We start from the raw sequence: 72,089 nt of genomic DNA, 5'->3' as shown, positions 1-72,089 counted from the left end.
AGAAAACAATGCTATATGTGACAGGAAACCAGCAAGAAATAGGGACAACTGGTCCAGCAGCCGCAGATAGATTGGAAAGCTATGATACTTTTGGGCAGTGTAGAACTACGCAGCTGGAAGGAAGGAAGACCTTGTGACTTTAGTAAGTAAAGGAGTACAGCTCAAGATCAAGCTCAGGGGAAAAAAAGTTCAGCAATACTCAGATAGATAACAGGTTGGTCCCCTAATCTAAAAACTAAAAGAGCTAGTGGGACCCAAAATATACAAAGCACCATGAGAAAGGCAAAGGGAAGGAATTATCTAAAAAAAGGAAGGCAGAGGATATTTAAAAGTCGCAGTAGTCTTATAGCTCTGTCTAGTTTGATTATATTTTGTTCCGGTCTGTCTACTCATATTAGATTTGAGAGCATAGACAGCTAACCCCAAAAGAGCAGGTTATCCCATGGTAACTATTCTTAATTTCCTATTAACTTACACTGAAGCCCTGTATTACTTACACTGTCTTACTATGACTGATTTTAGTTGAAGCTGGTTTGTTAGACCGCTGTTTAGCCTCAACTGATTTTATTCGAATTTGATATGCTTGATAGTATCAAGTCTAAGAGTAGAGGCAACTACTCTGAAGATGACAAGATGTAAAAGATATCCATTCTGGTTTTGATTATTAACTGCTTTCAAGTCCTACAATGTCTTCAAAGTTGTGTTTTTATTAAAATAGCTATGTAATGTTATGTTCAATTATATGCCTGATGATGTGGACAATTCTATTGAAAATAACAAGAGAAAGCATAGTAACTACTGTAGATCACGTAATGTTGTGGTACTATATGTCTTTTTCATTTCATGTATTTCTAGGAATTTATTTTGTTGTCTTGTTTTGATCTGTTTTTCCCTATAATACAGAAAGGATAGATATACATGTAGAGAGTCACACATGGGAAGAATTTCTAAACTATTTATGGGAACAGATTATATAATTCTCAATGTAAAGAATAGATACTCTGAAGAAGAAGAGACCCTAAGAAACCCAATGCTAATTCTGTAGCATTATGATATAAAATCTAGCAATACTATCATTCACTGTTCAGAGTGATATCAGTCTAGTCTCTTATGTCCAATTTCAGCACATGTAAAGACAAAGACAGCTACTATGAAGAGACTGAGAAACATTTTGGTAGTCATTATAGATTTCCCCAAAATCAGGTCTTGAAGACCTAAAAAGACTTCATCATCCTGTAATGATTTGATTACTTCTATAACGTTCAGTATATATTCAATGTGTGTGAAGATGGGAACAACTATTTGGAAGAAAACTAGAGAAAATAAGATAGACAGTGAAGATCTCCAATGGACTTGCTTTGAAATCTGTGTTTCTTTAAATTGTTTCCTTATAAACTGTTTTGTTCTGTTTAATCTTACCCTCTTTAAGATAAAAAAATGTGTAGGACTGGTAACCATATTAATAATTTCTTGTTGGATCGTTGAGCAGAACTGTTTGCAGTGTCATTATTTGAATATCACTTTGTATGCTTTAATTTTGTAACTTGAGCAACTATTTCTAAGATGATGGTATGTAACTTATCAACTGGTGATTTCTTACTGTTTATTTTTCTGAAATTCGGTATTGTTTCTACCCTTTTTTCTGTTTTTCCCTTTCTCTTTAAATAAAAAAGAAGACTTGGAAATAAATCTAACAAACGAAGTAAAGGATCTGTATATTGAAAATTGGAAATTACAGTACTCTTAAAAAGATCAAAGAGAATCAGAAAATGGGAAGATATTCCTTGCTCGTGGACAGGAACAACCAACATAGTGCAAATGACAATATCCCTAAATTGTTACATGGATTTAACTACTTTGAAAATAACAACATGCAATATACTAACCATTGTTACTCTCCTACAATCTTATTTTGAAATTTTATACTATTGTTTTTATTGCTTTTTTGCCTAAAATATAAAAGTGGTAATTTAAGTTGCAAAATACTATCACAGTAGCTTTCGTGTAATACATAGAAGATAATGAGGATGAAGATGATAATTTTACCAATTTAACATTATTGGTTATTTACTAAAACCAGACCCAGCTAATGACAGAACTAGGCAGATTAGTCTCAGCAGTCCCATTTACAGAAGAAATAATTAAGCCACATGAACTTGCTACTTGTCTAACGCACACAAGGGCAGGACCAGATATAAAAGCAGAATCAGATGTGAATGGATCACGGATTAAACCAAATTGTTGTCTTTCTTCTACACTAATCTCTTGATTAAACCAGGGTTTTCTTCTCAGTTTTAAGTATTCCTGGTTTTCTCAGCTGTAGGAGTCAAAAGAGGAGAAAGAAAAGGGAAGGCAAAGAGGGGAACACGAGAGATGAAAGCATGGGAATTCAGAGTTGTCAAAAGCATAACAGGAATCCATTGTAATGTCATTATAACAAAGTGGCAAAAGTTCCCGGGAGGCTGGGTTGTTGATCTACAAACGGTGAATTAAGAATTCCACTGAGATTAGAAGATGAAATTGAGAAGAATTATAGATTTAAACATTATAAACTAAAATGCAAACGCTTCTGGAAGAAAGTATTGAAAACATATTCATAACATTGAGGAGAAATGTCTTAGAGATTATAAAGGCCTTCACAATAAAATGGAAAGTAAGTTTTATTTCATCAAAAATTTGGAGTTGGCACTATGCAAGGGCCACTGGGAGGAGAACCAGATGCCAGCCCTTTCCTGTGAGTCAGCACCATCTGTGGACTGTAGGGTAGGAGAACAAGAAGCCAACAAGGAGTCAAGACTTCCTGTGAGTTGGTGCCATGTGTGGGCCACCAGGAGAAAAACCAGATGCCAGGTGTTTCTAGCACATGGGCTGAGAGGCAAGAAGAGCCAACATGTCTTTCCCCCTAATCCCCATGAGCAACCAGCTGATCTGCAGAAACAGAGGCTGAGAGGATAGCTATTGAGGTAAAATATAACTTAGTACTTGTAGCGTCTACTATTTCACTGCCTTTGCAGGCCTAAAGCTGGTAGTCTGATCATGTATTTAGAGAATAACAATTTGCAATGCAGCACCTATGGGAATGTTCTGAAGGTAGTAGCCATTGTTAATTCCCTATTATCTTGTTTTGAAGTCCAGTATCATGTTTATTATTTTACTTGGTTGGCTTTTATTCTCTTCTGTCTTGTTTGATTTAATTATATCAGATGGCATGGGCAACAATTTCAAAGATAACAAGCTATATTATGGCAGCCATTTTGAATTTACTATTATCTTATTTTGAAGTCTTATTTGGATTCTTTTTTTGGTTTGTTTGTTTTTACTGGTTGTAGTTTGTTCTGTTTTCTTGATTTTACTATGTCTGAAGGTATGGGCATCTATTTTGAAGACAACAAGAGGCATTGTGGTAACCAGTGTTGATTTCCTATTATCTTGTTTTGAAATCCTGATTCATACTGTTTTGCTTTGACTGGTTTTATTCTGTTTTATTTTTCTTGGTTTTATTCTCTTTAAAATAAAAATTACAAAGAAAAAATTTTAAAAACTTCTGCTCATCAGCAATATAAGAATAAAATGGCAGGCTGCAGACTGGGAGATATTTCTAGTATGCTTATTTGAAAATGACTGAAATACCGTGTATAGGGAAAACACTTTTAGAAATTGTATGAGTTAGTGCTTATTAGAGAATCAGATTTAATGCAAGATATAAAAATATATAAGAATTTACAAGATTGGATTACAATGGCTGCCCACAGAGTCAGGTGTGGAAGAGTGCAAAAGTTTGTATGTACGCAAGAGTTTCAAAAGATCCAGTGGAAGGCCTAGAGCTCAGTGTACTGTTCCATGTGAGTCTTTATCAGGAGGCTGAAAGGCCTGTGCTGGAAGGCTGAAGGGCCTGTACCAGAGGCTCAAGAGTCTGCACTAGATAGCACACTCAAGGTGAAAGTAAAGACTGGATCTCCTTCAAAGAAACAGAAATGAGCTTCCTTCTTCATTTCCCTTTTAAACCATCTGGAGACAATCCTCCCTAAGGTGGGTCTTCCACACACAGAACTATGCTGATCCAATTTAGTTGGGTATTTATTACTCAAATTGACACACTCAGGTAACTACCACAGAAACGTAATAGAAGTCCAGTCATTTAAAAATAAGCAAAATAAGTTTTTTACATAAAAGTGATTCTCTACCCAAAAGGTATAAGAACAGATAGTAATACCATTACTCATTGGGAAAACACAAATTAAACCCATGAGGAGATATCTCTCTTCACCTCCAGATTCTGAGTATTTGTGTCTTTTTCTGCCTCAAATTCATTTCTTGAAATCCTAACCCTGCATTAAGAGACAGGGCCATTGACACGAGACTAGATCAAGAGGGATCTGTATTCTTCGTGATGCTAGTACTCTCACATAAAACAGATGGAAGTGTCCACAGAAAATATTACAAGGAATCATCAACTGAAATGTCATCATTTTACACAGATTTTGCATAGCAAAAGAAATCACCAACAGGGCGAAAAGACACACACAGATTGGGAAAAAGTTTCACCAGCTATTCCTCAAAGGACTAATATCTAGAATATATAAAGAACTCAAAAACCCAGACATCTCAAATTTAAAGACTCAACTCAAAGATGGGTATCTGAAATGAATAAACTTCTTAAATGAAGAAGTACAAACAGCAAATAAATATAAAAATAATTTTCATCATCACTAGTCATTTGAGAACACAGAACAACACTGTGAACAATACTGAGATTTTGTGTTATTTCAGAGAGAATGGCTACCATCAAGAAATCAACCAATAACAAATTCTGGTGAGACTGCGGGGGAGGGGAACTCTTTTCTACTGTTAATGGGAGTGTAAATTGGTACAACCAAAAAGGAAATCAGTATAGAGTTTCCTCAAAAACTAGGACTAGGGCTTTTCTTTGTTTCCCCTTCTTGGTATCTTCCTATAAAGCATCAACCACCACAATGTATGCATACCCATGTTTACAGCAGCACAGCTTATAATACATAAATCTTGGGATTTACCCCACATGCCCATCAGTGGATTAATGGATAAAGGAAACATGGTTTTTATATACAACAGAGTATTACTCTGTCACAAAGAAGGATAAACTTGAGACATTTTTAGTAAATGGATGCAATTTCAGGCCACATTTTAAGTGAAATAAATTGACACATAATTCTAAATATTCCACTGTTTCTCTTGTGTTGCAAATTGAGAGAATAAAATAAAGACCAAAATGGTTGATAGATATTGGGAATAGGAAGAAAATATTCAAATGGGAAGGAGAACAAGGTAGACAGGAGGGTGAGGGAAGGAAGAGAAAAGGAAAAAGAGAATAAAAGAACAAAATATAAACAAAGCTTTCATAAGTAAGGAGACAAAGGGTTGAAGGAAAGGAAGGAGAATGGAGAAAAAAGAAGAATTAATATATATTATGTTAAAAAATGGATAGGTACAAATTCCCTATAATAAATGTGATCATTATGTAAATCAAAAGTGTTCCAATAAAATTAAGTTTTAAAAAAAGAGGCAGGAGGCGGCCTGTTTGTCCTTCCAATGTTGTGGCTTGGAATAACTGATACCATCTTGTGCCATGTATTTGACCCAGAAGAGTGGAAAACTACTAGGGTGCAAGTCCCTTGAGAAAAGCATAATGAGCTGAACACACAAGAGAGAAAATTAAATCTACTCAACAAAGTCAGGATAAAGTTGTCAACCAAAACTAGTGTAAGATTCTAGCTAAATTGTTTCCAACAGAATGCCTTGCTTTGTAGTTTTCAATTTTAAATGCCCTGTAGCCTTCCTGCTTGGGCCACTCATTTTGATTCTGAAAAAGGCATCCAAGTGTAGGCGCTGAGCTCAGCTAATCAAATCCCAAACTTTATCAATTCGGCTACTTGGATTTCTTTATTGATTATGAACTCACTTCACCATCACTGAGTATACCTAGAAGTCATCATCTATGAATAAAGAGGGTACCCTTAACAGACCAAATCTGTTGACAACTTGAATTCGGATTTTTTATCTTCTGGGCCTCTGAGCAATAAATTTCTCTGATTTATAAGCTACCCAGTTTAAAGTGTTTTGTTACAGCAGCCTGAACAGACTAAGATATGCTGCACCACAATGGACAAAAATTATAGAGATTGCTTTAAGTGGTGACAGAATGTATACTCTTGTTGCTGATTCAAAGGTAAAATAGTATGACTATCTAGAAAACTGACAGCCTCTAATAAAGCTAATTATTATCTACCCCATGACTCAGCAATTCTTCTAAAAAGTAAACCCTTAAGAAGAAAAATGTGTGCATGCAATCATGCAAGTACTTTATGCCAGCTTTGTTTACAACAAGCAAACTGCAAATAAATCGACTGTTCACAAACAAGGATGTGTTCACACACAGGAACAACATCAGTAACACCAAAATAGGCTGGGCTTTGTGGCACTTGCCTATAATCCCAGCACTCAGGTGGCTGAGGTAGGAGGATGGTCTTGAGCTTGAGGCAAGTCTGGGCTACCTAATAAGTTCAAAGTTCAGAACTCATACTGGACATATAGGAGTTTGGGAGACTCTATCAGTGACACTTGTCAACATTCATCCCTCTGTGCACTGAATGAGAATTATGTGTTAATAATGTACCAGTGTGAGCCATGCATGCCTATAATCCCAGCACTTGAGAGGCTGAGGCAAGAGGATTGCCAGGGGTTCGTGGCCAATCTGAACTGCATAGTGAGACCTGGTGTCAATCCAAAGAAGTACTAGTGTTACAAACATTGGAAAGGGATGGGTTGGAGGATAGCACTAGCTTTAGGTTTTATTGCATATTAGGTTTTATTCTATTAAAAGTCACTGTAAAATACTCTACCAAGCTTATAAAAAAGCTCCCAACTGGTTCACCTCCAGTAAACAGTGCTTACAGTTATTACCCCATCACAATAATGGAAGCTGCTGGAATATAGGCCTGGTACCTTGGCGGGTGTTTACTGGGCATGGAGGGCAATGAGGTGTCTGTTGGTCGGTCTGAAGTTTCTGAGACTGGGCGCTAGGTGGTGCTCTGCGGAGTTTCCACCTGAACTCACTGTGGGGAGCCAGGGTAAAACTTGGCTCTCCAACTGCAGAAACTGGGCGCAATGGGTGCAGGGTTTAAAAAGTGAAGCTAAAACACAGCAAATCTTGGCAAGCAATAAACTAGCTAAACGTGCCATAACACTGCTGACTGGGGAGCATCTCCTTTAATATTTTTTATGTGAAAATATTCTCAATATTTACCTGCTTTGTTTTCGGGATGGCTAAAGTTCTTGCATTTTTCTTTCATAAAACAATTCTCAGTCCTCAGGATAGTCAGCCAGCCAAGTGCGCCTGCATGTTTCCGGGTCGGTCGCGCTGTCTGGTCCTAAATTCAACCTGGCTTCTGTTCCTTTTATCTTCCTGGTTACAGTTTGGCCCTGCTTGCTGCTGTTCCAGCCTGGAATCACACAGACCCCTGGAAAGCAATCTGACCGAGTGCCCAGAGCTAACACTGTGCCTTAGCGTACAGCGCCCTGTGTGACCTGTCCCAAAGGACGCGGGGCCAGAGTGGGGGTAGGAAGTATAAAATCTTTGTAAGATGGATTTCCTTTTCACAAAACCTTACATCTGCTACCTGTCAATATAGTAGCCAACAGTCAATCATGGATCAGGTAATGCGGTTTGTTGAGCTAAGGCGGCAGCTTGAGAAGTACTCCATTCGACTGGTTAAAACATGCACCAAATCAGACAGAAAAGAATTCCGGAAGGTTGCCGAGTCAACAGCAACAGGATTTGCTATCAAGGGATTTATGAGCTTCTTTGTGAAATTGACCCACATCCCTATTAACAACATTCTTGTGGATGGCTGATCGTTTTGGAAGGGAGTTTTTCTTCTTGACATCTTAGGGGTTGGAGAAGCTCATGAGGTGAAAATTTTCATTTGTGCTTTTCTTTTTTCTCTTCCCCCTTTTAAAATGTTTCCTATTTGTAAATTAAAATAATTTCAAAAATAAACCCTTTCATCCACAGTATCTTCCACTCAGAATTCTCCGAAGAAGTAGCTTAAGGATGGCAATGCGTGGAAATAAAGGAAGATCAGCTAGGTCAGAAAAACAAAGCAATGTATACTGGGCTTGACGGTGAGGAAGTAGGCACCTGTGCTTGCATTTGACAGAGTAATGCAGATGGAAGCAGGAAAGCTTTCTAATAGAAAAACAGGAGGCTTCAGATGTGCCTTGTTAAATGCTGTGAGGTGAGGACACTATAGTTGAGCTAATTCTGGGCTCAACCCCCACTACTGGTAAACAAAGTGGGGTATTCCATGCCTTTAGTTAGGGTGCACAGTTGGCATTTCCTGGTTGTTTCTAAATGGCAAGGAGGACAAAGGGTGCTGTGTCAGTTATTCATCAAGTTCTGGCTATTTTGAGTTGCTTGTTAGGGAAGTTCTTAACTTCCCTGAATCAATCTCTCTATGTTTCTGTGTCTGTCTGTCTGTCTGTCTGTCTGTCTGTCTCTCTCTCTCTCTCTCACATTAGATAACTGTCTGACTTCATACAAGTGTGATTTACAGCAGGCTAGCTTCTTCAGTTGTTCATTATAGATAAGGGGTTGTAGACCTTGGCTCAGAGTTCTCTTGTTTATACATGGTCTGAATAGTGTATTCAGCCTTTGAAATATACTAATTCAGCACATCCTAACCCAGCGCCCTGGACATTCAGCCTCCCTTAGGCACTTCTCACTCAAATGTGGGTCTGGGACCAAGCTTCTCTGGGGTCTGCAGGTTCTGACACAAAAGTCAAGACATTTAGGCATCACTCCACATAAGAATGGGACCAACAGCTCAACTGTCTCTGTAATTGCTTGGGTTAAATTTTCAAGGCCTTGGAGTTTTTCCAGTTGCCTTGCAAAACATGGTGGTACTGGCGTACACTTAGGGAGAGCATACTGGCCATTAGAATGATAAGGAGCTGGCAGCAGTGTCCCTGTGGTGCAGTTGGTTTGCACATTTGGCTGTTAATGGAAAGATTGGTGGTTTGAGCCCACTCAGGGATGGCAAGGAGTTTGGTCACTTCTTCAGTGGTTAAATCTAAAAAACACATCTTACTTAACCAGCTCTCATGATCTAGTGGTTACTTGTTATCCCCAACCTCCAACCATTACTGCCACCAGAGTGCTAGGGAAAAAGGTAGTGGAGGAGATAAGGAAGTCCTTGCAACAGGGAATGGGAAAATGCAGCGTAATCTAAGCACGACTTTAGGGTGTGAAGATATTATTAGTAGTATATAAGCATTAATACCTACAGGTTGTGTTTAGTTTTAGTAATTGCTCCATCTATATTATATTGTTAGTGGTAGAGAGTCAAGATCCTTATTATCTTCTGAATTATTTTTAATAAAGGTGTTTCTTCTTTTGTTGTACTATTATCTAACCCTTTATGTGTTGTTTTAGAAATTAATTTGGTTCCATGATTTTATAATTTCAAATAATGCTGCAGTTAGCATTGTCCTACAAGAATCTTTTGCCATCTGTAAAGCATTTTTATAGCGTGGAGCCCTGGAAGTGCTCCTGCCATATCATGATCATGTTTCCTTTTTTTTTTTTAACTTAAGTGATAAACCCTGTAAATTTGCCTTCCATAGGAGGGGTATCACTTTATGTTCCTATTTAGTTTTCAACTCAAAGAATCTTTTTCTTCTATTCTTGCTAGCACAACAAACTTGTATTATCTATGATATCCTAATATAGGAAGTACTGCTCTCCTGACTTAAGTGGAAGCCTTCTTTTATCCCTCATTAATACATTGTCAATTATTTTCTCCCATCAGTTACATCAATGTGGAATTATGGTTTTGATACTACTAAATGAACATCTGAAGATGATCTCTGTTGAGGAGTAGTTAACAGAGATCCAACTGGTATCTCTGGAAAGTACATGACCATTAAGCTAATCTATGTATCTTTGTTTGACTGGCTATTTGATCTAAATATTTTGGTATTTTCTGATATTTAACTATGCAGTCTTAAAAAGTGATTTTATTTGTTTAATAATAGATGAAATCCTGTAGGCTTAGTAGGTATCAGTTTCTGCAAAAGTGGAATGTGTATCAAAATGATCTCTATACATGATTCTCCCTTAAGAGCTCTGACTTCAATAAATTATTCTACCTAAAGGCAATCCTGGAACAGAAAGAAAACCGGATTCCTGGTGTCCAGTGATCTGCTATCTTCAGAGTCCCTAAATGATAGAATTGTCATGACCTACACAGTCAGCCAGGTCGTGCGTGAGGGTGACAGGAGAGTAAGAAAAACTCTAAACACACACTAAAAGGAAGCTGGGACTGTGTGGGACCTGACCTCTCTGATGGAGAGGCAGTGACAACCCAGCACAGTCTGTGTCTTTATTTATACACAGTCAAAAAAAGAAGAAGCACCCAGAGACCCAAAGTACAAGGTCTCAATGTTTTGCTGAGAACACTGGAAGTGAAACATTCTCAGAGCTATCTGTGCTATGGTTATTAGGGAAGAACACCAAGGCCAGACACCTACTGGACCAGCCTTGCTCTACTTCCAAGGAGTTTGCCTATCTTAAGCTCTGTCCTGGCTCAACCACTTCCCACATATAATAATTTTGCAATTTTTTTTGTTTTTTATTTTTGTAAAGGAATTTTTTATTATTTAAAGAAAGATAAACAAAATAGAAAATGGGCAGAAATAGTACATACTTTCAAAGAAAAAAAACAGTAATAAATCACTAGTTGATATATACATATTGTCCCCCCCCACAATAGTAGTTCAAGATACAAAAGTGGAACATATAAATGGGAATTCAACCAGGGAGACTGCAAACAGTTCTGTTCCACCATTCAACAAAAGTTAAGTAATACGTCTATCAATTCTATGCACTTAGACATGTACGCATTTATCCATATCTTCATTTATGTTGAGACCTAACAAAACTTTTAGATTAAAATTCTTCTGAACAAAGATTAATAATATTGCTGGATTTCACATCATAACACTCCAGAATAAGCACTGGGTACTGCAGTAACCCTTTCTTTCCTTCATAGTATTTGTTCATTTCATCATGTGTCATAAGATCAGTTCTCATAAAAACTGTTCATATGTTTTATGCAAGCATGAGTCTTAACATGTATTTCTATCCTTTCTATATTAGAAGGAGAAACAGAGCAAAGCAGGACAGAACTAAACATATTCCTATAGACACATAAAACTAAAAAGACATATAAAGTTGCTATATAAGGAGTTCTATCATGGTCACTGAGCTGTTTCTTGTTATCATCAACTGAACTCGCTATATCATCAGATAAAGTGTAGTTGAACATCTCAGTACATAACAGAATTAACAGAAATACAACTTTGTAGATAGTGTAGAGCTACAAAAACAGGTAGTAATCAAATCAGAAGGGATATCGTGGTGAATCATTGTCATTTTCAGTGTCATTGTCATTTCATTTCACTTGTATATATGTTCATATTTCAAACATGTGAGATTGAAAAATAACTTCTATTGACATTAGTTAAACACTGATGGCATCATTTTCCTGGACGTGTTTCCCTTGCTGGGGACTGCACACAGGGCCTGCTACATGTCAGGCAAGCGCTCATCCGTTGAGCCATATCCTCAGCCCCAAATATGCTTTCATGAAACTGAGTCGTTATATAGCCTCCCCCTTTTTTTTGGCAGGGGGAAGGTTTGGGAATCAAGCTCAGGAGCTCATGCTTAACAGGCAGGCAGAGAGCAGCTGAGCCATATATCCTGGGCCTTCTTTTGTTTTTAAATAGTGTAAGTACGCATGAAAAAGACATAAAAACAAAAATGAGAAAATTGCTGAATGTTCCATTGGAGTTACTCTTGCAAAAAGACTCTCTGAGACTAAAAAAATCCTTCATTATCTGCATTAAAATTTGGAAAAAATTACATTTCAATTTGGAATCTCTGTACGAGTGCCTTGTTCATGCCAGGCCAGCACTCTACGTGTGAGGTATATTCATTAATTTATTTTCTGAGAATCTCCCCAAATTACCAAGATTGGCCTTGCCATCCTCCTATCTCGGCCTCCGAGCAGTTTACATTTCAGGCATGGGCACAGTGCCTCAGAAGGCATTGATGTTTGAATTCTCTCAAGGTCTTCTACTTTATGTTTGAGAAAGGACACCTCCTCCCATGGCTACAGCAATAGAAATACAGGTTCCTCATGAACCTTGATCAGTCCCCAACACCCAGGGTTTCTACTTCTAGTATCCTGAGCACTGGCTGGGCATGTATGCCTTGTGGCTGGTTTTGTTTGATCTGAGAAGGTCTGTCCAGTCCCAGCTCCACAGGTGCTGCGACCTTGGGGACTGCTGTATGCCATCCCTGATACAGGCACAAGGGGGCATCATAGCCCTTTCTGAGGCATCCTGCAGGTTGTTTTGGCCAGGCCAGAATGAGTACAGGTCAGCAAGTAACCCTGGGAGAGGGAGCAAAATGCCTACACTCGCTGAGACTGGAATTTGGATTTGCCCTAAATTATAGTTCACCCTTCAGGTGCTGTCAGTTGGGGAAAAACAAATCACTTCTGACACTAAAGACAATCTCAAGACCCCATGGAGATCCTGTGCCCCAGGGGTCTGCACAGGCTATCTCTGTGTTCTGCTCCACCAGGTGGTGCCCCTAAACTCATGTTTACACTCAAACTTATAACCTGGTAACAAGTAAATTCAAGACTGACCTAAAAACCTCACTTAGCCTGAGTTGGAAGTTCCATAATTTCAAACAGCCAAAGGCCCTCATGTTTCAGGCTTTGTCCCTGTGATGACTAAATGTGAGATCTCCGTTTGGTCACTGGGACAAGTACATTCCAACAGAACAAGCACCAGCAGCAGGAGGAACCCGAGGGCCCCATCAGTCTAGAGGCTGGGAGGCATTCAGGGAAAGGGCTTGCAGGAAAGTACAGGGGCCTGACTGTCTGAACTGGGGAGACAGAGGAAAGGGGTGGTGCCAGGATTCCCAGGTAGACTTGGGATGCCTGTCCTTGGTCAGGACCAAGAACTCGGAGGCCAATGCCTTGCTGTCTTCTTGTGCAGCAGGGGTGGTTGCTGTCTCCTCTCCTGCATGATATTCTAAGTTGTATAAGTGCCAAAACTGCAGGTGCTGCGGTTTCTGGATATGGGGAGTCAGCCAGGGGCACTGAGCTCTGGAGAGAAACCTTGCAGGAGCTTGGAGATCCAAAGCCACAGTGCAGTGACGCAGGGTCTTCCTGTCTGAGTGGACACAAAAGCCCAACATTCTTTGCCTTCTCTTGAGGCATCATCAGTGCCTAATCATTTGTTTATTTCTTTAAATCAAACTCAAAATGCAGTATTGAACTTGCCATCTCGAAAAATAATAGCGCAAGCCACCAGGTGCAAGATTTCCCTAAAGCCCTCTCTAACACAGTCACAGCATTGGTTCACATTCGCCTCCCATGAGAGGACACCGATTCAAAACCACACAGACAAAATTTAGTTTTATTTTACTTTATTTTGAAAAGAACAAAATCTTTTGAGAAAGAAAATAGAACGGGGCATTCAACACAAAAGGACGGACATAACACATGATTAAATCCACAGTATAAGGAGATCTACAGTGGTTACTAAGATGTGTCTTGTTATCTTCAATAGAAGTCTGTATCATCAGGCATAGGAAAATTGAACAAGGGCTGAGGATTTACCTCTGCAGCATAAGCATCTCCCTGGCAATCATGAGGTCCTGAGTTCGAGCCCTGGTACCACACACCAAAAAATTGAACATAGCAGTACATAATAATATCAATAAAAACAAAACACTGGAGACATTATAGGACTTCAAAAGCAGATAACAGTCAATCCAGAATGGGTATCCTAGTGAATGTTACCATCTTCAGAGCGGTGACTTGGTACTATCAAACATAACAGATTCAAATAAAATCAGTCACGACAAAACAATGATCAAAGCAGTGATTGCTTTCATCCTAGGTGGCTTCCAAAAAACTCCAAAATGTGTGCGCTCTTCTTCCCCCAAATCTCAAGTGCAAGTGGTTCTGTACTGGGTGTCTGTGTCCTTTTCAAATGTTTCAGTTTTTGTGTTGAAACATTAGGCATCAACACCAAGATATTTGGGGTGGGTCCTTGGGGAGCTGAGGACCAGAGGGCTCATGTGATCGGTGTTCCAGAGAATAAAGTCAAGTGCTCTCTGTCTATCTCCACAGTGGGAGGAGAAAGTGTCCCACTGATTTTTCCCACCCATGCTTCTTCCCACCCCTGCCCTCCTCCAACTCTCTCCATACCTCTTCTCTCCTCCTCCCCTCTTGCACTAGGCCATTTGCAAGCAGTTCAGAGACACCTGGCCAGGGTAGCATGTGCATCAGCTGGCATTTTGATCTTGCAATTTCTTGCCTAAAAAAGTGGAAAAGAAATCCATCTAACTTTAACCACTCAGTCTAATGAATTTTCTTTTTCAGCCTGAACTGACTAAAAGTGTTGTTTCCCTGGGAATTGAGTGGAATGAATCTAGGAAACAGTTGCCTCCCTGACTCCTGGCATGGCAACAAGTCCACTGCTCCTGGCTTGCTCTACTGGCAAAACCCATGAGATTGACCAGCACAGAGGCAAGCTGGGTACAGATAATGAGATGTTTGTCATTTTTGAATAAAGTGCTGGTTACGGTATGGGGACTACATAGATTTAGGATTCAATCATGCCTAGATTGAAGATGTGGAGGGATCACTCAGGATCCCGTGTAATGAGCAAATGGTGTAGGCTGCACTGACTTAGGCAGGCTGTTTTTTTAATTCTGCTTATGTGAATGGAGGTAAGAAATTATAGAATGATATGATCAAGTGCAATAGGCTTTTGGGATACACAGCAAACATAAGCAGCATTTACTGTTTTTTGTTTTTTTTTTGTTTTTTTTGAGACAGGGACCCACTATGCACTTGAGGTTGGCCTTGAACGCACTATAGAGTTCAGGCTCGCTTTGAACTCACAGTGATCCTCTTGCCTCAGCCTCCCAAGTGATGGAATTACAGGCATGCACCACACATACCTAGTTGATAAGCATCATTTTAAAATTACACTGAAAACAAACGGTTCTGTTGGAAGGATGTTTGTTCCCAGATGACAGCAAATTAGAGAAATAGGATGAATGTTGATGTGGCTTAAGTGTAATAGCAGGGGATGCCCCAGGTGTTAGTGGTGGACTGAACTGCACAGCGCAGTAGTCATCTGCAAGATGCTGAATATCTGGAAGGCAGCCAACAGTCCCACCTGCGAATATCAAAATCTGGCCAAGATCCTTGATCACTAGTATCGAAAATGTCATGAGAAAATAAACAGAAACAAGTGTCATATTCTAACAATGGCTGGGAAGTAAATGTCTCTGGGTCCAACTTCCTCTACCCCAAAACAGCCACTATTTATTTGGTCTATACAGTGGTAGGTGGGGCTAGCAAAGAATTAAAATTCTTCCAAAGACTCTGACTCGAGAGGACATGGACAATCTTATTTTTGAAGTACCTTGACCCACCCGAGTCTAATCCTTAAGAAGGCGTAGATGATTTGGTGCTTAGAAGTATCTTGTCCTTGAATATAATGCTCAAATGACTGAAGAAGGCAAAGATGATCTTGTGCTATAATAGTGACTTTTTTTGATTTCCTATTAACTTGTTTTGAAGTCCTGTAATACTCCCACTATCTTGTTTTGACTGATTAGACTCTGTTCCATTCTGTATGATAGTATCAAGTTTGAGGGTATAGGCAACTACTTTGATGGCAATAAGATTTACTAAGATGCCCATTCTGGTTTGACTATTGTCTCCTTTGGAAGTCCTGTAATGTTTACAATGCTTAAGTTTTATTGGTCTTGTTCTCTACTGTTTTGTTCAACTTTATAATACCTAATGAGATAGACAATTCTTTTTAAGGATACAAGAGACATTATGGTAACCATTGTTGATAACCTTGTACTCTGTTTTTACATCATGTGCTATGTCTATCCTTGGTTTTGACTGACAGCTTTATTTTGCCATATTTGACTTTATTCTCCCCCCCCCCAAAGTAATAAGAACTAAGGAGTAATAAAACCCAAAATGTGTAAATTTTGTTGTAAAAAAGAGAAGGAAAAAAAGTGCTCTAAAGGATACAACAGCAAGTGTGTTTAGGGTGTTAAATAGCTGACCATATTAATGTTTTTGGTTGGATCATTGAACACAGCTGTTTGCAGTCTCACTGTTTGAATGTCCAATTTGTATGCTTTGATACTGAGACTTGAGCAACTATCTCTAAGATGATAATGTATAATCTATTAACTGGTGATTTTTTACTGTTTTTTTTTTTTTTTTTTTTTGTAGTTCTGTATTACTTGTACCCTTACACCGCTTTGTTTTGTTTTGTTTTTTCTCTTTTTCCTTTTAAATAAAATTAAAAAAAAAAAAGAGTCAAGAGGAAATCCCAGATGAGTGGTATCAACAATCCCAATGCTTCCTTTCATCCCACAGAGAATATGCAAAACCAGTCACTGTGAATTTGTGGCCTCCAACACTGAAGTATTCTTCTCATTGAGTGCTGAGGTAAAGGGTGGTGTGGGATGGTAACACGAACTCACTTGCATTCTCCATGTGAGCATGTGGCACCCTCAGAGGCATGAAGCATCAAGCACTGGCCTGAGAATTGGAAACTGACCAGAGGAACAATTGTACTGTGGCTTAGGATGAGGTATGAGAACAAAGGCCCAGCTTGTTGATGCAGGTGAATGAAATCTGAAGTCCATCCTGTAGGCCAGAACTATTGTGTGTTGAGTCTGGGTGGCCAGAGCCTAAGCTTGCATTGTCAGTGTGAAGACTGATTTGTTTGTGGAGCACTAGTGTGTTTATGACTCATACTGGACTTAGCCTGGCTCCTCAGCAAAGGAATTAATATTTGGTGTCAAGCTCCTGTCTTTTAGATTGTCATGTCTTTCAGATTGTCATCGTTTCTCATCAAGAAAAGCAAGACTACATGTTGCAGCTCTTCACTTTCAAGAGCAAACTGACCCTCAGAAACAGCATCTTCAGCAGTACTTCTGGTTTGTTCAGTTTCATCTCCACAGGGAAAATCAGAGAAAATCTCTATTTAAAAATCAACCCCCCACAAATACAGAAAAAAACTACTAACATTTCACCCAACAGTATTTCTTGGCAATAGCCAACTACTTACATATCTAATGCATCAAAGCACACTAAGGCGGGGGATTGGTTTTCCCAAACAATTAAACATTGCTGCCATTTGTCTGTCAAGTGCCCTTCAAATGCTTTCCATGTGTTAAACATCTGGCACGTAATATTTTACATGGAATGGAAGGCTGACCCTTTTCTCTTCTATAGAAACAAAATACCTCAAAAGAGCCCTTCTTTTCAAGGGCTAAGTAGAACTTTCTTTTTTGTTATATCTTTATGCTGATTTTCTTTTTTTTAATTAAAAAATTAAAAGAAAGGAGATTAAAATAAAAGTGGACATAACAACATAACACAGGTCAGAACAGAACAATTTAAGCAACATAGTGTTTCACCACAAGATAACCCAACATAAAAATAGTTACGATAGTGTCTCTTTCCTTAAAATATTTGAGTATAACTTCATATATTATAGCATCAAACACAACATGACAGTGTAAAAGCATTCAAGAAAATGAAAGTATTACAGGGTATTTAGAACCAACTAACAGAAAACGACAGTGGTTTCTACATTATCTCCTTGTCTATAAAAAATTTTGTTTACACTATCACATTTAATAAAATCCAATGAGATACAACATGATAAACCAATGGAGACAGAAGAACAAAAGCTTCATAGGATTTCAAAATAAGGTGATATTATATCAGCACGAACTAGTATATTGTCTTGTTTTGTGCAAAATAACTGTTGATACCATCACAGACAATAAAATCAAACAACTCAGAATAGAACCATTCCAATTAATGAAAACATTATAAGGCTTCAAAGCACTATAATAGGGAATCATGTTTAACACATACTTTTATGTATACTTACCATTTCTTACACTAGGGAAACTATTTTGTATTTATAGATATGAGTTTGATTTATTTCGCTTATGAGTATGGTCTCAAGCTGCACCCATTTATTTATAAATATCTCAATGTGATCATTCATTATAGCTGAGTAGTACTCCATTGCATAAAAATACCACAACTTTTTTATCCATTCCTCAGTTGATGGACACTTAGGTTGTTTCTAAGATCTGGGTGTTAGAAATTGTGCTGCTATAAACATGGGTGCACATATATCACTGTGGTATGATGTTTTCAGTTTTTCTGGGAATATGCCTAGAAGTGGAATAGCTGGAACAAATAGGACGTCAAATCCCAGCTTTTTGAGAAACCTCCAGACTGCCCTCCACAATAGTTACACCAGTCTACACTCCCACCAACAGTGCAGGAGAGTTCCTTCTTCCCCACAGCCTCCTTCAAAGGCCCCTCCTTTCCAAGGGCTAAATAAAACTTGCCTCTTTGTTATCTATGCTGATTCTCTTCTCTTCTCTTTCACTTAAATCTCAGTTTGTTTCTGATTTCTTCCTCAGATTGGAATTTTATTACTTTACATACAAACCGCTTTACCTTCTCAGGGTCACTAAGGCTACAGCTGGAAGTGGACAATATATGATCTCAGATCAGAAAGAAAGTCCCTGGAGAGGTTGCTGAAGTGTTTCCACATGGATTTATTATGCAGGGTTTTTGTTGTTGTTCCGTTTTGAGACAGGGTCACACTATGTGTTTCAGGCTGGCCTAGAACTTGCAGCAGTCCTCTTGCCTCAGCCTCTTCACTGCTGGGACTACAGGAGTGTGTGACCACGCTCCGCTGCTATGCAGTCTCAAAGAAGCCTTTTTCTGAGTCAAGTTTGACCAAGTAGGATATTTTCCTATTTATAACTTTGTCTACTCAAAGTTTCGCATAAATGCCACAACTTAGGATCTGGGCGTGTAGTTCAGTGGTAGATACTTAGCTTGCTTGTGCAAGACCCTGAGTTTTGTAGCCCACAGAATCACAAAACAAGACAAATGTCCTTCCCTTGGACATCTTTACCAGTTTGCAGCCCACACCATAAAAAGCCTTTTTGGGAACAATTGTCTGTCTGCGCATTGTTGGCAGCGTTTTGCTGCTATGAGCAATCAGTAGGCTCCATGTAGAGTTCTTGCCTCTTACCTAGATCCAGGCTCCATTCCTGGCCAAGGTAATGAGTATCTCACTGTATCCTTTCAGAGTCTGCACCTCTACCCTTCAAAATTGTGTTTTCTGGGCAGCTGTGGTCATTTAGATGTCTCAGTTCAGGCCAGCCAATTGGAAGTGGACTGGGATTTCTGAAGAGTTACACATGCAAGTGTTATACATGTGGGAATAAAAATCACTTAGCAAGTATGACCGGGAAAGGACCCAGAGTTTCTTCTGATGTGAGTCTGCAATCTTGAGTGTTAGTGTGGAAAATCACTGTTGCTTTCTTCTGTTCTCCTGGCAGATCCATGAACATGCAAGGAACCACTGGAGCCCTGATTCACATGCTGAGTCTTGGCCTGGCCACTGTTCCCTGTCTCACTATGGAGCAGAATAAAACATTAAGGAGCAGGAAGGAGATAAGCTGCTGGCCTAGGAAGACAGCAGGTGGCAGCAGCTGGGGGAGAGACTTGCTGGGTGGAACCTCCCTGAAAGTGAGGGCTGCAGTGAACGCAAGGCAGCCTACAGTGGTGGGGTGCTGGTGGTGGGGTCTACCTTGGACACTGTGAACCCTGCAAAATCAATAAAAAAATAGAAATATTAAATTGATTTGTTTCTTCAGATGCCATCAACTCAGCCTGTCGGCTGAATGAGCAGGTTGTTTATGGGTGGGTGGGGGTGTTCTTGTCTCCCAGCCCACACACTGGTTGGCTCACAAGAAGGGTGAGTTGGCTTCTTCTTCTCCCAGAGCCAGCATGGCTTTTGCCCACTCACGGGAAAGGAAGGGTTCGATTTCGCTTGTTCTCCTCCTGGAACCTGCATGGCTTGCCCACCTTACTTCAAAGTTTTAAAGAGCCAGATGATGAGTTTTCTAACAGAAATTCTGGTATGGATTTTTTCCATTTAGCTTTTGTTGTTTTGACTTGCTTTGTTATGCTTTATTATGCGTTGATTTGCTTTGCTATGCTTTACTTTGCTTTGATGTGACCCTGAGTGTGGGGACCTGCAACTCCTGCAAGCTTTGGCAGCCAGGCACCTGCAGAAAGGCAATGGGTTATACCTACTAGTGCAAGATTGAGACACCCCACCCAACCAGCAGCCTCTGGGCTGCCTCCTCTGCATGGGGGAAGCCCATGTGTGAGGTCTCAGGGCCCCCTGCCCTCCAGCCAAGGCCCAGCCCCACTTCCTCTTCTCAAGTCCTCCAGCTGGCCCAGGGGCACTGTAGCAGTGATTGGGGTTAGTGATGGCCCTCTCCCTCCTTCCCTAAGCCTGGCAACCCGGTGGGGACTCTGGTTCGGGATCCCCACCTGGTATCCCCAAGCTGTGGAGGTTCCTACCCTGTCTGGGGCTGAGGAGTCTGAGGCCCCCCGCAGAGGCCAGGTACTCCTGGAAGTTTCTCCTTTGCCTCATTGTCTTTGTGGCTGCAGCCACACCCAACCAGCCAACTCCTGACCTCAGCTGAACAGAGGCCAGGTTGCTCCGCGGGGCAGGCGGTGGGGTCCGGGAAGGGTTGAGACCCCAGAACGCAGGCATCCGCGGGGCTGTCAGACTTCCAGGGCTGCACGGCTCAGGCCCCGGGCGAGGCCCGGACGCGGGCTCCGAGGCAGGCAGGAGGCAAAGCCTCCCGAAGGCAGAAGGCAGAAGGCGGATGGGGAAAGCCGTTCTGTCACCCTTCTAGCTTGTGGATCCCTCCCTCAGCGCACAGGTTTCCACCGAGAGAAACAAGGCTGGGCTTCTGGCTCCAAGGCTAGGAGCCTGTTTTGCAAAAGGCAGGCCAGGCGCGGGGGCTGTACTTGGCACCCTATGAGCAAGATCAGGGTGTTCCTCCATGTCTCTGTGGTGTAATGGGTCAGCACATTCCGCTGTTAACAGAAAGGTTGGTGGTTTGAGCCCACCCAGGGGCAAGAGGGGCAGATGAGGGGGCCTAAGCCTGCCTAAATTTGACATTTTTAAACTCAAAGTGCCTTTGCCTTCTCCCTGATAACAGCTCACCCAAACTCAGCCATCTACTGTCCTACCTTGCCAGCCACAGAAAAGAAGAGTCTTCCAAATCGGTAGGTATTATAGGCCGAAATCAGATGGCAAGCAGGTAGCTTGGCTCACCTTGACTTGGCTCAACTTGCCAGCTAGGAGAAGCTTTAAACGCTGACTGGTTTGCTTATTAAAAGTTCCAGTAAAGCTGACTTCCAAAGAGCTTAGGGAGCTCATCTGTGCTCTTGATGCACTCTGGTAAATAATCAAGTCACCAATAAGGGAACCGTCCTATCTTCCAAATTAGTTTTACTGTGATTATCTCTAATGAAAGTGGGAGTAACTTTAGAGGAAAACTTTACATTTCAATTGAAAACTATGGCGTGTGTGTGTGTGTGTGTGTGTGTGTGTGTGTGTGTATGTGCGTGCGCGTGCTCCTGTGTGTGTTTCAGATATTAGTTTTTTACAGTCCTTGCAATTTTGGTATCTACAACCTGCCTGTTTTACATCAGAAGTGCAGTTCCAGCAGGATGTAAAAAGTTAAGAGGAGAACCTTTGAACCTAACGTGAGGGCTACTTAAGGGTGGCCCTAGATTCCAGATGTCATGCCAGAGCAATCCACATGTAACCAAGAAAACACTCTTCAAACCCAAATCAAGTCTTCTAAGACTCACTCCCTCTCACCTCTCAGAGTGAGTTGTATGTTCCTTCCAGCTGTTTAGACTCTTTCTTTTGTTAATTTTGGTTGGTTTGGTTTGTGGGACCCTTGGCCAAAAAGCATACTCCAGTCTTTGCTATTTTCCTCTCAGTGATCAGCACTGGTTCTCCCTGGTGTACCATGTTCTCTCAAAGGGTTTAAACACGTATCCTCTGTCTCCCGAGCCACTAGAGTGTGCCTGCTCTTCTGTGTGCCTATGGACCTGGGAAGAAAGATTTAGGAGGATTGAGGAAGAGGAGGAGGAAGACCAAGAGGAGTTAGAGTCCAGGTTACTTCATGACTTCAAATCTAGCCAGGAATGCAGAGTAGTTACTGTCTCAAGGCAAAGCAAAGCAAAGCAAAGCAAAAAACAAAAGACAAAACAACACAACAGTATGCTATTGTGTTGGTCTTACTGTGATTGGTCTGTGATTAGAGCAACAAAGAACAAGATCCACAACACAAGGAACGTGTCTGCAATGAGGCTGCCGTGGTGATTTATGTGATCCTCACTGAGACAAAGCCAAACCAGCCAGGACATTCATGGCGAGCAGGACTTGTACTCTGATTTGGTCAATCTCATAAATAAGAGGAGAGCAGAAAGGAATAATTGTTTCAACAAAAATTTTTGGGCTGAGAAGTCCCAGAGCTTTGAATTCCTTCAGGAAAAAAAGTCAGCATCAGCACTGAAACAACCAGAGATGTTACCAAGCAAAAAACCACCCATCTCTAACCATCCACCTTCCACTCTAACCAATCAAATTTATTTCCTGTTTTGCTTCCCAGGAACACATTAGAAAGCACATGCAGTGTCTGAGCTGCTTAGAGTCAGGCTGATTTATGAATCACTGAATGCTCAAGATCTCTTTTTAAACTTTTAGTGTGCTCATGTTTATCTTTAACAGTCTAAAGTTACCTGGAGATGGGTGTAACTATCTGGTGTGGCAGTGTTTTATATACACAAAAACTGTACCTTTCTAAGAGAATTTGGACAGGCACATGCTGTGCTGTGGCAAGCTCTTCTTGGAAAGCAAGACACAAGTACTTTTCTTTCTCTGGTGCTCGGAACTGAACACAGGGAAATTGCACTGACCTAAAGCCCATCCCTTTCTAAAAATCTGAACTATTTATTTGTTTATAGGCAGAGTCTTCCTAAGTCACTAAATTGCTCAGGCTGGGCTGGAAATTGCCCTTCTGCCTTAACTTTGCAAGGAAAATGCTGGGATTGTCAGTGTGTGTCATCACACCCAGCTGTACTTTTGTTGTTGTTGTTTTTGAGACAGGGTTTTGCTCTGCAGTTCAGGCTGGCCTTGAGCTCATTTTGTAGCCCAGGCTGATCTCGAACTCAGAACAATCCTGCTGGCTCAGCCTCCGGAATGCTGGGATTACAGGCATGTACCACCACACTCAGCTTTGTACTTTTCTTTTCTGAATGTGTAAGTTTTAGTTATAATAGATTCACGTTGGAATGGAGGCATGTTGGTCAACTGTCAGAAAACCATGTATCTCAGTGTTGGAGCCATGACTCTTGGCTGCATCAGCATGGAGTGGATTTTAGTCATAGCACTGTTTTGTGACCAGCTCGAGTGTTTTATGTAAATATTAAACAAGGTTGCTTACTTTTTTACTTTAATTCAACAAACATATTCATGATCAGAAGCACTCTATTACAGATTGTGTCTGGATGTCTCCCCAAAATCTCATGCAGGCAGGCTCATAGTTTGTTATTAATTCAGGGTCCAGTGCTGAGATTATGGGGTGAATGCCACATCTGCCCTAGATACAATATAAAGGACAGAAAAAGTGTTTCTTGGCTCCTCCTTTTTAAATTTTTTCTCTCGCTGCTTTTGCTGTCTTCTGGCCACCATGAACTATTTCTCTGCCATGCCACCCTGCCTTGGAGCCAGCTGAGTATGAATTGTAAGCTCCACAAACTGTGAGCTAAATAAACCTTTCCTTCCTTAACTTTGGGTGTTAGGTATTTTGTCTCAGCAAGGAGAGAAAAAAGTAACTGAAACCCACTCCAACATGATAAAACCGATGGAGACAGAAGAACATAAGCTTGGTGGGACCTCAAAACAAGATGATATTAAATCATCACTAGCTATTATAATGTCTTGTTTTCTTCAAAATAGCTGTTTACACCATCACAGACCATAAAATCAAACAATCCAGAACAAAACCATTCCAACTAATAAATGAAAACATTGTAAGGCTTTAAAGCAATACAATGAGGAACCATGATTACCACATACTTTTGTGTATTCTTACCATTTCTTCCACTAGGGAAACTATTCAGTATGTATACATGTGAGTTTGATTTATTTAGCTTATCAGTATAGTCTCAGGGTGCATCCATTTATTTATAAATATCTCAATGTGATCATTCTTTATAGCCGAGTAGTACTCCATTGTATAAAAATACCACAACTTTTTTTTTTATCCATTCCTCAGTTGATGGACACTTAGGTTGTTTCCAGATCTGGCTGTTACAGATTGTGCTGCTATAAACTTGGTGCACATATATCACTGTGGTATGATGTTTTCAGTTCTTCTGGGAATATGCCTAGAAATGGAATAGCTTGAACAAATGGGAATTCCAATCCCAGCTTTTTGAGAAATCTCCAGACTAATCTCCACAATGGTTGCACCAGTCTACATTCCCGCCAACAGTGCAGGATAGTTCCTTTTTCCACACACCCTCTCCAGCAACAAAAATGAATAACCTAAAATTAATTCGAGTCAATGAATAAGCAGGAAATACCACAAATGACATTTAAAAATCTTCACGGATATCATGACAGAGAACTTTCCTGGTAAAGAAAATAATTTGACATCCAGATAAATGAGGCATATAGGTCTCCAATCATATGAACATCTCAATAAATTCAGAAAAAGCTTTTGACAAAGTGAAGCACTCATTCGTTGTAAAAAAAAAATGCCCTACAAAAACCTAGATACATATTTTTCTCAGTCTGATAAAACCCATCTATGATAAACCAACAGCCAATACTATACTAAATGGACAAAAACAGAAAACTTTCACTCTAAAATCAGGAAAAAGACAACAATGTCCACTATCTCCACTCTTATTCGACATAGTCCTGGAAACTTTAGCTAGAGCAATTAGATAACAGAAAGAAACAAATGGAATAAAGATAGTAAAAGAGGAACTTAAGCTATCATTATTTGCTGATGACATAATGCTCTATTTTGAAGACCCCCAAAATTCCACCAAAAGACTTCTAGATTTCATAAGCAAATTCAGTAACCTAGCTGGTTCCAAAGTCAACACTCAAAAATCAGTAGCCTTTCGGTACACAAACTCACTGAGAGAGAAATCAGGGAAGCAATACCTTTACAGTAGCATCCAAAAAATGCAATAGCTAAGAATTAATCTAATAAAAGATGTAAAAGACCTCTACATTTAAAACTATAGTATTCTGAAAAGGGAGATTGAAGAAGATATTAGAAAATGGATCAATACCCTGTACTCTTGGGAAGGAAGAACTAATATAAGGAAAATGGCCATACTTCCAAAACTGTTATACACACCCATTGCAGTCCCAATCAAAACTCCACTAGCTTATATCACAGAATTAGAGAAAAGAATTCTGAAGTGCATCTGGAACCAGAAGAGACCCAGCATAGCAAAGGTAATCCTGGGCAACAAAGACAAACCAGCAGGCATCATAACCCCTGACTTGAAACTATACTATAAAGCTACTGCAATAACAGCAGTGTGGTACTAGAAAGAAAAGACCCGAAGATCAATGATTCAGATTAGAAGATGCAGAAACAACTCCAGGCACGGTAAGCTACCTTCTCTTTGACAAAGGTGCCAAACACATTCACTGGAAGGAAGACAGTTTCTTTAATAAGTGGTGCTGGAAAAACTGGCTCACAACATGCCAAAGATTAAAACAGGATCCAAATCTTTCAATATGTAGTAAGCTAAAAGCAGAATGCATCAAAGATCATAATACTGAAACAGAAACATTAAATCTGCTGGAAGACAGAGTAGGTAAATCTCTTGAAGACACTGGTGTAGGCAAAGACTTTAGGAGCCAAACCTAGATTATCTGCACAAGAACTATCACAAAGAATCAACAGTGACCTACTGAAAAGCTGGTGTGCAGCAAGAGAAACCACCACCAGAGTGAAGAGGCAGCCTGCAACATGGGAGAAAATGTTTGGAAGCTCTTCCTCCAATGAAGGATTACTACCAAGAACATATAAAGAACTTAGAAAAATCAATCACCCCATATTTAATAACCTGATCCAAAAATGAGCATCTGAGATGAATATACACTGCTCAGATGAAGAAATACAAACGGCAAGTAAATACGTGAAAGGATGTTCAACATCACTGGTCATTTGAGAGATGCAAATTAAAACAACAGTAAGATTCTATCCCAGAAACAATGGCTACTATGAAGAATTCAAACAATAACAAATAGTGGAGGGCTGTGGGGGAAAAGGATTCCTTCTCCGCTGTTGGCTGGAATGCAGACCGGTGCAAAAACTGTGGGAATCAGTGTGAAGATTTCTCAAGAACTAGGTCTAGAAAGGAAGCTGTTCACAGGAACAGAATTATGAATGAAAATTGTACTGCACAGTGTATTGACATACATATTGTCAATATTTTCAATTTACAGATGAGCTCACGGGTAGGTTCTATGCAGCCGAGAAGAGTAAATTTAGGCAAGGACACAGAGGTAGAAGCCACATTGCTATTCTTCCAACCCAGGCTTCTGTCTGCATTTGACTCATATAATCAGATCCTTCGATGGAGGATTCAAGAGGCCTAAGTAGGCCCCATCAATTATATTTGTCTAGCTGTGTGTTTCTCACGTGCAGTTCTGTCTTTCTCTTTGCACAAAAATTGTTCTGTGCTCTTCTAACCTGGGCTGTCCCACTTCAACAGCATCACACGCTTCCAGACAGGTACCTACTCCCCACCCAAGCCTCGCACCTGGTCTCCTCTCATCTGCCAGCTCCCTCTGCAGTTATAGCTCCTCTGCCAGCAAGGATGTAGTGACTGCTTTATACTCTGCACACCCTGAGAAAACCCAGACATTCATATCTCAGGGGCATGCTTGTCAGGCTGCTGTGGTCATGCAAGGAAACATTTATAGACTAGCAAATTTATATTTAAATTTTATAGCAAAGTTAAAAATCAATTAGTGGCCTGTGGCTATGCTCCTGTTGCTTGTCACGTAGTTAGCCGGATAAAATCAGTCAGCCTTGACAATCTGTGTCCAGCTGTTGCTCCCTGATAATGGGCTGGCTCAACTTGACTATGTCCACTTGCAAGATTGTGTTCTTCCTTACTTAGGAAAATATATGTTGTTTCCAACCTGTTTCAAGGACTTCATGTTTTGGACAGAATGGCCCAGTTGAGGACATATTTGACTCTGCTTGCTCCAGTCAGATCCCTCTCCTCCTTTCCAGGAATCTACTTAGAACTAGCTTGCATGACAACACATGACTTCATTCATGCAACAAGTGATGTAATCTCCTGCCATCAGCCTTGTACTTCCTGCTTGCAAACTGTATTTAACCTGAACTCTAAGCTGACTCGTGGCTGGTGATTTGGAACTGGTTCCCACCAGCCCTCTAGCATAGTAAAGGTTGTCTTCTAACTGCTTGGTGCAAAGAGACTTCCATTTGGTTTGAGATCAGTTTTTCAGCAACAGTCTCACTGCCTTCAGGGAAACATCTCAAGGACAAACACAACCAGGCTCCAGTCCAGTTTTCCCCATCTGGGCTCCCTAGTTTCCCAACTGCTCCCCATTTCAGAGGTGCAAAAAGAGAAGACCCTGGGCACATGAAGGGACCTCTTCAGGTGATTCAACTGGTATATGACAGAGTTAGAATGCGCAGCCCCTGGTGTCTGAGTCGGTGTGACAGGGCCTGCATTTACCAAGACTTGCAAACTCTCAAACACTAAGCAGGGGCACAACATGGGTTTCGGTGGGTTGTGGAGTCTCTGAGAGGTGAAGAACAAAATGTCTAACCATTGTGTGATAGGCAGACTGAAAGGTAGACTCCATAAATTAAAGATGTATGCCACAAAAAGGAAGGCAGTCCCTGAAATAACCACAGAGGTAAAGTGAATACAGGGAGAAACTGGGCCGATAAAAACCCCCGTGATCACTCTGACACCAGCAATGGGGCTTCCCACAGGACTGCCACAAGCAGCCAACTGCGCATGCACCAGAGGAAGGACTGCATTACCTGATGGCACAAAATAACGGAATCCACATAATTCTAGAAAAACACGCGGTTGCTTAGCTACAAACAACTGTACAGAAAAATAATGGAAGCAAGGCTTTTGCCAAAAAGAATAAAGAAGGTACTGAGGATGATTCTGTCCTTCCAAGGTTTTCAGGTTCCCAGATGCCTTCTCTTCTTTCTGTCTGCAGGAAAGTTTATCCTTGGGAAGGTCCTCCCATTTGTTGCTGGCTTGCTCCCCACTTTGCCACAGTAGAGAAACAGCTCATCCAATTTTGTTTTAAATGAGATTAATGCGTTTAATTCTGGTACATTGGGAGCACAGGTAACCTTTTGAAACTTTTCATCCCTTCTTAGTCGCCCCAAAAGCAGTTCTTCCTGGGTGAAGGGCTTTGGAGTCAGAAGCCCTAGTAGCTTCACCCCCTGCCACCACCTGCTCCTTCCCCTGCCTCCCCTGTCACAGGTGGCTCAGCCCCCCAAGGCTGCGAACTCAAACCCAGGGAGGCTGTATAAGCAGAACTTCCCCTTCCGCAAGAGACCCATTTCCACGCTGAGGGCTCTTCACCCCAGGGATGGCGATGGGATTCTTTGTTCGAGGTCCTACTGAGCGCCCCGCGAGTGGACTCCAGACCCTGTCCCGCGAACCCGGGGTCCAGAAGTGCTCAGGGCCCAACCAGGGAGCCCCGGCGGGAGAAGGCTGCTGCGGGGCGGTCGGTGGGAAGGAAAGAAGAGGATGGGAGGAGAGGGGGCGCTGGCTCCCCAGGGCCCGGGCAGCGCCCAGAACCGCAGGAACAGCCCCAATCCCAGCCGGGTCTCTCAGCGCCGGCTCCTATGGAGCCACCGTGCTGCTCCTCCCACCTCGCAGTCCCAGGAGCGCCGGTTTGCAGCGCTGCTGGTCACAGCCCTGCTCTCTCCCGCGGCACCAGGCTTTGGAAGTCGCTGAAGAGAAGGCAGACCCAGGGGACTCCTGGTGCGGGTTCGGGGTTGGAGACCTGAGTTTTCAGCTTCTTTGCAGGTGACAGAGCACGAAGATCATGTCTCTGTGGCGCAATGGGTTAGCGCGTTCGGCTGTTAACCGAAAGGTTGGTGGTTCGAGCCCACCCAGGGACGGTACAGGATCCTTTTGCAAGGAAGGTACTTGTGCCTTATTAAGTACAGAGGAGCCACGTTGGCTCCCTCCCAGGTTCAACTCACCTCCCTTCTGAAAAGCCCCACATGGCCTGATGATCTACTAGAGCAATCAGAAACCTAGACTTTTCAGAAACAAGAGACCTAAGACTCTCCTTTCCTTTTGGTCCCCTCAAGTCCTTGTTCTCTCCCCTTTACAGAAGTGGACACCTGTGGGCAGTCCTGGAACACTCAGTTTTCCCATGAGCGGTCTGAGGCCAGCACTGCTTCCTTATTTCCAGGGAGCTATCTGGACTCACTGGTTGCTCTCTGGATCACATTGCCACCTGCGAAATCATCCTAAACACCGTCTCCATTTTTGAGAAACAGCAGTTCTTCCCTAATATTGTAGAGAAAGTTAGGAGACAGGTAGGGAAAGTTAAAGGGCCACAGCGAGGTTTCTAGCCAATAAAGTCTTAAACTGCTGCAAGAAAGAAAGAGACAGAGAGAGTAGCTGAAAGAAACAGGGAGAGCTCCTAAGGCTGGCCTGGCTCATTACATGACAAGACACAACCCCTCCATCTTTGATTAAGCACAGGAGAAACAGAGTGGGGAGGAGGGGACACTACCATAAAGACCCACTCAGTACCTAAATACAGACCAACACCTACGCACTCACACACCCATGTACATATAAGTATACACACAGTTTATTATTCTCACCATATTAATACATTAAAGTGCACACATATTCTGTCTACTAACTTGGCCTTGAAGATAACTCTGCCATAAATTGCAAGCATCTAAACCTGATAAAGAGACCAAGGAAGTGCTTATCCAAAAACGTACCAGTAGGCCCTGAAAGGGCCAAGGGCCAAATCAGGTGTCTCAGAGCCCAAAGTGGCCAATCAAGGTATCATAGCTCTCCAAGGGGAAGAGTCCCTTTCTCCCATATTCCCCCAGTGCCAGATGTGGACTCTGTATCTACGTTCTCAAAGAAGTGATTTTGTTTCCCCATTTCTCTGTTCTTTCCAATAAATTTAGTTTGTTTCTGAACCTGTATTTCCTAATTCTTTATACATGTAGGGGTTTTTTGTTTGTTTGTTTGTTTGTTTGTTTTAACAGACTCTAGATAAAACTGTACCCTCTGAAGGGGAGACCTAACAGTACAAGGTTTATCTCATGAACCCTCTCTGAAAATGTTTCTAAGTCTTATGATCCCAAATAGTGCTGTGCTCAGAGTTCTTTTGCACATATCTGTTCACTCCTGCACATATTTCTGCAGTTTAGGTGGAGAAGTGGAGGTGCAATTTAGGGAATGTGTTTTCATTCCTAATACAAATTTCTGAAAGTCATACGTGTTTAAAGCTGACTTGGAAATATGACTTGTTCCCTGGCCCCTCTTACATTTCTTCTCCCTAGGCAGAGCCACTTTCAACCATACAACATATTACATGGTCTATTTCCTTGTTTTTCAATCCCAGATTTTAGAGACCAGCGTGAAAATAAAAGAGGGTGTGTGTTTCCCATCTGCCCTTCTCTCCCTGGGAGCCAGCAAGGTGCCCCCCTTGGCTTCCAAGAGCTGGCAGACCAAGCCTCCCACCCCAGCCCTCTGAGCCAAAGGAAACTGCAAGACAAATGTGCCAGGCAAGCACTTTGCAGTGTTCAAAAAATGCTGGTGTGGAGCAGAAGCATGCAGTTTAGGAACCTACAGAGGAAGGAGCTGGGGTCTCTGGAACCCACAGAGTGTGAGTGCGTACCTGGGAAGCTGGCGCTCCCCACCTCCCACTGCTGCTTTCTCCTTTCTCCCCATTTTCTAAGGTCACCTCCTTTCTCAGCTGTTTTTCCTCATGTATCCATTTCTTATCCTTTTTTTCTGTGTCTCTGACTTCTCAGGCTACAAATGTTTTCTGACATCTAGAACATAAAAACCTCAGTGATGCTTCCTGTTGGAGATTGTACCAGGATCCTCAGCTCCTCCCCAGCATGTGAGCCCAGTGCTGCCCAAGTAACCTGATCCAGGGAGCTGGTTCCCAAGCTACTCAAAGGTGGCCAGCATTGTCCTCAGAGCCAGTAATTGGAAATGAAATCCAAATCAGAAGAGCCAGCGAGTGAACATGCAGAATACAATAATCCACTTGGATAAAATACTGTACCTCCAGCTCAGGTCTCCAACCTCGGAGCACAGAGACTGGGTCATCAAGGGCCCAGCTCTTGTCAATGCAATTTCTCTCATTTGTACTTTCCTTACCTTAAGACAATTGGTGCACTTGCCAGGTGAACCAGGTGAGAGACATTGTGGGGCATGAGACTTGTGAGGACATTTTTGTGCATTGCACAGCTTCACTCCAAGGCCCGAGGGTCACCTGGTCACAGGGTGGTGCTGGCCAAATGGCTGGGTCCCTGGGCAGTGGGGGGGGGGGGACCTCTGATATCAGCAAGCCTGGGCTTAGTTTGGGAGGACTGAAATCTGTCATCCAATGTGATGACCCCCACATGCCTTACAGACAGTGACTCACTGAGAACCCCAGTTCCATAGAGGAACCCCGAGGAGCAGGCCAAGGCTGAGAAGCTGAAATGCCCTGGAGCAGAAGGGTTGCTGAGACTCAAAGCGATCACCACCCTGTGCAGCTTCTGTTCCTGGACAGAAACTTTTCTCTCCTCCACATCAAGACGTGGGAGCAGAAATGAAGACTCACTTTTTGAAAAGGGGAAGAAAACAAAAATGTGTTCTTATTAACACCATGCTTTCACTCTCTAGAACCACAGCTCCTCAGAGCCCGCCTCCCACAATGACACCCATGTGACATGTCGCTGAAGGCCCACAGCTCAGTCTCAGGTTAGCAGTGAAAAAAAATTGCTCACTTGCTGGGGTCTGAATAAACACAAAAGTTCCACTGAGATTTGAACTCAGATCACTAGATTCAGAGTCCAGAGTGCTCACCATTACACCATGGAGCCAAGCAAAGGAATTGCTTCAGACATGAACCTACAAAACTACACATTAGCATTCAGCCTGTTGACTACCTCAGCCGAGGCATTTCATTCTTACTACAAAATCTAAAGGCGCATAAATGTGGGATAAGGAAAGGGCCTTCCAGCCTCCCTCCGAAAACATATATTCTGCCCCAGTTTAGCACTTGCCTGTCGGCACTCCAACCTTCTCCACATAAAAGTCACATTTCTGTGTTCTTGGCCTTCACACTTTTCCCAGTCCCAGCCTGGTGACTGTCAGGGCAGGGCTGGGACACGTGTGCCCAGTTTCTTTTATTGTGTATACGGTATTCATGTGCAAAAACACTCCACCACACCATAGATTTATAAGCGTAACAGAAAAAAATCCATATTACATCTCTGAAGTATCACCTGAGCACATCCAGGAAAGCTCTTCAAGTGACCTTGCACTGCTAAACATCATCCTAGGCAAGTGCACATTGAATGAAAGCGCTCATGTGAGTCAGTGATTTATAAATCAGGCCTACTAGAAGCAGAGGAGCACTCTGCAGGGAGGGCAACAGAGAAAACAGTCTAAAATGTTCATAGGAAGTAAAACAAGGAAATTGTGTTTGACTGGGGAGAACCTGGGTACCTGGAGATTAGCTGGTGCTTTTGATTAAGAAAGGCTCTACTTTTGTTTCACTTTTCTAGTTGGCTTTTGTAGGAACCCCAAAGCTCTGGGCTTTTTCCCTGTAGCAGCATTTAAATGCAAAGCTTTTGTCTAAACAAGTCTTCTTTTGCCCCAGCTCTTATACAAAAGAGATGGACCAAAATTAGGGCATAAGCCCCTCTTGCTGTCAGCATCATGGTTGGTTTGTCTTTGTCACAACGAAGTATGAAGTATGAGTAAGTCACCACATCAGGCGCAGGGAAGACATTCTCTTTGTTGATTGTCTTGGATTTTCATTGCTCTACAGACCACCAGGTACACTGTTCATGGCCTGGGAGACAGTGGGTGCACATCTTAGACCACTGAGAGGATACAGCCCAGATCCAGTGTGACCAGCAGGAGGAAAATACCAAAGGATGAGACAATGCTTCTTAGACAAGGGACCCACAAACCAAACCATCCAAAATCAACAAAGGAAAAAGAAAGAACACGAAATGGGTTCTCTGAAGCCACAGGAGAGTCAGCAGAAAGACCTCTAGATTTGAGCTTGAAGTGTACCTGCTTGGTTTCATATGCAAATGTTAACGCATCTCAGTTGAATCTCTGGGTGACCCCAGCAAGAGGCCCAAAGTTGTCCTCTAACTTTACATCAGATTTCCAGCTCTAGCTTCTTAGGGTTTGGAAGCAGGACAGATTTTCAATAAAAACATTTCAAGATCTGTGAAAAAAGACTAGCATCTGATATATACAGGAAAGGCCCACTTTTCCAATGAAATCCTTTTTTTCCTCTAACGTTGTCCCTGTGTTCACTAGAGATGATCACAGTAACACAATTAGTTTTGTCAAACAGGACTGGGTCCATTGTACTCTCTCTGATTATTTACAGAAGTGCAGTAAGAGCACAGAGGGAGTGCTGAGGCTCTTTTGAAGTCAGCTTTGTTGGAATTTTAATAAGGAATCAATCTCAAATTAGACCTTTCAAAGCCTCTCCTTGCTAGGAAGCCAGACAAGGACTTACCATCTGTCATGGTTCACATCTCACTGTGCCCCAAGAGCCTCATGTGCTCCAGGGTGAGGCTTTTGGCAGCTGACTGGGTCTTGGGGGTTTAAAGGAGACTTGGTGTTAGGAGGCAGGGCTGGAGCAGGAGAGGTGGGGCACAGAAAGTGTGATGGGGAAGGGTTTAACTCCCTTCCTGGTGCTCTCTGAATTCTCACTGGAACATGGGTGTTTAGAGGAGACTTGGTGTTAGGAGGCAGGGCTGGAGCCGGAGAGGTGGGGCACAGAAAGTGTGATGGGGAAGGGTTTAACTCCCTTCCTGGTGCTCTCTGAATTCTCTGCATCCTGGAATAATGATGTGAGTGAGCAGCTTACATTACACAGCTTTTTACTGTATCCCTTCCACTGGGGCCACTGACCACACAAGGACTGAATCTTCTAAAATAAGCCAGAGTGAATCTTTCCTGCTTTAAATTGCAAATTGCATGTATTTGGTCCCAGCAATAAGGAAGGTGATTGAGACACCATCCACATCTGCCCACAATACCTGTAGGTTTTGGTAAACTCCTGCCATCTCAAGATCTTCAGGAGGGGTCTTTGTGCTCCTGGGCCTTCTTCACATAAAGCTGGGGAACTCCTCAAGAGGGGTATCAGGACTTTTTTTTTTTTTTTTTTGCCAAAGAGCTTATATGCCTCCATAAACTAAACCTACATTCACTCAAATCATCCATTGCTATTGATGTGATAAGTGCTTCCAACTGAGACACTCCAGGAAAATCTAGGCAAGGGAATCAGTTTTATAATCCTATCCTGTTTCAATGGGATGAGATTCCTGATGTATGTATAGCAATGACATTATTACCATGGAAACAAAGTCACAAACAGTTTTCATATTCTGGAACCATGGATGGATATAAAGCAAGCAGAGAGGGTTTAGATAAAGATAAAGAGAAATACTTTCATTTCTTCACACAAGCATGGCATCAGTGGGCTCAATATTGATGATCTCGCCATACCTCTATCCCTTTTGTCCATACACCAGAGGTGTCCCGCTCACCTGCCAAATGGTGAGTTTCCTCATGCCATGAGTCCCTTTTGGATGCTAGATGGCCATGATCAGCACAGCTCCTGAACTTCCTGAGGTGGGGTTCACAAAGGGCAGTGAGGTGAAGAAATAAAGGCAAGACACAGGTGGAGCTCTCTATATCCTGTTGGGGAAAAAAAAAGCCACAAAACAAAGCAAGGTTCTCAACAACTGCAGCACAATTATTTGTACATGGGGTATGTTGATGTCATATAAAACCACTCTGCCTAGTAGTTAGCTGGCTCTCACAACCGAAGGGTTTTCAGGTCTGGAACACTTGTTTGCTCAGGGTGATTGGTGCCCTCCAGACATTCCTGAGGTACACCAGGCTCCGGCCTCCTCACGTGCCAATGATCTACAGCTCAGACCCTCCCAACATACTACATCAAATTGTCTAAACTACATGGAGCTTAATAACTCAATTTATCTGAAAGATTTCCATACAGTCTCTTATGGTTTGTGAATAGATGTCCACTCAGTGCCTCATGGGAGCATAGGGCTTAAGTCCTAGAGTTCCATGTTCAGCATTTGAAGCAATCTGGCTGCAAACTCCAAAAGGCTTGGGTGATTTCACCTCCATGGCACTTGCAGGGATTTTAGCTCCTGCAGCTTTTCTCTTAAAACCCTCACTGCTTGCTTTTTGCAGCTTTCCTTGGATAATCCACGTTTCTGGCTTTTCCAAGCTTCTGGGGTCTCCACCGAACCTTTCGTTTCACCCTTACATCTTTAAAAATTGCACTCTCTGGGGCACACTGTTTGGCCTCCCAGGCCCTTGGCATTTGAGGTGGAAGTTGTTTTACCCTCAGAATTTGTGCATTTTCCTTGTACCTAAAATGAGCAACATGTGGATGCCACCAAGGTTTGCTGCCAGCTAGAGCAATAGCCAGGCTTTTCTCAATCTTGGCTGTAGAGGTCCATTGTCTGGATCACTGGGCTCTGTGAATCTAATTGTGAAGAAATGCTTTTCTATGTTTCCTCCATTCTGCAGCCTCATGTGGCCTCCATAGCCATTCTGGAGCATGGTGCTCTGCAGCTTCCTCCTCTGAGCAAATTCTTTCACATTTAAAGTTTTGAGGCTGCAAAGGGTGGTGACCTACTGCTTCCTGGGATGCCTCAAGGCCATCTTTCTTATCTCTCTGTTTCTTCTCAGCAATCAAAGTCTCAACTCTGTCTTTACAATCCACAGCTTTACTGGATTTTTCCTTCTGGCCAAACTCACAGTATTATAAATTATCCTGCTGGGCTCTTTGCTCTTGATTTGCAGCATAAAGCCGTCTAAAAGCCCCAACAATAGCTATGCCACAGCCTCAACATTCAACTGTCTTGAAATTTCCATTTCCAGATTAATCAGATCATCGCCCTTTGTCTCAGTCTCAGGCAAAGTCTCTGGGCATGAGCAAAATGCAGACAAACTTTCTGCCAAGCCATAACACACATCATGGGGAGGCCAACAACCAATGTTGTCCCTCTTTCCAGCAGAAACCTCCCAAGCCTGGTCTTTGCCATAAGGCTTTCTATCAGACTTCTGGGCTCCTGAGGTCTGACCAGAATCTCCTCTAGAGGATATCCTATGCTGCTCCAGCTCTACACATCCAGGTGACATGTCTGAACCATTCCAAACACTGTCCAGAAGCCATTTTCAAAGCCTCTCAAAAAACATGGTCAAGTATAGTCACAGCAAACAACTCCACTTCTTGGTACCAAATTCCATATTAGTTAATTTTTACTCATTGCTGAGACAAAATATCTGATGCATCAAGTTGGGTCAAGGGAAGGTTAGTTTCTTATAGTTCTTCAGAGGTTTCAGTCCATACTCAGTTGGTTCCAAGGCAGGGTGGCACGGTGGGGCTAGACTTCATGGCAGCTGCAAACAGCAAGGCAGAAACCAGCAAGAGGGTGAGACACACTTTCTTCCTGCCATTACATTGTATGCTGGCTCCATCCCTATGTGGGTGTAGCACTGACACCGTCAATCCAAGCTCTACACAGTGAACAAATCACAAATGCAATCTGCAAACCAATGAGGACTGGGGGCCACCTACATAAACCATAACAAACACTAAGCAAGAGATTTCTAAATGAGGTGAATAAAAAATGTCTGAAGAGAACTTCAATATATCAGACTAAACTACATTTCAGAAAATGAAAACATAATTCATAAAAGTTGTCATTACACAGAAAATAGTACAAAAAAGGGATTGTTACAGTTGATACATTGTGCAAGTTGGGAAGTTTGCAAGTTTAACTAAGAGAATCAGCAGGGAGCTAGGATTCTTACTTTGTAAGCATCCCCATTCTGTGCAAGAGGAGGGAAAGGAGATTTTGTGAATGCCACACTGGCCCTGGAGGGGTTAGCTTGTGTGTAATATAAAGGAAGAAAAGAGACTTGCCCACCCCCACACTTCAGTTTTGCTGTGGTTGCTTTTTTTGGCTGCTGCTGTGAGGTGTTGTCCCAGAGCCAAGACACTCTGCCTGGGAGCCAGCTAATTATGGATTAAAACCTCCACATACTGTGAGCTAAATAAACCTTTCCTTCCTGCATTTTGGGTGTTGGATATTTTGTCCCAGCAATGAGAGGAATGTAACTTAGACAGGGGCATTCGTAGTAACAAATGTACATCTAAGCAAAGAAAAAAGATCTAAAATCAACAATTCAAGAAACTCAAGAGCAAATGAAATCCAATGTAAGGAGAAAAAAGAAGCAATAAAGACTATAGTATAGGTGCATGACTTTGAAAACAGGAAATTAATAGAAAAAACTCAATAAAATCACTATCTCTATGCAATGATTGGTGAAATTAAGAAGTGCTGGTTGCCTAAGGAAGAAATAATGCAAAAAAAATGTAGATTACCAATAGCAAAAATGGAAAGAAAGGTCCTCAACATTGACTTCATGTGCATCAACACATTATATAAAAAGTCAGACCAACCCTTTGCCCACAAATTTCATAATCTAGATTCTTTGGCACAATCTACAAAACCCACTCACAAAGAAACAGCTAGCTTACACACATGTTTTGTCTATTAAACAAATGGAATCAGCTATTAGTAACTGTCAAAAACCAAGCACCCACTCCTGGCGTTTTGGCTGATTAATTATACCAAATGCTTTAAAAAGAGGAATGAATCCTATTCCCTCTATATTTGCTTCCAGAATAAAAACCCAATGGACCATTTTTTTGTGTGTGTTTCTTTGTTATCTTTGTTTGTTTCCTTGTTCTTTTATTTTGTTTTTCTTATTTTGTGAGGCCAGTACCAAAACCAGAGATCTGAGATCCAGGATGAATGTTGAACTGCTCTGGGCTGCTGACTGCCTCCTCAAAATCATCCATGGAAGAATTATACCTGCAAGGAGGGCACAGGGACCTCAAGGACCTATTACAAGTCCAAAGTCTCCGTAGAGACCGAAGGCCATGATGAATTGCTGTGTGTGTAAGTGTAAGGCTGATGTTTCCAGGAAGTGTAGAGAGATGGAGAAAAGCATCTCCTGTTCTGCTCTGGGGAGTCACTGCATGGCTCTGACCCAGATGTGTTTATCACACCTTCTAGAAAGAAATTCATCAGCAGCTGTCACCCAATGTGTCTAGGGGCAGCTGCGATGTCTGTCTGTGACTCACCTTGACTGAGAAGAGCTGATGGAAACAGTTGAGAATGAACCACATGACCCTGGGCTGCCTTTCCTTGAGTCTCCTCTGCCAAAGGTCCAGAGCCAGGGTGGCCACGGCCTCCTCCTAGTGCTGCTTGGCTCTAGAGTAAGAAGTGTTCCTGAACAGAAGCTTCCCTGCTGGAACGTGAAACAGTGAGGTGAGAAAACGGATCTTCCTGTGCCCGCTGCTCTCCATCCTTCATCTGACCAGGGCCATTGGAGAGCTCGGTGGGTTTCCTCACTCTTTGTTTGGTTTTGTTTTTCCTCTTAAGTTGACTGCTCTTTCTGGAGTTGGCATCCTAGAAATGTCCTAATTTGTTTGTAGGGAGATCCAATACAGGGTGGACACAAGATGTGGGAGAAGCATGCATGGATCAGGATTCAAACCCAGGTCTCCTGCACAGGAGGTGAGAATTACACAACTGAACCACAGATGTCTCTGTGTTCCCTTCAGTTGTGCATCGTCTGGAAGGGACAGAAGTTAACATTTCCACAGGACATTTACATCATGTTATTTCTCCAAAGAGAAATATCAGCCTTGAAAAAGCCTCATTCTGTCCCAGTATGGTGGCACACAGTGGTAATCTCAGCAGAGAGGAGGTTGAGGCAGGAGGAGAACTATGAATTCCAGGCCAACCTGGGCTACCTGGTGAATTCAAGCTCAGCCTGAGTGATACAGTAGTTGCACCCTCTCTAAAAAATAAAAGTAAAACAAAAAAGAACAAAACCAAACCAAAAACAGACAGACAATTCTGCTTGACTGTGAGGGGCATTCTAGCACGCTTCTCCTCTTTCTCATGTGAAACATTCTTTTTGCCACTTTACTTTGTGTAACACTGATGTTCTAAACCTTATTCTTTGCTTTATAATTAGCATGATACAGATTTCACAGCTCTGTTTGACTGTTTTTCAGCCCAGTGAAGAGCAATGTCTGAAATTAGCTTCTAGAAACAATCTGAAAGGATCACATCCACTGAAATTACCTCTTGTCAGAGTTGTCTTTGGCTGCTTGGGGTATTTTTGTACCATGTCAAAAGTCTCACTGTGTTGTTCCTGTTTTTGCCTAGTTGTGCTCTTTAACTCTCTTCCTACTTTACCAGATAGATTTTTTTTTTGGTTTGATAAACTCCCTGTTTTCACACTCAAAGTGTTTTCACACTCCGAGACCATGATGAGGCAAGATTTGTCTTGCATTTTGGGTGCAGAGTAGTAATTTGGGTAAAAGTCACCATGTTTCTTTGCTTGGGACCCAGCACGGTAGCTGTGTTGAGCAAGGCCATCCCGGGCTCTCATTTTATTTTATTATTTTTCTGTGTGTTTCCTACCTGTTTTACATCCCCCTCTCCATTTTCAGGCACACAAGCTCCAGGGCTTTAGTCCATGTTCTCTCACCCCCAAATTTCTTTCCATATTTAAATAGGGAACGTGTTTAAAAATGTACAGTGCTGGGGGAGGGGCTGCTGGCGTGAATACAACGTCAAGTGTGAGTGGGTTCAGTCAACTGCAGAGGTTGGAAAAACAACAATGACCTTTCTCAGCTTCTCTTGCGGATGGGGCTCTGTGTGGGAATTAAATTCTGCTACTTAGATCCAACCCAGAGGGTTGGCAGCCTGAGGAGAGGTAACCTTCTTGCTGCTGCTGCTGATGGTCACTAAGGCCGTGGAATGGCGAGGCTTTAGAGATGTTTGAGGTCGGGTGTCACCATGTAGTTTCTCTTCACTGGTTTAGCTGTGTGTGAGGGAAGCCCTGGCAGCTCTCTGATTCTTGATTGACAATTTGGAAAGAAATTCTGTTCATGTTTCAATGATTTCTCTTTTTTTTTTTTTATTTTAAAGAGATTAAGACAAAACAGGACATAACCAAGCATATCACAACAATGTAAGCAACACAGTATTTCACCAAAAGACAACCCGTAATTAACAGTCACTACCATACTGTCTCTTTCTTTGAAATAGTTGAGCATAACTTCGTATATAATAGTATCCAACATAACAAAATAGTATAAAATCATTAAAGAGAATGAAAGTATTACAGGGCATTCAGAACCAAATAACAGAAAACAAACAATGGCTACTCTATTATCTCATTTTCCATAGAACATTTATTTACTATCACACATAATGCAATCGAGTAAAACACAACATGATAGAACCAAAGAAAACAGAAGAACAAAAGCATGGTAGGACTTCAGAGTAAGATGATACTAAATGAGCACTGGCTATTTTAATGACTTGTCTTCTTCAAAATATCTGTTCATACCATCACAGATAATAAAATCAAACAAACCAGGATAAAACCATTCCAACTAATGAATGAAAATATTATAAGGCTTCAAAGCAATGTAATGGGGAATCATGATTACCATAAACTCTTATGTACTCTTACCATTTCTTACACTAGGGAGACTATACGGTATTTATACATTGAGTTTGTTTTATTTCACTTATGAGTATGGTCTCAAGTAGCGCCCATTTATTTATAAATAATCTCAATGTGTTCATTCTTTACAGGTGAGTAGTACTTGATTGTAAAAAATACCACAACTTTTTATTCGTTCCTCAGTTCATGGGCATTTGATTTGTGCTATTAAAAATGGTGCTGCTATAAATATGGGTGCATGTATATCACTGTGGTATGCTGTTTTCAGTTCTTCTGGGAATATGCCTAGAAGTGGAACAGCTGGGTCAAATGGGACTTCCAATCCCAGATTTTTAAGTACTCTCCAGGCTGACCTCCACAGTGGTTGGTGTTGTACCCCCAAAACAACAAGGCCCCAAGATGTTATTCAAGAAAAAAGTGTCTTATTTTAAAAAGAAAAACAGTGTTTTTATTTAAGCTGGCACCAGTGGCACAGCGCAAATGGAGTTTGTAAAGCTGTGAAACTGGGTTAGAAATTTGACAGATCTTCATAGCGATTAAACCACAAAGTAAGGGGTGATGTGAAGTGAGCAGGAATGCGGAAGGCCTTTATTCCCCTTTGCGTGGGGTCAGAGACGTTTTGCAGTTGGTGGTTAGCCCTTTCTTAATTCACAGCCTTGGTCTGCTAATTCCAGGAATATGTGTTTCTCACGAAGGGAACAAAGGTTGACATAGCAAACAGGTTACTAGGGTGACAAAACATACAGAACAGTCTGATGATGCATCAGAACAGTCTGATGATGCTTCAGTTACTCTATAACTGTGTGGTCAGTGCTCCAGTCAATCTTTTTAACTTTGCATTTTAGGTTTTTAGCATTTTAGCATGACAGTTGCACCAGTCTACACTCCCACAAACAGGGCAGGAGAGTTCCTTTTGGTGGTTTTCTTGATCCTGGCCATTCTTTCTGGAGTGAGGGTACAAGTCAAGGGTACAGAATTTCAAGAAAAAAATATACAGTAATAAATCACTAGTTAATAGACCACATATTGTCCGCTTAGAAACACTTGTCCAACTTACAAAATTGAAGCATAGAAAATGGACATTCATACAGTGAGATTGCAGACAGTTCTGTTCAATGATCCAATGAAAACTCAGTAATATGGTTTTGTATCCTACACACTTAAATAAACATGCAGTTATATCCTTTAGATCACTTTCTTTTCCTCTCTTTTTTACAATAACAATTACACTTTTTGGGTTTTATTACCCCCACAGTTCTTATAACTTTTTTTCTGAAGAGAAAATGAAAAACCAAATGTGACAAAGAGAAACAGAGTCAGTTAGAACAGAAGGATGGACATAGTACATGATGTAAAAACAGAATACCAGGTGATCAAAAATGGTTACCATTATGCCTCTTGCTATCTTAAAAAGAGTTTCCTATATCATCAGGTATAATAGAATTGAACAAAACAGTACAGAACAAGACCAATAAAACCTAAATTGGAGACCTTACAGGACTTCAGAAGAAGATAATAGTCAAACCATAGTGGGCATCATAGTAAAATTTGCCTTCAAAGTGGTTGCCTATACCCTCAAACTTGATATTATCAAACCAAACAGAATATAGTAAAATCAGTCAGAACAAGATGGGGAGAGCAATACCGGGGTTCAAATCAGGTTGATAGGAAAACAAAATTTACTATAATATATCCTGCTATTTTTTAATTTAGTTTTCCCTTAATAAAAAATAAGAAAAAAATAAATTAATTTTTAAAAAAAGGAAAAAAGAAAAAAAAGAAGAGATTCAGATAAAAGAGGACATGGTAATAGAACAACACAGGTCAGAACCGAACAATCTAAGCATCATTGTATTTCACTACCAGATAACCTGACATAATAGTAGTCACCATAGTTTCTCTTTCCTTGAATTATTTGAGTATAACTTCGTATACTATAGCTTCAAACATATCAAGACAGTGTGAAGCCATTCAAGAGAATGAAAGTATTACAGGGCATTTAGAACCAGATTACAGAAAATGAAAAACAGTTTCTATAATATCTCTTTGCCTATAAAAAATTGTTTATTCTATCGCGTATAGTAAAATATAATAAGATACGACATGTTAAAACCAATGGAAACGGATGAACAAGAGCTTGCTGGGACTTCAAAACAAGATGATATTGAATCGCACTAGGTATTATGATGTCATGTTTTCTTCAAAATAGCTATTCGTACTATCACAGACAATAAAACCGAACAACCCAAATTAAAACCCTTCCAATTAATGAATGAAAACATAATATGGCTTCAAACCAATATGATTGGGAATCATGATTACCACATACTTTTATGTATTCTTATCATTTCTTACACTAGGGAAACTATTCGGTATTTATACATATGAGTTTGATTTATTTCACTTATGAGTATGGTCTCAAGCTGCGTCCTTTTATTTATAAATATCTCAATGTGATCATTCTTTATAGCTGAGTAGTACTCCATTGTATAAAAACACCACAACTTTTTTTATCCATTCCTCAGTTGATGGACACTTAGGTTGTTTCCAAGTTCTGGCTATTAGCAATTGTGCTGCTATAAACATGGGTGTATATATATCACTGTGGTATGATGCTTTCAGTTCTTTTGGGAATATGCCTAGAAGTGGAATAGCTAGGTTAAATGGGGCTTCCAATTCCAGCTTTCTGAGAAATCTCCAGACTCACCTCTACACTCCCACCAACAGTGCAGGAGATTTCCTTTTTCCTCACAGCCTCTCCAGCATTTGTTGCTGGTGGTTTTCTTCATCTTGGCCATTCTTTCAGGAGTGAGATGAAATCTCAGTGTGGTTTTAATTTGCATTTCTCTAATGACTAATGCTGATGAACATTTTTTTCATACATTTATTTGCCACTTGTATTTCTTAATCTGAGAATTGTGCATTCATCTCAGATGCCCAGTTTTGGATTGGGTCTTTGAATTTTGGGGGTCTGATTTTTTTAATTCTTTATATGTTTTAGACAGAAGTCCTTTGTCTGAGGGGCAGTTCACTAAGATTTTTTCCCAGTTTGTGGGTTTTCTTTTCACTATGCTGGAGATTTTTTTTTTTGACGTGCAGAAACTTTTTAATAAGAGGTGATTCCATTTATTGACTCTGGGAAGTATTTCCCATGTGGTTTGAGTCCTATTCATGAATTCTCTACCTACTCCTGTGTCTTCAAGGTTTTTACCCAATTTGTCTTCCAATAGATTTAGTGTTTCTGTTTTAATATTCAGATCTTTGATCCATTTAGATTTTATTTTAGTACATGGTGATAGGCATGGGTCTAGTTTTAATTTTCGGAATATGGAGAGCCAGTTTTTCCAGCACTGTTTATTAAACAGACTGCCATTATTCCACTGAACATGTTTGGCCCCTTTATCAAAGATAAGGTGGTCGAGTGTGTTTGTAGTTGTGGTTGTATCTTCTAATCTATTCCACTGATCGTCGGCTCTGTTTTGGTTCCAGTACCATGTTGATTTTACTACAGTTGCTTCATAGTATAACTTCAAGTCATGGATTGTGATGCCTCCTGCCTTGTCTTTGCTGCGTAGAATTGTCCTTGCTATTCTAGGTCTCTTCTCACTCCAGATGAATTTGAGGAGTGATTTCTCAAGATCTATGAGGTATGTTGATGGTATTTTTATCAGGATTGCATTGAATCTGTATGACAGTTTTGGGAGAATGGCCATTTTCACAATATTTATTCTTCCTATCCATGAGCAAGGGATGTCTTTCCATTTTCTGAGATCCTCTTCAATTTCATTTTTCAGTGTATTATAATTTTCCCTGTATAGGTCTTTCACTTCTTTCGTGAGAGTAATTCCTAAATATTTAATTTTTTTGGTTGCTAGTGTGAAGGGTGTGGCTTCTCTTATTTCTCTCTCTGTGATTTTGTTGTTAGTGTATAGGAATGCAATTGATTTTTGAGTATTGATTTTGTATCCAGCTACATTGCTGAATTTATTTATTATATCTAGGAGTCTTTCAATGGAGTTTTGGGGGTCTTCTATGTAGAGTATCATATCATCTGCAAATAATGATAATTTAACTTCTTCTTTTCATATCTTTATGCGTTTTATTTCTCTCTCTTGTCTAATTGCTCTGGCTAGTATTGCCAGTACTATATCAAATAGAAGCAGTGATAAGGGACATCCTTGTCTTGTGCCTGATTTTAGCATAAAAGCCTTCAATTTTTGGCCATTGGCTGTGGGTTTGATAGATGGCCTTTATTATATTGAGGTGAAGACCATCTGTTCCAATTTTCTGCAAGGTTCTTATCATAAATGAATGTTGGACCTTATCAAAAGCTTTTTCTCCATCTATAGAAATGATCATGTGATTCTCACTTTTGATTTTATTGATATGGTGGTTACATTTATTGATTTACATATACTGAACCATCCCTGCATGCCTAAGATGAGTCCCACTTGGTCGTGTTGCATAATCTTGATGATTTGTTGCATCCTATTTGGCAATATTTTATTGAGGATTTTTGTATCTGTGTTCATTAGGGAGATTGGTCTGTAGTTCTCTTTTTCAGTTGGGTCCTTCTCAGGTTTTGGTACTAGAGTAATATTTGCTTCTAGGAACGATTTAGGAAGGATTGCTTCCCATTCAGATTCACTGAAGAGTTTGAGGAGTGTTGGCATTAGGTCTTCATTGTATTTGTGGTAGAATTCTGCAATGAATCCATCTGGACCTGGGCTCTTCTTTGTAAGTAAGGACTTAATTATGTTTTCAATTTCATTAATAGAAATTGGGTTAGTCAGCAGTTTTACATCTTCTTGCCCTAGCTTTGGTACTTCATATGCTTCTAGGAATCTGTTTATTTCCTCTCTGTTATCAAACCTTTGAGAGTAGAGGTTTTCAAAATAGGTGTTGATGATCTTCTGTATTTCTATAGGGTCTGTAGTGATTTCACCTTTTTCATTCTTTATTGCATGAATTTGAGCTTTTTCTTCCCTTTTTAAATAAGGTTGGCTAGGGGCTTATTGATTTTATTTATTCTTTTGAGGAACCAACTCTTTGATTCATTGATTCCTTTGGATTGTTTTCTTAGTCTCTATTGCATTGATTTCTGCTCTGATTTTTATAATTTCCTCTCTTCTTTTGGCTTTGAGCTTGACTTGCTCCTCTTTTTCTAAATGTTTGAGGTGTAACTTCAGGTTATTTATTTGTATTCACTGTGTCTCCCTGATGTGGGAACTCAGTGCAATAAATTTTCCTCTCAGGACAGCTTTCATTGCATCCCACAGATTCCGGTAAGTTGTATTTGTGTTTTCATTTGCTTGTAGGTATTGTTTAATTTCTTCTTTAATTTCCTTTGTGACCCACTGATTACTCAAGAGTGCGTTATTCAGTTTCCATATGTTTGTGGGATTTTTGCAGTATCTTTTATCATTAATTTCTAATTTCATAGTGCTATGATGCGATAGCATGCAAGGGATAATTTCAACCCTTTTGCATTTATTTAAGTATGTTCTCTGTTAATAAATGGTCTATTTTAGAGAATGACCCATGTACTGTAGAGAAGAATGTGTATTCTGTTGTTGTTGGGTGGAATACTCTGTATATGTCTATCAAGTACATTTGTTCACAGGTGTGATTCAGTTCTTTTATTTCTTTGCTGATCTTGTGTCTGGTTGATCTGTCCATTGGTGTCAATAGTGTGTTCAGATCTCCTATTATAATTGTATTACTGCTATTTGGTTTTTCATTTCTGTTAATACTTGCTTTATATAACTGGGTGCTCTGAAATTTGGTGCATATATATTTAAGATAGTTATCTCTTCCTCTTAAAGTTTTCCCCTAACCAGTATGTTGTGACCTTCTTTATCCCTTCTGATCATTATTGGTTTGAAGTTCACATTGTCTGCAAACAGAATAGCTACCCCCACTTTTTTTTTAAGTTCCTGTTGCATGAAGTACTGTTTTCCATCCTTTGACTTCAGTCTGTGAGTATCCTTTTGGATTAGACAAGTTTCTTGTAGACAGCATATGGTTGGATTTTGTTTCTTGATCCATTCTGCCAGTTTTAATTGGTGCATTGAGACCAGTTACATTAATGGCTATAACTATTATATATTGCTTTATTGTTGACATGTTATCTTTCTGCTGTTGCATCTTTATCTTTCTGTTCTGTTTAATTATCTGCTTTGTTTAGTGGTTTTTTCCCTGAATGTATCTAGGCTGTCTTTCAGTGTTCTTTGCAGGGTTGGCTTGGTGATCATGAAGTTCTTGAGCTGTTCTTTGTCATGGAAGTATCTTATTTCTCCATTGATTTTGGAGGACACTTTTTCAGGATACATCAGTCTAGGTTGGAAATCCTTTTCCTTTGGGATCTGAAATACTTCACTCCATTCTCTTCTTGACTTTATTGTTTGTGCTGAGAAGTCTCCTGTGATTCTGATAGGTGTTCCATTATAGGTGATCTGTCTTTTCTCTCTGACAGCTTTTAATACTATATTCTTTTGTATGATTTCTGGGATGGTGATTATTATATGTCTGGGTGCAGTTTTATTTTGGTTATGGCTATTTGGAGTTCTATATGCTTCATTGATCTTGATATCAGTTTCCAATCTCATTTTTGGAAAGTTTTCAGCTATTACTTCTCTAAATATCCTCTTGACATCCTTTATGTTGTCCCCTTCTTTTTCATTAATCCCTATCAACCTTACGTTGATTTTCTTTGCCTCATCATGCAGGTGTTGAATTGTTATTTCCTGACTTCTTGTTATTTTTAAAAGATCTTTCCTTTGCTGTTCACTGGCTGCAGTCTTGTCTTCAAGGTCTGAAATTCTATCTTCACATTCATTGAGGCGGATTTTACAACTTTCAATGGAATTTTTGATTTCCTGTATATCTCTTTGCATCTGCTTTATATATTCTATTTGTTTCTTATATTATTCATCCAGGGATTCTATCTTTTTGTTAGTTCCTCCAATTTTTTTAACTGTGTCTTCTTTAGATATGTTCAACATCTCCTTCATTTCTTCTTTTACCTGAGAGATTATTTCTAGTTTGAATTCCTTTAAGGCTTCCTGGAGTTGCTTCTTTATTTTGGTTACTATTATTTCAGGTATTTCAGATATATGGCATGTATTTTCTTCTATGTACATGGCTCCTAGGCTTTCTTGGGATGGGCTGGTTGTTTGAGATTGCATTTTGGTCTTTCGTTTTGTCATTTTCCTATATTTCCAAGCTTCAAGTGTTGTTCCAAGCTTCCCCTGGGCATGCTGGAAATTGTGTCTTATGTCCTGGACTCCTGGGACTCCTCTGGTAGTGTAGCTCCCTCTTTGGGCAGTGAAGCCCCCAGATTAAGAGAAGGTTTCCAGGCTCCTCTCAGGTAGACCTAAAGCCTCCTCAAACTACACAGCTCCCCACTGTGGCAGCAGAGCTTGGCTCCTCAGCAGGGCTGCTCCCTCCTCTAGGCAGTGGCAGTAGTGCTGGTGCTCTCCAGGCTGAAAGAAGTTTGCAGGCAAGGTTGGAGCAGTTTCCTGCAGCTTGGCCCAGTTCCCTCCCTCATGTGGGGCAGCTGCAGTGTGTCCTCCGGGTGAGAGAGGGTGGACGGTAAGGCTGAAACAGGGTCCCGCGGCTTGGCCCAGCTCACTCTTCCTTGCAGGCAGCTGCAGCGTGGCCCTCAGGGAAGAGAGATCGGTCTGCAAGGCTGGCCCGTTTGCCAATGTTTTATTGAGGATTTTTGCATCTGTGTTCATTTGGCCTGAAGTTCTCTTTTTTAGTTGGGTCTTTCTCAGGTTTTGTTGCTAGAGTAATATTTGCTTCCAGGAATGACTTAGGAAGAATTGCTTCCCTGTTGATTTCACTGAAGAGTTTGAGGAGTGTAGGCATTAAGTCTTCTTTGCATTTCGTGTAGAATTCCTCAGTGAATTCATCTGCGCCTGGGCTCTTCTTTGTAGTAAGGACTTAATTACATCTTCAATTTCATTAATAGAAATTGGATTATTCAGCAGTTTTACATCTTCTTGACCCAGCTTTGGTACTTTGTACATTCCTAGGAATGTGTCCATTTCTTATCGAACCTATGAGAGTAGAGGTTTTTGAAATAGGTGTTGATGATCATCTGTGTTTCCACAGAGTCTGTAGTGATTTCACCTTTTTCATTCCTTATTGCATGAATTTGAGCTTTCAATGACTTCTCTTGAACACTGCTTTTCCAGCCCAGGGGCTTGGAAGGGAGCCCAGGGAAGAGAGAGGCAGAACTGAGCATGAAGATGCTGTGTATATGTGATACAAAAAACATGAAGCAGGTACCTGGGAAGTTGTGTTCCTGGCTGGCTATACCACCATTCTCCAGTGTTTAGCCTTCCCAAGGCTGCCTGGCTTACCTGGATGTATAACGAGTCATAGGTTCCAAATTGAAAGTTAAACATGTAATGCTTTTAGAATTAAACACACTATATTACATTCTTAATCCTGCAACTAGAGAGATTTCTAAGACAGCATAATAGGCCCCAGAATGAAAACTACTGAATAAGGAGAAATCTGATTTCATTTTTTAAAAAAAATTACCATAAGAAAGTGAAAAGGCAAGCCTGGCTGGAGGAATTTTTATGCTACACTTTTTTCTAACAGATGCCTCAAATTCTAGATACAATCCCAGAATGCTGGGAGATTCAACAGGGAGGGTTACCAAAGTCAAGCCCAATGAGAACAGTTTAGCAACTTTGCAAAACCTTGTCTCACACAAAAAGGAAAAGAGGCTTGGGGAGCTATTTAGTATGAAGAACCTGGACTCAATGTCAGCACCTAAAAAAAATGTTTAAGTTGAGTATATTATTGCATGCCTATAATTTCCACACCTCAAAAGGCTAAAGCAGGGGTGTTCCTAGTTGAAAGCTAGCCTGTGCTACATTCTGTAGTATATTCTGTAGTACAACACAACACAGCCATAAAAAAAAAAACAAGCAAACAAACAGCAAATATTTATGCATCAATTAAAAACATTGGAACTGCAACAAAAATTCCAGGCAAACCTCAAAGATAAGTCTGGAGCATCTTATCTTTTAAAAAATTTTTAAATCATTTATTGTTGTGGTTGATAGACTGTGTCCACTTGAGAAGTTTAGAAGTTTTACTGAGAGACTCAGCAGGGAGCCAGGATCCTTACATCGTGAATATCCTCATCATGGGCAAGAGGAGGACACAGGGATTTTGTGAGTGCTACACCTTCCCTGGAACGGTGGTGGTGGTGGTCTGTGTACAACAGAAGGGAGGAAAAGAGGCTTTCTCTACCCATTTTGCCCTGGCTGCTTGTCTTGAAGTACTGCCTTAGTGCCATGCCACCCTGCCATACAGCCAGCTGATTATAGACTGAAATTTTGAAAAACTGTAAGCTAAAGAAAATTTCCCCTCCTTAATTTTGGGTGATGACTATTTTGCCCCAGCAATGAGACAAAAGTAACCAAGACAGAATTTGGAAACAGGAGTGAGGTCATTACTGTGACTGTATCTGACCAAGTGGCTGAAGAGCCCTTCGTAATGGCTTGTGGGAACAGTTTGGAAAAGTTCCGAGATGTCACCTGAAAGAGTCGCCCTGGAACAGCTTAAGCTGTTCTGTACAGGAGATTTTGGTCAGAGCTCAGCAGACCAGGAGGCTGATAGAAATCCTTCTGGTAAAGCCCAGGCTTGGGAGTTTCCTACTGAAAAGAGGAACTGCACTGGCTGCTGGTCTCTAGACGATGTGTGTAATGGCTTGGCAGAAAGTTTGTCTGCATTTTGCTTGTGTCCAGAGACTTTGCCTTAGTCTAAGGTTCAGGGCGGTTGACCAATGAATCTGGCAGAACAAATTTCAAGACAGTTGAATGTTGAGGTAGTGATGTGGTTCTTGTTGGGGGCTTTAAGCCAGATTTATGCTGTGAATAAAGAGCAAAGAGCCCAACAGGATGGTTTAAAGCATTGCGAGTTTAAACAGAAAGCTGTGGACTGTCAAGATAGAGCTGAGCCCTCAACTGCTGAGAAGGAACAGAGAAACAAAAAAGATGGCCTGTGGGCATAACAGGAAAAGCTAGTGGGTCTCCATCTTTTACAGCCTCAACCCTTCAAAAATGAAAGACTTTGCTTGGAAGAGAAAACTTCAGAGCACTGTGATCCACAGTGGTGGCAGAGGCCACCGGGGTTCCAGATTGGTCATGACATAGAAGATTTGTTCCTCACAATCAGGTTCAGAGTGCTAAGTGACCCAGGTTGTGGACCCCTACAACTAAGAGAGAGGAAAGCCTGGCTCCTGCTCCAACTGGCAGCTGACCTTGGTGATATACATGTAGCACTGGTTTTAGGAACACAGAGAATGCATGAGTTCTGAGGTTAAAAAGGCTGCTACTCTGATTTCAGAAGACCTGGGAGGCCAGGCAGTGGGTCCCTGAGAGGGCAGTATGTGAAGATGTGAGGGTGAAGTCAAAGGTGCATGTAGAACCCAGAAATTTGGAAAAACCAGGAGGGTGAATTGTCTAAGTACACCTGCAAGGAGGGAGACAAAGACAGCCTGAGAGAGAAGCCATGGGAGCTACAAACACCAGAAGTGCTTATAGGGGTGGAATCACACAAACCCTTCATGGTTCACATTTTGCCGCAGATTGCTTCTGATGCTGGATGTGGGCCTACAGGACCTTTGCCCTGCTGGGTTTGGACTTGCCTTGGTTCCAATGCTTTGTGTCCCCCATTTGTACCTTTTGGAATGGGAACGTTTATATTGTGCCATTGCAAGTTGAGAGTGTTTGACTTTGTTAACAACTAAGGGTTTGCCTTCCATCTCAGAAGAGACTTGGGACTTGAACTTTTCAGCAATGCTGAAACTGTTAGGACTTAGCAACTTTTGTAGATGGACTAGATGCCTGTTGCATAGAGGGATGTACATGAATCTTTGAGGCACCAAGGATAGAATGTTATGATTCTAATGTAGTATGACGTGGATTGACTTAATACTGGTGCTTACGCATTGTTAAACCTGTATATAATGTTCAAATTGTGAAATGCTAAGAACAAGCATGCCTTTCTACCTGGAGGTTGGTTTAAAGAAATATGTCTGGTTGCCAGGTTGACAAGGGATGGATTGTAGTTGTTGATGCATTGGGTCAACCTGAGAAGTTTAGAACTTTTACTGAGAGACTCAGCAGGGAGCCAGGATCCTTAGGTTGCAAATATCCTCATCTTGTTCAAGAGGAGGACACAGGGATTTTGTGAATGCTACACCTTCCTTGGAAGTGGGGTGGTGATGGCCTGTGTACAGCAGAAGGGAGGAGAAGAGTCTTACTCTTCCCCCTTTTGTTCTGGCCACTGCCTTGAAGTGTTGCCCCAGTGCCATGCCACCCTGCCTTGGAGTCAGCTGAAGCCTTCACAAACAGTGAGCAAAATAAATCTTTCTTTCCTTCATTCTGGGTGTTAGGTGTTTTGTTACCGAAATGAGAGCAAGGTAACCAAGACATTTATTTGTTTGGTTTAACAGAGGGTTTCACTATGTGGACGGGAAGGCAAGGGAAGGGAATGGAAGGGAAGAGAAGAAAATGGCAGTGAACTCAAGGGAAGGGAAGGGAAGGAAGGGAAGGGAAGGAAGGGAAGGGAAGGGAAGGGAAGAGAAGGGAAGGGGAGGAGAGGGGAGGGGAGGGGAGGGAAGGCAAGGGCAGAAAAAATGGGAATGATTCCTGGTAGAAGTATCCCAAACAATTGATGTCAAGACTGCACTCTCAAACTGCAGAGGCAGAACTCCCTACTCATGGTGTCTTCTTTCCAAAGAAACAGTACAAAATGGGGTGAAAATAATAAATCCCTAGTGACTACATGGCAAACGCATGGTGAAACACATGGCAAAGCCAGGTGATCTGGATTCATGTGCACAATGAGAAATCATGTTAATAGTATGTGTTGTAGTCAGGGTTAGCCAGGGAAGCAATTTAATTGAGGACATGTAATTTATAGAATTATTTTATAATAGTCACCCTAAATCACATATACTAAAAGCACAGGAAATCCATCCACACACTAAAGACCCCAAAGTATCCAGCTGACGGACCACATCCTATGGCAACATCCTGCATGAGTCCAGCTGAAGACTTAAGGCCCATAACAATACCTCTCACCAGTACAACTCAAGACCTGGAGCCCACAACAATGGCTCATGCAAGTGTGTCTCATTAATCTGTGGTGGGAGGTCCGAAGCTCAGTGGTGGAAGCTAGAAGGGTCAGCAGGCTGAGGGATCTGCATTGTAGCCAAGAAGTGAGTCTCAAACTCAGAACCAGAGCTCCCCTGAAAAGAACCACAGCCATCCTCAGCAACAGTGAGGCCCCGAGCGACTCCAAGGATAACAGCCCAGTTCATATCAGGGCACCAGTATGACAAGCTTCTCTTTTGAGACTGGACAGCACACCTTCTTCCCCTCTGCAGACAGGAAGCCATGCTCAAAGTAAGGACCAGAGCTCCCCTGAAGTGAACTTCAGCCATTCTCAGTGACAACAAGGTCCCTAGCTCCTCTAACGATGAGAACAGCCAAGTTCATGTCAGGAAAGAAGCTGGACAAGCTCTTTGAGGAGAGCCTTTGGCAATGGGAGAAGCAGAGAACAACAACACACCTTCTTCTCTGGTTCTCCTTTTTATGTGGTTGGCAGCAATCCTCACGTGGGTTATCCATACCAAGCACCATGCTAGTACAGTTCACCTGTGTGCCACAAGCTGAGCACCAGTCGTCAATCCACCACAGTATGTGTCTGCCATACAATGTGATGACACTGGCACTTTGCCATCCATAACCTACCATCCCACTTTAATAATGAGAAAAATACCAGACAAATCCCAAAGAGAGACAAGCTACAAAACACCTGGCCAGTACAGATCAGCATTTTCAAGGCCATCAAAACAAGGGAAGTCTGGGAAAGTGTGACAGTCAGGAGGTGCAGAAGGACCCAGGACTACAATAGAACATGCCAGACGGAGTCCAGAAATAGAAAATGGGTGCTAGGCAAAAACCAAAGAAATCTGAGTAAAACATAGACTTTAATAATGTGCATGTTCATTAATCGAGACATGCACCATCCTTATGTGAGATGCTACGAAAAGGACAAATAGGGGCTGGGGTGTGCAGATACTCTCTCTACTATGCATGGAACAGTTTTTGTAAAAATATATATATCATGGTTTATGTCTGTGGCCCCCAGGCCTCATGCATCTGCATTGTGCATTTGTGATTGGTTCATTGTCTAGAGCCCGGATTGATGGTGTCAGTGCTAATTCCACGTCGGGGTGGAGCCAGCATATAATGCAATGGCAGGAAGGTGGGTCTCACTCTCTTGCCAGTTTCTGCCTTGCTGTTTGCAGCTGCCATGAACTGCAGCCCTGCCATGCCACCCTGCCTTGGAACCAACTGAATATGGACTGAAACCTCCAAAATCTGTAAGAAATAAACTTTTCTTTCCCAACTCTGGTCATCAGGTATTTTGTCTCAGCGATGAGTAAAAGGTAACTAAGACAACATGTATGCAAAATAAAATGTGTATTACAAAGCAAAGAAAAATATCATGTTAATTAAAAGTAGAAAAAAGGCTCAGAATCTCTTCAGCAAAGAGGATTTCTTTGCTCTCGTCAGCAAAGAGGATTTCTTTGGGGTCACAAGGCATGAGAAGGGACTCTCAGCATCACCAGAAATCATCACACACTCACCAGAATACGTGATACTTAACACACAGTGCAAACCTCATGATTGCACAACAATGGACCACTGTATCTCTCATTGTCGTTCACCAAACAATTTAGCGCATGGATTCTGGAAAAGCCTTTGCTAGCTTCTCCTAAACTTAAACATACGCCTCCTCCACATTTCAGCCTTTCCATTTCTGGTTTGGTACTCAATAGCGATGACTAGTTTCCTTAATTTCTTTCTCACTGAGTTTGTTACTTTAGTACAGGCATGCTACTGATATTGGAGTGTTGACTTCATACCCAGCTATGCTACTAAAATTGATTATGAAATCTAGATGTCTTTTAGTGGCAGTTTTGGAATCTTCTGAATAGAGTGTTATATCACCTGCAAATAGTGATAATTTAACTTCTTTTTCTTTTTTCCTTTTATTTTTTCCCATCTAATTGCATTGGCTAATGTTTCCAAAACTATATTGAGTTGGAGAAGTGATAGTGGACCTCCCAGTCCTATTGCTGATTGTTAGAGTGGAAGCTTTCAGGCTTTGACCATTTAGCATGATATCACCTGTTGGTTTGTCATAGATGGCTTTTTTCAAATTGAGTTAAAGACAATCTAGTCGGATATTCTGTAAAGTTTTTCTCTTGAATGAGTGTTGGCTGCCCTCGCTTTTTTCAGGTTCATGTTGCATGAAGTACTGTTTTCCATCCTTTTACTTTCAGTCTGTGAGTATCCTTTTGTGTTAGATGGGTTTCTTGTAGACAGCATATGGTTGGATATTGTTTCTTGAATCATTCTGCCTGTCTGTTTCTTTTAATTGGTGCATTGAGACCATTTACATTAATAGTTATAACTGTTACATGTTGGTTTATTGTAGACATGTTATCTTTCTGCTCTTGCATCTTTATCTTTCTGTTCTGTTTAAATGTCTGCTTCACTTTATGGTTTTTTCCTAAGTGTATCTCAACAGTCTTCCAGTATTCTTTGCAGGGTTGGCTTGTGATCATGAAGTTCTTCAGCTGTTCTTTGTCATGGAAGTATCTTATTTCTACATCAATTTTGAAGGACAGTTTTTCAGGGTACATCAGTCTAGGTTGGAAATCATCCTTTAGGATTTGAAAAACTTCACTCCATGCTCTTCTTGACTTTATTTTTTGTGCTGAGAAGTCTGCTGTGATTCTGATAGGTTTCCTTTATGTGTGACCTGTCTTTTCTCTCTGATAGATTTTAATATTCTGTTTTTCTGTTGGATTTCTGGGATGGTGATTATCATATGTCTGGGTGAAGTTTTATTTTGCTTATGACAATTTGGTGTTCTATATGCTTCACTGATCCTAATGTCAGTTTCTGTTTTCATTTTTGGCAAATTTTCAGCCATTACTTCTCTAAGTATACCCTTGACATCCTAACCCTAACCCTAACCCTAACCCTAACCCTAACCCTAACCCTAAGTGCAGCAATTGTCATAGGGTAAGGAAAGTACAAATCAGAGAAATTGCACTAGCAAGAGCTGGGCCCTTGATGACCCAGTCTCTGGGCTCCAAAGTTGGAGATCTGAGCTGGAGGTACGGTATTTTATCCAGGTGGATTATTGTGTTCTGAATGCTTACTTGCCGGCTCTTCTGATTTGGATTTCATTCTGAATTACTAGCTCTGAGGACACTGCTGGCCACCTTTGAGTAGCTTGGGAACCAGCTCCATGGATCAGGTTACTTGGGCAGCACTGGGCTCACACGTTAGGGAGGAGCTGAGGATCCTGGTACAATCTCCAACATGAAGCATCACTGAGGTTTTTATGTTCTAGATGTCAGAAAACATTTGCAGCCTGAGAAGTCATAGACACAGAAAAAAGGATGAGAAACGGACACATGAGGAAAAACAGCTGAGGAAGGAGGTGACCTTAGAAAATGGGGAGAAAGGAGAAAGCAGCAGTGGGAGGTGGGGAGCGCCAGCTTCCCAGGTACGCACTCACACTCTGTGGGTTCCAGAGACCCCAGCTCCTTCCTCTGTAGGTTCCTAAACTGCATGCTTCTGCTCCAAACCAGCGTTTTTTGAACACTGCAAAGTGCTTGCCTGGCACATTTGTCTTGCAGCTTCCTTTGGCTCAGAGGGCTGGGGTGGGAGGCTTGGTCTGCCAGCTCTTGGAAGCCAAGGGGGGCACCTTGCTGGCTCCCAGGGAGAGAAGGGCAGATGGGAAACACACACCCTCTTTCATTTTCACGCTGGTCTCTAAAATCTGGGATTGAAAAACAAGGAATAGCGACCATGTAATATGTTGTATGGTTGAAAGTGGCTCTGCCTCCGGAGAAGAAATGTAAGAGGGGGCCAGGGAACAAGTGATATTTCCAAGTCAGCTTTAAACACGTATGACTTTCAGATATTTGTATTAGGAATGAAAACACATTCCCTAAATTGCACGTGAACTTCTCCACCTACACTGCAGAAATATGTGCAGGAGTGAACAGATATGTAAAAAGAACTATGAGCACAGCACTATTTGGGATCATAAGACCATGACACCAACACACTTAGAAACATTTTCAGAGAGGGTTCATGAGATAAACCTTGTACTGTTAGGTCTCCCCTTCAGAGGGTACAGTTTTATCTAGAGTCTGTTAAAACAAACAAACAAACAAAAAACCCCTACATGTATAAAGAATTAGGAAATACAGGTTCAGAGAAACAAACTAAATTTATTGGAAAGAACAGAGAAATGGGGAAAGAAAATCACTTCTTTGAGAACAAGTGAGAAAATATGTAGATACAGAGTCCACTTCTGGCACTGGGGAACATGGGAGAAAGGGACTCTTCCCCTTGGAGAGCTATGATACCTTGATTGGCCACTTTGGGCTCTGAGACACCTGATTTGGCCCTTGGCCCTTTCAGGGCCTACTGGTACGTTTTTGGATAAGCACTTCCTTGGTCTCTTTATGAGGTTCAGATGCTTGCAATTTATGGCAGAGTTATTTTCAAGGCCAAGTTAGTAGACAGAATATGTGTGCACTTTAATGTATTAATATGGTGAGAATAATAAACTGTGTGTATACTTATATGTACATGGGTGTGTGAGTGTGTAGGTGTTGGTCTGTATTTAGGTACTGAGTGGGTCTTTATGATATAGTGTCCCCTCCTCCCCACTCTGTTTCTCCTGTGCTTAATCAAAGATGGAGGGGTTGTGTCTTGGCATGTAGTGAGCCAGGCCAGCCTTAGGAGCTCTCCCTGTTTCTTTCAGCTACTCTGTCTGTCTCTCTCTCTCTTGCAGGGGTTTAAGTCTTTATTGGCTAGAAACCTTGCTGTGGCCCTTTAACTTTCCCTACCTGTCCTCTAACTTTCTCTATAATATTAGGGAAGAATTGCTTTTTCTCAAAACACGGAGTAGGTGTTTAGGATGATTTCGCAGGTGGCAATGTCATCCAGAGCGCGACCAGTGAGTCCAGATAGCTCCTGGGAATAAGGAAGCAGTGCTGGCCTCAGACCGCACATGGGAAAACTGAGTGTTTCAGGACTGCCCACAGGTGTCCACTTCTGTAAAGGGGAGAGAACAAGGACTTGAGGGGACCAAAAGGAAAGGAAAGTCTTAGGTCTCTCGTTTCTGAAAAGTCTAGGTTTCTGATTGCTCTAGTAGATCATCAGGCCATGTGGGGCTTTCCAGAAGGGAGGTGAGTTGAACCTGGGAGGGAGGCAACTTGGGTCCTCTGCAGCTAATAAGGCAGAGGTACCTTCCTTCCGAAGGCACCGCAATATGGGTGGGCTCGAACCACCAACGTTTCGGTTAACAGCGGAACGCGCTAACCCATTGCGCCACAGAGACATGATATTGGTACTGTATCGCCTGCAAAGAGACTGAAAACTCAGCTCTCCAACCCCGAACCCGCACCAGGAGTCCCCTGGGTCTGGCCTTCTCTTCAGCGACTTCCAAAGCCTGGTGCAGCGGGAGAGAGCAGGGCTGTGACCTGCAGCTCTGCAAACCGGCGCTCCTGGGACTGCCAGGTGGGAGGAGCAGTACGGTGGCTCCAGAGGAGCCGGTGCTGAGACCAGGCTGGGATTGGGGCGGCTCTTGCGATTCGGGGAGCTGCTTGCGCCCTGGGGAGCCAGCGCCCCTCTCCTCCCATCCCCTCCTCTCCCTCCCACCGACTGCCCCGCAGCGGCCTCTGCCCGCCGGGGCTCGCTGGTTGGACCCTGAGCATTTCCGGACTCAGGGTTCGCGGGGCGTGGTCTCAGGTCCACTCGTGGGGCGCTCAGTAGGACCTCGAACAAAGAATCCCATCACCATCCCTGGGGTGAAGAGCCCTCAGCGTGGAAATGGAACTCTTGCGGAAGGGGAAGTTCTGCTTACACAGCCTCCCTGGATTGAGTTCTCAGCCTTGGGGGGCTGAGCCACCTGTGACAGGGGAGGCAGGGGAAGGAGCAGGTGGTGGCAGGGGTGAAGCTACCAGGGCCTCAGACTCCAAAGCCCTCACCCAGGAAGAACTGCTTTTGGGGCGACTGAGAAGGGATGAAAAGTTTCAAAAGGTTACCTGTGCTCCCAATGTACCAGAATTAAACGCATTAATCTCATTTAAAACGAAGTTGGATGAGCTGTTTCTCTACTGTGGCAAAGTGGGGAGCAAGCCAGCAACAAATGGGAGGACCTTCCCAAGGATAAACCTTCCTGCAGACAGGAAGAAGAGGAGGCATCTGGGAACCCGAAAACCTTGGAAGGACAGAATCATCCTCAGTACCTTCTTTATTCCTTTTGGCAAAAGCCTTGCTTCCATTATTTTTCTGTACAGTTGTTTGTAGCTAAGCAACTGCGTGTCTTTCTAGAATTATGTGGATTCCGTTATTTTGCGCCTTCAGGTAATGCAGTCATCCCTCTGGTGCATGCGCAGTTGGCTGCTTGTGGCAGTCCTGTGGGAAGCCCCATTGCTGGTGTCAGAGTGATCACAGGGGTTTATATCGGCCCAGTTTCTCCCTGTATTCACTTTACCTCTGTGGTTATTTCAGGGACTGCCTTCCTTTTTGTGGCATACATCTTTAATTTATGGAGTCTACCTTTCAGTCTGCCTATCACACAATGGTTAGACATTTTGTTCTTCACCTCTCAGAGACTCCACAACCCACCGAAACCCATGTTGTGCCCCTGCTTAGTGTTTGAGAGTTTGCAAGTCTTGGTAAATGCAGGCCCTGTCACACCGACTCAGACACCAGGGGCTGCGCATTCTAACTCTGTCATATACCAGTTGAATCACCTGAAGAGGTCCCTTCATGTGCCCAGGGTCTTCTCTTTTTGCACCTCTGAAACGAGGAGCAGTTGGACAACGAGGGAGCCCAGATGGGGAAAACTGGACTGGAGCCTGGTTGTGTTTGTCCTTGAGATGTTTCCCTGAAGGCAGTGAGACTGTTGCAGAAAAACTGATCTCAAACCAAATGGAAGTCTCTGCACTAAGCAGTTAGAAAACAACTTTTATTATGCTAGAGGGCTAGTGGGAACTAGTTCCGTAAGCAGAATTAATCAGGGAAACCACCAGGAGTTGTTGCTTGATTTTTGACAGTTGCTAATAGATGCTTCCATTTGTTTAATAAATGCAACACGTTTGTAGGTTATCTGTTTCTTCTTGGTGAATTTTGTAGATTGTGCCAAAGAATCTAGATCATGAAATTTGTGAATAGAGGGTTGGTCTGACTATTTTTATATAATGTGTTGATGCTCAAGAAGTCAATGTTGAGGACCTTTCCTTCCTTTTTTGATATTAGTAATCTGCATTTTTTGTCTCATTATTTCTTCTTTTGGCAACTAGAACTTGTTAATTTTACTGATCATTGCATAGAGGTAGCTATTTTGTTTACTTTTTTTATTAGTTTCCTGTTTGCAAATTGATTCACCTATATTACAGTCCTTATTGCTTCTTTTTTCTACTCACATTGCATTTCATTTGCTTTTGAGATTCCTGAATTGTTGACTTAGAACTTTTTTCTTTGCTTAGATATGCATTTGTTGCTATGCATGTCCCTGTCTAAGTTACTTTTGACTCATTGCTGGGACAAAATATCCAACACCCAAAATGCAGGAAGGAAAGGTTTATTTAGCTCACATTTTGTGGAGATTTTAGTCCATAATCAGCTGGCTTCCAGGCAGGGTCCATGGCTCTGGGGCAACACCTCACAGCAACAGTCAACAAAAGCAACCAAAGCAGGGCTGGGGATTTAGCTCAGCGGCATAAGCACCTGCCTTGCAAGCAGGCAGTCCTGAGTTCAATCCCTGGTACGGATAAAAATGAAAAAGACAAAAAAAAAAAAAAAAAAAGAAACCAGAGCAAAACTGAAGTGTGAGGCTGGGCAACTCTGATTTCTTCCTTTATGTTACACACAAGCCAACCACTCCAGGACCAGGGGCTCCTTGCCCTCCTCTTGCACAGAATGGAGATGCTACAAAGTAAGAATCCTGGCTCCCTGCTGAGCCTATTAGTTAAACTTGCAAACTTCCCAACTTGACACAATGTACCAACTGTAACAAACCATTTTTGTACTATTTTATATGTAATGACATTTTCATTTTCTGAAATGTAGGTTAGTCTGAAATATTGGAATTCTCTTGAGACATTTTTTTCAACTTATTTAGAAATCTGTTGTTTAATATCTGCCATGGTTTATGTCAGTGGCCCCCAGGCCTCATGTGTTTGCATTATGCATTTGTGATTGGTTCATTGTGTAGAGCTTGGATTGATGGTATCAGTGCTACTCCCACATAGGGGTGGAGCCAGCACACAATGTAATGGCAGGAAGAAGATGTGTTCACTCTCTTGCTGGTTTCTGCCTTGCTGTTGCAGCTGCCATGAACATTACTACCCCCACAATGCCACCCTGCCTTGGAGCCAAATGATGATGGACTGAAATCTCTGAAAAACTGTAAGAAATAAACCTTTCCTTTTCCAACTTGTTGCATCACATATTTTGTCTTATGGAAAAAACCAGGCTTGGGAGGTTTCTGCTGGGAAGAGGGACTACACTGGTTGTTGGACTCCCCATGAAGTATGTTATGGCTTGGCAGAAAGTTTGTCTGCATTTTGCTCATGCCCAGAGACTTTGCCTGACACTGAGAAAAAGGGCAATGAACTGATTACCCTGGAAATGGAAATTTCAAGGCAGTTGAATGTGGACGCTGTGGCATGGCTATTGTTGGGGGCTTTTAGCCAGCTATATGTTGCAAATCAAGAGCAAAGAGCCCAGCAGGATAATTTACAATACTGTGAGTTTGGCAAGAAGGAAAAATCCAGTAAAGCTGTGGATTGTAAAGACAGAGTTGAGACTTTGATTGCCAAGAAGAAACAAGAGAGATAAGAAAGATGGCTCCAGGGCATCCCAGGAAGCAGTAGGTCACCACCCTTTGCAGCCTCAAAACTGCAAAAGTGAAAGAATTCGCTCAGAAGAGAAAGCTGCAGAGCACCATGCTCCAGAATGGCTATGGAGGCCACATGAAGTTCCACAATGGCAAAATGAAAGAAAAGCTTTTCTTCACAATCAGGTGCACAAGGCCCAAGGATCCAGACAATGGACCTCTACAGCCAAGATTGAGAAAAGCCTGGCTATTGCTCTAGCTGGCAGCAAACCTTGGTGGCATCCACGTGGTGCTGATTTTAGGTGCAAGGAAAATGCACAAATTCTGAGGGTAAGATGACTTCCACCTCAATTGCAAAGGGCCTGGGAGGTCAAACAGTGTGTGCCTGAGAGGGCAATTTTTAAAGATGTAAGGGTGAAGCCAAAGGTGCAGTGGAGACCCCAGAAGTTTGGAAAAGCCAGGAACGTGGATCATCCAAGGAAAGCTGCAAAAAGTAAGCAGAGAGGGTTTAAGAGAGAAGCTGCAGGAGCCAAAATACCTGGAAGTGCCATGGAGGTGAAATCACCCAAGCCTTTTGGAGCTTGCAATCAGATTGCTTCAAATGCTGAGCATGAAATCTTGGACTTAAGTCCTATGATCCTATGAGGCATTGAGTGGACATCTATTCACAAACCATAAGAGCCTGTATGGAAATATTTCAGACAAATTGAGATATTAAGCTCCATATGGTTTAGATAGTTTGGTGTAGTATGTTGAGAGAGGCTGAGCTGGAGATCATTGGCACGTGAGGAGGCCAGAGCCTGGAGTATCTGAGGAATGCCTGGAGGGCACCAACACCCTGAGCAAACAGATGTTCCAGCCCTGAAAATCCTTGTGGTGTGAGAGCCAGCTAATTACTAGGCAGAGTGGTTTTATCTGACATCAACCTGCCACATGTATAAATAAACGTGCTGCAGTTGTTGCTAACCTTGCTTTATTTTGGGGCTTTTTTTTCCCCAACAGGATATAGAGAGCTCCACCTGTGTTTTCTCTTTATTTCTTCATCTCACTGTCCTTTGTGAACGTCACCTCTGGAAGTTCAGGAGCTGTGCTGATCATGGTCATTTAGCATCCAAAAGGGACCCAGGGAATGAGGAAATTCACCATTTGGCAGGTGAGCGGGACACCTCTGATGTATGCACAAAAGGGATACAGGTGTGGCAAGATCATCAGTATTGAGCCCACTGATGCTATGCTTGTGTGAAGAAATGATGCTATCCTTGTGGGAAGAAATGAAAGTATTTCTCTTTATCCATCCATGGTTCCGAATATGGAACCTATCTGTGACTTTGTTTCCATGGTAATAACATCATTGCTATACATACATGAGGAATCTAGTCCCACTGAAACAGGATATGATTATAAAATTGATTCCTTTGCCGAGCTTTGCCTGGAGTGTCTCAGTTGGAAGCACTTATCACATCAGATAGCAATGGATGATTTGAATGAATGTAAGTTTATTTAATGGAGCCAAGTAAGCTCTTTGGCAAAAAAAAAAAAAATCCTGATATCCCTCTTGAGGAGTTCCACAGCTTTGTGAAAAGAAGGCCCAGGAGCACAAAGACACCTCCTAAAGATCTCAAGATGTGAGGAATTTACCCAAAACTATAGGTATTGTGGGAAGATTTGGATGGTGTCTCAATCACCTTCCTTATTGCTGGGACCATATACATGAGATCTGCAATTTTAAAGCACGAGAGGTTCACTTTGGCTCATTTTAGAAATTTCAGTCTTTGTGTAGTCAGTGCCCCAGCAGAAAGGGTACAGTAAATGGTTGGGAAATGTAAGCTACTCACTCACATCACAGCATCCAGGATGCAGAGAGAATTCAGAGAGCACCCAGGAAGGAAAAAAAATCCTTCCCCATCACACTTTCTTTGCCCCACCATTCCTGCCCCGGCTCTGCCTCCTAACACCAAGTCTCCTCTAAAACCCATGATCAGGTCAGCTGCCAGAAGCCTCACCCAGGAGGACATGAGACTCTTGTGGGACAGCTAGATGTGAACCAAGACAGACGGTAAATCCTTGGTTGGCTTCCTATCAAGGAGAGTCTTGAAAGGTCTAATTTGGGATTTATTCCTTATTAAAATCCCAACAAAGCTGACTTCAAAAGAGCCTCAGCACTCCCTCTGTGCTCTTCTTGCACTTCTGTTAAATAATCAGAGCAGATACAATGGAACCAGTCCTGTTTGGCAAAACAATTTGTATTACTGTGATCATCTCTAGTGAATGCAGGGACAACTTTGGAGGAAAAAAAAAGGGATTTCATTGGAAAAGTGAGCTTTCCTGTATATATCAGATGCTATTCTTTTTTCACAGATCTTGAAATGTTTCTATTGAGAATCTGTCCTGCTTTTGAATCCTAAGAAGCTAGAGCTGGAAATCTGATGTAAAGCTAGAGGACAACTTTGGGCCTCTTGCTGGGGTCACCCAGAGATTCAATTGAGATGCATTAGCATTTCCACGTGAAACCAAGTACGTGCCCTTTAAGCTCAAATCTAGAGGTCTTTCTGCTGACTGTCCTGTGGCCTCAGAGAACCCATTTCATGTTCTTTCTTTTAACTTTATTTTTCCTTTGTTGATTTTAGTTGTTTTGGTTTTGGGATCCTTGTCTAAGAAGCATTCTCCCATCCTTTGGTATTTTCCTCCTGATGGTCACTCTGGATCTGTGCTGTACTCTCTCAGTGGTCTAAGATGTGCACCCACTGTCTCCAGACCAACTAGAAAAAAAAAAGCCAACTAGAACCTAGTGCAAACCTGAAATAGAACAGTATCCCTGGTGGTCTGTGGAGCAATGAAAATCCAAGACAATCAACAAAGAAAATGTCTTCAATGTGCCTGATTTGTTGACTTATGCATTCTTTGTTGTGACAAAGCAAACCAACCATGATGCTGACAGCAAGAGGAGATTAAGCCCTAATTTTGGTCCATCTCTTTTGTATAAGAGCTGGGGCAAAAGAAGACTTGTTTAGACAAAAGCTTTGCATTTAAATGCTGCTACAGGGAAAAAGCCCAGAGCTTTGGGGTTCCTACAAAAGCCAACTAGAAAAGTGAAACAAAAGTAGAGCCTTTCTTAATCAAAAGCACCAGCTAATTTCCAGGTATCCAGTGCTCTCCCTAAACAAATACAATTTCCTTGTATTACTTCCTATGAACACTTTAGACTGTTTTCTCTGTTACCCTCCCTGCAGAGTGCTACTCTGCTGCTAGTGCCTGATTTATAAATCACTGACTCACATGAGCGCTTTCATTCAGTGTGCCTTTCATTTCCACAGGCCTAGGATGAACTTTACTAATGCAAGGTCACATGGAGAGCTTTCCTGGATGTGCACAGGTGATTGTTTTGAGATGTAATATGGATTTTCATCTATTATTCTTATAACTCTATGGTATGGTGGAGTGTTTTTGGTCATGAGTACTGCATACACAATAAGAGAAACTGGGCACATGTGCCCCAGCCCTGCCCTGACAGTCACCAAGCTCCCTGGGGTAGTGGGAGAAATGTGAGGGCCAAGAACACAGAAGTGTGACTTTTATGTGGAGAAGTTTGGAGTGCCAAGAGGCAACTGGAAAACAGAGGCAGAGTATGTTTTAGGAAGGAAGCTTGAAGACTCTTTCCTTATCCCACATTTATGTGCCTTTAGATTTTGCAGTACAAATGAAATGCCTTGGCTGAGGTCGTTAGCAAGCTGAATGCTAAATGTGTAGTTTTGTAGGTCCATGCCTGAAGCAATTCTTTTGCTTGGCTCCGTGGTGTAATGGTGAGCACTCTGGACTCTGAATCTAGTGATCTGAGTTCAAACCTCAGTGGAAACTTTGTGTTTATTATGGCCCCAGCAAGTGAGCAATTTTCTTTCACTGCTAACCTGAGACTGGACTGTGGGCCTTGAGGGACATCTGACATGGGTGTCATTGCGGGGAGATAGGCTCTGAGGGGCTGTGGCTCTAGAGAGTGAAAGCATGGTGTTAAGAACACATTTTTGTTTTCTTCCCTTTTTCAAAAAGTGAGTCTTTGTTTCTGCTCCCACATCTTGATGTGGAGGATAGAAAAGTTTCTGTTCAGGAAATCAGCTGCACAGGGGGTGATTGCTTTGGGTCTCAGCAACTCTTCTGCTCCAGGCCATTTGAGCTTTTCAGCTTTGGCATGCTCCTTGGGGTTCCTCTATGGAAGTGGGGTTCTCAGTGAGTTGCCATCTATAGGGGATTTGTGGGTCATCACTTTGGGCAACTGAACTCGAGAGTCAGTCCCCCCAGCCTGAGCCCGGGCTCACTGACATTAGAGGTTCCCACCGGGCTGCCCAAGGGCTCAGCCACTTGCCCAACATCTCCCTGTGCCATGGTGACCCTTGAGCCTCACAGAAAAGCCTTCAAGTGGACAAAAGCCCTCTAAATTTGCATGCCCTGTGATGACTCTTGCCTTGTTCATCTGGCAAGTGCACATACTGTCTTAAGGCAAGGAAAGTACAAAACAGAGAAATCATGGTGGCAAGATCTGGGCCCTTGATGACCCACTATCTGGGCTTTGAGGTTGGGGTCCTGACTTGGTGGTCTGTATTTTACCCAGATAACTTACTGTGTTCTGCATGTTCACTCACTGGCTCTTCTGATTTGGATTTTATTCCTAATTACTAGCTCTGAGGATGCTGCTGCCTCCTTTTGAGCAGCTTGGGAACCAGCTCCATAGATCAGGTTGCTTGGGAGCACTGGCATGAGATGTTGGGGAGGAGCTGAGGAGCCCAGTACAATCTCCAACAGGAAGCATCACTGTGTTTTTTATGTTCTAGAAGTCAGAAAGCCTTTGCAGCCTGAGATGTCAGAGACATAGAATAGAGGATGGAAAGGGATACATGAGGGCCAACAGCTGAGGAGGGAGGTGACCATAGATGTAGGGAGCCGAGTGACCACCCCACTGCTATCTCCCCACCTCTCCCTTATATGGGCACATAGTGTGCCTACATCAACCATGAACCTCTCCTGCTCACATCACGTACACGGACGTGACGATGTAGAGATCATCCCACAGCCTCTTCCTGTCCCACTGGCCCACCCTTGCCCTATAAAAGCTGTGACCACTTCCTCAATAAATGAGACTTGATTGGACTTCCTCAACTTGTCTCTGTCTCTCTTTGTCTCTTGACCTGTCTTTGTTAATCCCCATTCCTCCTCCAGGTGGTTACCCCATGGACTGACTTTCGGGCCAGGTCAGGTGGTGTACAGTGTGGGGCACCTGGCACGGAGGATCCAATGAGGGAGCCGTCCAAGGATGCGCGTGTAAAAAGGAAACTAAGAGTTTTGTGACCAATGCTACATGGGAGCCTGCCGCACCACTCGAGTTACGGTAAGTGGATGGCATTCCTTTCCCTTTTTTTTTTCTGGCATGGGTCAAGCATTAAGTGATCACAAACTTTTCGTGGGAGGCCTAAGCAAGGTGCTAAAGACAAGAGGGATTAAGGCTAAAGAAAAAGGTTTACTACAATATTTTCAATTTATTCATAAGGTTTGCCCTTGGTTCCCTTTAGAGGGCTGTATTGATGCAAAAAGATGGGAGAGAGTAGGATTAAAGGATTGCATTAAAGGATTACTATCAGGTCTTTCGCCCTGAAAAAATCCTGGTTATGGCCTTTGCTTACAGGAACCTAATCTTGGAGCTACTTACACAGTGCTGCCAAGACCCTCAAATTGATGAAACAATCACCCAAGATGAAGCCGCCCTGTGCGCTTCCACTGTGCCAACACCGCTCCCCTCAGGAGACAAATCTGAAGTCTCTTGCCCCTCCAACAAAGAGGCAAATGATATATTAAAAAAGCTCCAAGATGGCGGCTCACCACCACCTGAGCCCCTATCACCCGAGGCCCACCACAACTCCTTATCCCGACCTCGTTCTTTTTTTTTTTTTTTTGTCGGTACCGGGGATCAAACTCACGACTGCCTGCTTGCAAGGAAGGCGCTTATGCCGCTGAGCTAAATCCCCAGCCCCCCCCCCGACCTCGTTCTTTTACAAGAGGTCGATTGGGAACAATTAGCAGAAGAAGCTAGCCGACATCACTCGGACCCTATTGTAGCCCCGTTTCCATTAAACCACCCTCTCGGTACAATGAGACACCCAAATTGTCTGGCCCCTCTACTGCGCTTTGCAACTTAGAGTCAGAGATTCATGACTGGCAACAACAGGTCCAATTAGAACAAGAAAAACAAAGACTCATTCTGCAACTCCAAACTTTACGGATGGGCCAATTGGACACCACCCCTAAGATGGTGCCAGCTTCTAAAATGGCGCTTGCCTCACTTCTGCCACATCAGGGCTGGCCCCTCCCCAAAATGGTGTTTCCGGTGACAGAGACAAATGTGCCTCCCCAAGATGGCACCACACAGCCACAAGATGGCGCCATGCCACCAGCACCACAGGTCATCAGGACCCATATGTCACAGTGGCGACCCTAAAAGAATTAAAAACAGCAGTCACCCGATATGGCCCTACAGCTACTTTTAACACCAAAGAGGCCCAAATGGGATATGATCCCGGCCTCTTTGCACAAGTTAATGCGGCCACTACCAGGGCTTAGAGAAAACTTCCCTCTCAGGGTGGTGTAACCTCCTCCCTCACCCAAACTAGACAAAAGCCAGAAGAGCCATTCTCTGATTTCGTCGACCGCCTTATACAGGTGGTCAAATGCCTTTTTGGCAGCACAGAAACTAACACGGCCCTAATTATGCAATTAGCTTATGAAAATGCAACATCAGCTTGCCAAGCCGCAATCCGGCCTCATAAAAAGAAAGAAGATCTATCTGGCTACATATGCCTATGTGCTGACATAGGTCCCGCCTACCACCAGGGCCTAGCCATGGCCTCCGTGGTCAAACAAATTTTTCTTGCCCCAAAAAATAATGGTACATGGTTTAAATGTGACCAATTGGGATGCTTTATCCAGGACTGCCCTCTAAGCAAAAGCAGGGCCCAACAAACCCCACAAAAAAAACCGGGCCTCTGCCCTAGATGTAAAAGGGGGGATCACTGGGCAATAAGTGCCGATCTAAAACAGCTATTCATTGTAACCCTCTACCCCCACAGGAAAACGGGAATCGGGGCCAGCCCCAGGGCCCCAACTACTACCAAAAATCTGGGGCACCGAGGTTCATTCCGGCCCAAGACAATCCATTTCGGACCCCATCAGAGCAACCCCAGGAAGCACAGGACTGGACCTCTGTTCTACCTCTGACACAGTATTAACCCCTGATATGGGCCCCCAGGCCATCCCCACTATGGTCTTTGGCGCTCCTCCCCCTAGATGCATTGGACTTATTATAAGGTGCTGCAGCTCCATGTTACAGGGACTACAAGTTTTGCCTGGTGTTTTAGACTCAGACTATACAGGTCAAATTAAAGTCATGGTCACTATCTCCCTGCCTTCTGGTGTTGTGTCTGTTAAGGCTAATCAACGCCTTGCCCAATTGCTCCTGTTACCGTTAGTCTCTACCCCCAATCCTTTCATGGCATCTCATAGGGACGCTTCCCTCCCTGGGTCCTCTGATGTGTATTGGGGCCCAACACATATCTAAAGATAAGCCCCTTATGGTCCCACAACTAGATGGCAAAATTTTTTCAGGCCTCATAGATATGGGCACTGATGTGACAATTGTTAGAAAGGAAGACTGGCCCCTCGTGTGGCCTTTAGAGACAACTATGACATATCTACAGGGAATTGGACAATCAAAAAACCCACAACGTAGTGCCAACCTTCTTACCTGGAAAGACCAAGAAGGCAACCAGGGACACATACAGCCCTATGTTATTGCAGGACTACCTCTTAATCTGTGGGGTAGAGATTTACTAACTCAAATGGGAATGATTATGGGCAGCCCTAATAATGTAGTCACAGCACAAATGCTCAAAAGCAGATTTCTTCCAAATCAAGGCCTAGGAAAATGGCACAGGCATTAAAATCCCTATCCCCTCCGCCCTGTTCCAAATCTAACAAAAACAGGATTAGGTCATTTTCAATAGGGGCCATTGATCTTCCTGTGATCCCTGCAGACAAGATCACCTGGCTTTCAGATGATCCTGTATGGGTTGATCAGTGACCTCTTGCTCAACCAAAACTCTCTGCCCTCCTCTGTCTTCCCATCTCCATATCAACAGGCAGGCTGCACTGGTAGCCCAGGAGCATCCGAGTGTTGGGCTACATAGGCTCCCATCCATGTATCTGATGGAGGCGGCCCACAAGATCAAATTAGACAAGAGTTTGTCAACAACTACAAAAAATGATAGACAGCTTATTCCAAAGATCAATTACCACCCATTGGCACTCCCCAAACCTCAGGGAGTGGACCTAGACCCATAAACTTATGCCATCCTTTTAGCCACTCAAAAGGTGCTTAATATCTCTACCCCTAACTTGGCTAAAAACTGCAGGCTATGCATGGCACTAGGCATCTCCATGCCAATAGCTATCCCCTCCAATTCAACACCTATCTCCCTAGCAGACCCCCCCACCCTGTATGCAATTTCCTGTCCAGCCCGTGGGAATGACCAATTTATCTGTCCCATGTATCCAGGGATCCCTTAAAAATGACTCATCCATCATTGATGTGGGTCCCCTCATGTTCCCCAATTGCTCTCAAACCATCTATTACACTGATCCCTTATGCCCCACCTCAGGACAATTGTTTGTCTGTGGGGCCAATTTGGCTTATCCTTTTCTCCCATCCAATTGGTCAGGAATATGTATGTTAGCTGCCATTTTGCCTGATATTGATATAATTCCCGGACAAGAGCCTATACCCATAAGAGAGTTTACCTATATCTCTGGCCGCCAAAAAACAAGCAGTGGCTCTTGTCCTACTTCTGATAGGAATGGGTGTCACCGGGGCACTGGCCACTGGTACAGCTGGATTGGGTGTTGCCCTAGACAAGTACACTGAGATCTCTAACCAGCTGTCAGAAGATGTCTGGGCCTTGTCTGCCACCATATGGACCCTCCAAGATCAACTAGATTCATTGACAGAGGTGGTCCTCCAAAACAGACGAGGGCTAGACTTCCTAACTTCAGAACAGGGCAGAATTTGTCTTGCATTACAGGAAAAATGTTGCTTCTATGTTAACCAATCTGGCATCGTACGTGGAAAACTTTAAGAAAGTGGCTCAAATTGAGAAAACAACAGAAAGCCTCTAACCCTTTCTCCATACTCTGGGGAGGGCTCTTCCCCTACCTAGTGCACTTCCTGGGGCCCCTAGCTGCCTTGTTGCTTCTCCTCTCTGTGGGTACTTGTATTTTTCAGAGGATCATGATACTTGTCAATAGCCGGATAGACACATTTATGGCAAAGCCCATTCAGGTACACTACCACCAGCTGGAGATGGCAGGTCAAAAAACCTACCGGGAAAGAATTCCCATGAGTGGCCCATATGATGATGTGGCCTAACTGCCCTGGGGCAATGAACAGGCAGCCAGAGACAGGCAACTAGGACATACATGCTGCACCACCAGCTGCCTAAGACAGGCACAGGACCAACTGCTGTCCTGCAAGCCCATGATGGGTAAGGCCCGGTTGGGTTCATGTAAAGAGGTCCTTGATCCAAGACAGGCACTGTCCTCACAGGGCCTGCCATACACCTGATTAAAAAATATACAAAAAGGGAGGAGATGTAGGGAGCTGCATGACCACCCTGCTGCTGTCTCCCTGCCTCTCCCTTATATGGGCACATAGCGTGCCTACATCAACCATGATCCTCTCCTGCTCACGTCACATACACAGACTTGACGATGACCCATCAGAGATCACCCCACAGCCTCTTCCTGTCCCACTGGCTCGCCCTTGCCCTTTAAAAGCTGCGACTTGATTGGCTACTTTGGGCTCTGAGACACCTGAATTGGTCTTTCCCCTTCTTGGTCTATGGGTGCCTTTCTGGATAAGCACTTCTTTGGTGTCTTTGTGAAGTCTAGGTGCTTGGTATTTGTGGCAGAGTTACCTTGAAGGCTGAGTTAGGTAGAACATGTAGATAGAGTAGATAGAATATGTGTGCACTTTAATGTATTAATATGGTGAGAAAAATAAACTATGTATATACTTATATGTAGATAGGTGTGTGAGTGCTTAGC

At 42.3% G+C, this 72,089-nt stretch overlaps 1 protein-coding gene and 2 non-coding genes across 3 annotated transcripts; 2 read left to right on the top strand and 1 right to left on the bottom strand.

The window, feature by feature from the left end:
* Positions 1 to 7,683: 7,683 nt before the first annotated feature.
* On the top strand, positions 7,684 to 7,890 carry LOC101787015 (protein transport protein Sec61 subunit gamma-like). Its single transcript, XM_023561386.1, has one exon. It carries the CDS (start codon positions 7,684 to 7,686, stop codon positions 7,888 to 7,890), a length of 207 nt encoding a protein of 68 aa, XP_023417154.1.
* A 21,293-nt stretch (positions 7,891 to 29,183) lies between these two features.
* Trnan-guu (transfer RNA asparagine (anticodon GUU)) lies at positions 29,184 to 29,257 on the top strand. The gene has a single exon. It is a non-coding gene; the product is annotated as a tRNA-Asn (tRNA).
* A 2,886-nt stretch (positions 29,258 to 32,143) lies between these two features.
* Positions 32,144 to 32,215, bottom strand: Trnaq-cug (transfer RNA glutamine (anticodon CUG)). Its single transcript has one exon. It is a non-coding gene; the product is annotated as a tRNA-Gln (tRNA).
* Between the last annotated feature and the right edge of the window lie 39,874 nt (positions 32,216 to 72,089).

Source organism: Cavia porcellus, unplaced genomic scaffold (genome assembly GCF_034190915.1).
Source record: "Cavia porcellus strain 051 isolate PalLab524CR breed Dunkin Hartley unplaced genomic scaffold, mCavPor4.1 scaffold_1, whole genome shotgun sequence".
In the NCBI taxonomy this organism is placed as follows: domain Eukaryota; kingdom Metazoa; phylum Chordata; class Mammalia; order Rodentia; family Caviidae; genus Cavia; species Cavia porcellus.
The sequence above is the reverse complement of the archived record's forward strand: the minus strand, read 5'-3'. Positions and strand labels throughout refer to the sequence as shown.

What these genes read in the sequence shown, in the direction of transcription:
- LOC101787015 (XM_023561386.1), top strand. Translation starts at nt 7,684, where the DNA reads ATGGATCAGGTAATGCGGTTTGTTGAGCTAAGGCGGCAGCTTGAGAAG.